At 37.5% G+C, this 72089-nt stretch overlaps 2 protein-coding genes across 5 annotated transcripts; both read left to right on the top strand.

Annotated features, from left to right (window-relative positions):
* Nucleotides 1-18443: 18443 nt before the first annotated feature.
* ice1 (KIAA0947-like (H. sapiens)) lies at nt 18444-37474 on the top strand. 4 transcript variants are annotated; one of them, XM_073811675.1, is made up of 25 exons: nt 18444-18659; nt 19078-19113; nt 19226-19284; nt 20793-20828; nt 21101-21118; nt 21328-21439; nt 21547-21623; nt 21709-21746; nt 22910-22992; nt 24103-24179; nt 24275-24312; nt 24499-24581; nt 24699-24735; nt 24839-24889; nt 28619-28699; nt 28781-28891; nt 29000-29110; nt 29207-29640; nt 30719-32926; nt 33019-33187; nt 35592-35752; nt 35859-36049; nt 36150-36250; nt 36784-36882; nt 37101-37474. In XM_073811675.1, the coding sequence occupies exons 1-25, from the start codon at nt 18570-18572 to the stop codon at nt 37280-37282; spliced, it is 4683 nt and encodes a 1560-aa protein (XP_073667776.1). In that variant the 5' UTR covers nt 18444-18569; the 3' UTR covers nt 37283-37474. The 4 variants fall into 4 exon arrangements, with proteins under 4 accessions (XP_073667776.1, XP_073667775.1, XP_073667777.1 ...); XM_073811674.1 differs by having other exon boundaries at nt 29204-29640; XM_073811676.1 differs by lacking the exon at nt 19078-19113 and having other exon boundaries at nt 29204-29640.
* Nucleotides 37475-38842: 1368 nt separating this feature from the next.
* Nucleotides 38843-49879, top strand: LOC135728142 (terminal nucleotidyltransferase 4A-like). The gene is made up of 13 exons (XM_065246259.2): nt 38843-39682; nt 40018-40141; nt 40450-40496; nt 40598-40718; nt 42052-42159; nt 43507-43635; nt 43905-44118; nt 44262-44388; nt 44471-44577; nt 44667-44833; nt 45598-45726; nt 48175-48291; nt 48388-49879. Exons 1-13 carry the CDS (start codon nt 39042-39044, stop codon nt 48544-48546), a joined length of 2190 nt encoding a protein of 729 aa, XP_065102331.2. The 5' UTR covers nt 38843-39041; the 3' UTR covers nt 48547-49879.
* Nucleotides 49880-72089: the final 22210 nt, after the last annotated feature.

Genomic DNA, 72089 nt, shown 5'->3' with positions numbered 1-72089 from the left:
TCCATTCCTTCTTTCTCTAGGGTCCAGTAAACTGCCGGTTGGAAGTGCGCCATTCAGCCCAAATCCTCAAGATACTCAGGAGACAAAACTGAAGAAAGCTGCTAAAGATTCAGAGCAACACGTTGTACTGGAACAGAGTGAAGAGAAAAAGATGAAAACCTTCATCAAAAGAAACCAAACAGGTACGAGAAATGCAAGGTATACCAAGATAAAACTGTGTTGTCTTTTGAGCTTGAAACATTCAGACTGTCTCCATCTCCTTTGCCAACACCAGTTGCTCCACGTACATCAGCTCCAGCTCATGAGGAGGTCAAATGCCTTTATTCTTCAGTGTCTGAACTGCTGGTTTTAGATGTTGCTCTTAAATCCTTTGCTTCAGCACCTGAGGAATTGGAGCAACAGAGAGAAACACTGCAACAGATGGGACAGATAAAGAGGCAGACTCACATCCAAACAAACCACGAAGGTAAGACTTTAAGATTACATCACAAAATACAAAAAACTCAATTGTGTGTCGGGGTTAAAATCTTACCTTAACCCTTTTTTGTCCTTTCATTCTTTAGAGTCAAATCCTCTGCCAGTTGGATCTGCTCTGCTTAGCTCAGATGTTGAATATACTGAGGTGATAACACTGTCAACTACTTCATCCCAGTCTGACCTCACTCCACAACTCACTGACATCCTAATGGACATTGAGTATGAAGACAGCGGGTGTGTTGAAGATGATGATGTGCAGTTCATCTCTCAATCTGAGCTAAAGAATAACGGATGCCGGCGAAGACCAAAGGCTGGGACGGAAAGACATCGAGCCTGTTGTTGGATGGAGAAAACTGTAGAGATGCTGGAGACAGAGAGTCAGAGTGAAACGGATGAAGTTCAGCTAGAAGCTCCAGAACTGCAGGAAGCACCTGGCGAAAAAGCATCTATAGAGACCAACACTGACAAGAAACATGTCTTTCAAAAGACTGGAGATGAAATTGATGAAAATATCATGAAGATGTTTCAAGTACGTACTTATGGTCCCAGTGGAGCTGCTCAACCTCAAGTCAAAGGTCACGAGAAGACCGATGCTGTGAACAAAACAAAAGGACTGTTTGTTCTTCATACCTGGGCAGAGCAAAGAGCCAGAAAAAAAGAGGAGAAGAAAAGAAGGAAAGAAAAGGAACAAAGAGACAGACAGTTACTTCTGGAAAAATACACCAACAGTCCGGCGATGAAGCATCTTCTTATTAATAAGCATAACCGCTTCAACGAGACATCCTAACACCTCCTCCTGCTCCTGATGCCTCCTCTTTAGCTGTAGCTGACCTCCACCTCCTCCAAACCTCCACCTCCTGTACATAGTTCTGTTTTACATTTGTAAATAAAAGTCATTAAAAAGTAATTACAGTTGTCTTTCATTAAAACACACAGTGTATTGTAGTATCACATCCACAGGGTCAGTATTCATAATTGGGCTGCTATAGGCAACCATTTGATCACTTATGCCGATGTGCTGTGCAACCATTTCTGTCTTTTCATGTTTGTCTGTGTCAGTAAAGTAAGACACAGTGATCTGAACCAGAACAGAATCGACCAATCAATATACAGTCTGCAGACAAGAGAGAACTAGTAGAAAAATAAAATTGAATGTTGAATGAAATAAATGAGTTAAGTAACTAAATAACTAAAATATATTGTAAAGTAATGCATTTGAACTAGTCTAAATTTTATATATATATATATATATATATATATATATATATATTTTTTTTTTTTTTAAATGCAAAAAATACACTCCAGTCAAAGCCTTGTGGTTTATCATGTTTACTAGTTTAAATCTGAAGATAATAATAATAACGCTCTGACTTTGAGATTAATTAATAATCTTTTACACAGTTGAATTTACTAAAAGGCTTTCAGGTAAAGTCAGATTTAATTCACAAAATGCACACAATGTTTCCTAATCTGATGTCTGACAAGACGCTGTTCATGTTTCTTGTCTCCTCACACTTGCATGAAGAATTACATGACATGAATCAATGACATATATTTAATTCCAAACGAAGTTATGTAGCATTAATGAATATTACTGTGGGTCGTGTAGGATTTCTATGATAAAACATTTGTTAAATATTACATGTTTAATAAGAACTTTCTGTCTCCGTTAAAACTCAAATGCACAGCTCCACTTTCAATAAGCGCAAATCCTGTCAGGGTAACTCCCGACCGGCCTTCTTCGATTTGATTGGTCAATAACTCCGCCTTCTTTGATTCGATTGGTCAATAACTCCGCCTTCTTTGAATCGATTGGCCGGTAACTCCGCCTTCTTTAATTTGATTGGTTACCTCAATAATTTTTCTGACATTGACGAGCGCTGTTAGACAATGAGATTGACCAAATGCGTTGTACAACAACGTTTACGGCACCAAATACAATTATACTACAATATATATATATATATAAAGGTCCGGACCATGATGGTGTTTGCGGCACTGATTAAGCAAGCACATAAAAAGTAAAGACAAACAGACTCACCTCTGAAAAGTTGCTTTGCTGATCATTTCTTGTTCGCTTCAGTCGCTAGATGGCGTCATTAACACCCAACACTCACTCATCTGTCAAACACACGTGAAGTTTTGATCAGACACACACAGCATCTACAGTAACTGTTCTCTATGCTCTGTTTATAAACATTTCCCTCATGTTTTCAGTTGGTAATTAAAAATAAAGTAATTCTGTTACATCTATTCTCCAGATTTCCCCTTAAATAAGCACAGAAAATTAAAAAAAAAATAATTTCTAAAAGTTTAAAGGCCAGAAACTGCTGCAAATATTGAAAACATACATGTGTATATAAAAAACTTTATTTAATAAATTACATGAGTCATTAGATGCAGTTTTAAAAGTTATTGCAAAATTACATTTGTTTATATTTATTTCTTTATTTTATGCATTTTTCAAAGTGTTTTGAGTTCATTTCTATTGGCTCCTGCTCCTCAGCATATTTCTGATGACATCATCAGTTGTCAATAGTGATCAGTAAACGCATGACAGTGTGAGCAGTACCTGCATTTAATCAATTGTTAAACTATGGGAGTAGCAAACAGTCTGTTAATACAGCTTGGCTGTATTAAGGAGCAAGAACAGAGAGAAATAAAGCGTCCGTCTGACTCTACACAGAGAGGTTTCAGATGTGATGCACACAGGAGGAAGACCTTAAAGAAATGCGGTCAAATAGAGCAAAAGCGAGTGAGTCTGGATCCTGTGCTGGAGTACAGCGCATCTGAAACGAAGACTGAGTTTGAGAAAAAAACAGAAAGCAGTCGAGGGAGAAAGTCAGAAAGAGAACGACAGAAGAAGAAGAGAAAGACAGATGATACTGAAGGAATGAAGAGAAAGTCAGCACTGGAACCACTGGTGGTAAACGCTGCTCCTCAAAACTCTGCTTCAGCACCTGAAAGCTCAAAAAACCCCAGAAAAAGAGTCAAAGACTCAGAGCAACACATGAACGCATTGGGACAGAAGGAGAAAACCTACCGAGATGCATCTCCATCTTCTAATGAAACAGCAAGACTGTCTCTGTCTCCTTTGCCAACACCAGTTGCTCCACGTACACCAGCAGCTGAGAGGGTAAAATCCTTTCAATCATCAGCGTCTGAACCGAGGGTGATACATGTTGCTCCAATATACTCGACTCCAGCACCTGAAATGAGGCGTTCAAGGAGGAAACCCAAGAAAAGACCAATAGAGCAACACATAAACAAACTGGAACCGAGTGAAAAGAAGAAGATGCAGAGTCTCATCAAAACAAACCATGAAGGTAAGAGAAAGTTTAGCAAGGTATCCTAGAAGAAAATTCTGCTGTATGTTGGTGTAAAAACTTTAAAACTGTCTTCATCTTTTTTTGACAACACCAGTTCCTCTGCATGCACCAGCAGCACCGGAGAAATCCTTTCATTCATCAGGGTCTAAACCGATGGTGATACATGTTGCTCCAATACACTCGACTCCAGCACCTGAGGAGAGACGCTCAGTGAGGAAACTGTGCCCAGATGTTGAAGAAACAGACCAAGAAGGTAAGAGTATTGTATGTTTATAAAATGGCATGGGATGAAACTCAATTGTATGGTGAATTCAAAACATTAAAACTGTCTCCATCACCTTTGCAAACACCAGTTGCTCCACGTACACCAGCAGCTGAGAGGGTAAAATCCTTTCATTCATCAGCGTCTGAACCGAGGGTGATACATGTTGCTCCAATACACTCAACTACATCACCTGAGATGAGGCGTTCAAGGAGGAAGCCCAAGATAAGAGCCAAAGAGCAACACATAAACAAAGAGGAACCGGGCGAAGAGATGAAGATGCAGAGTCTCATCAAAACAAACCATGAAGGTAACAGTTTAAGTTTATAAAGATGTCATATAATACAACTCCATTGTGTGTTGAGGTAAAAACTTTAAAACTCTCTCCATTCCTTCTTTCTCTAGGGTCCAGTGAACTGCCGGTTGGAAGTGCGCCATTCAGCCCAAATCCTCAAGATACTCAGGAGACAAAACTGAAGAAAGCTGCTAAAGATTCAGAGCAACACGTTGTACTGGAACAGAGTGGAGAGAAAAAGATGAAAACCTTCATCAAAAGAAAGCAAACAGGTACGAGAAATGCAAGGTATACCAAGATAAAACTGTGTTGTCTTTTGAGCTTGAAACATTCAGACTGTCTCCATCTTCTTTGCCAACACCAGTTGCTCCACGTACATCAGCTCCAGCACATGAGGAGGTCAAATGCCTTTATTCTTCAGTGTCTGAACTGCTGGTGTTAGATGTTGCTCTTAAAAACTTTGCTTCAGCACCTGAGGAATCGGAGCAACAGAGAGAAACACTTCAACAGATGGGACAGATAAAGAGGCAGACTCACATCCAAACAAACCAAGAAGGTAAACCTTTAAAATTACATCACAAAATAACTCAATTGTGTGTCGGGGTTAAAATCTTACCTTAACCCTTTTTGTCCTTTCATTCTTTAGAGTCAAATCCTCTGCCAGTTGGATCTGCTCTGCTTAGCTCAGATGTTGAATATACTGAGGTGATAACACTGTCAACTACTTCATCCCAGTCTGACCTCACTCCACAACTCACTGACATCCTAATGGACATTGAGTATGAAGACAGCGGGTGTGTTGAAGATGCTGAGGTGCAGTTCATCTCTCAATCTGAGGTGAAGGATAACGGATGCCGGCGAAGACCAAAGGCTGGGACGAAAAGTTATCCAACCTTTTGTTGGATGGAGAAAACTGTAGAGATGCTGGAGACAGAGAGTCAGAGTGAAACGGATGAAGTTCAGCTAGAAGCTCCAGAACTGCAGGAAGCACCTGGCGAAAAAGCATCTATAGAGACCAACACTGACAAGAAACATGTCTTTCAAAAGACTAGAGATGAAATTGATGAAAATATCATGAAGATGTTTCAAATACGTTCTAATGGTCCCAGTGGAGCTGCTCAACCTCAAGTCAAAGGTCAGGAGAAGACCGATGCTGTGAACAAAACAAAAGGACTGTTTGTTCTTCATACCTGGGCAGAGCAAAGAGCCAGAAAAAAAGAGGAGAAGAAAAGAAGGAAAGAAAAGGAACGAAGAGACAGACAGTTACTGCTGGAAAAATACACCAACAGTCCGGCGATGAAGCATCTTCTTATTAATAAGCATAACCGCTTCAATGAGACATCCTAAAACCTCCTCCTGCTCCTGATGCCTCCTCTTTAGCTGTGACTGACCTCCACCTCCTCCAAACCGAAACCTCTTGTACATAGTTCTGTTTCACATTTGTAAATAAAAGTCATTAAAAAAGTAATTACAGTTGTCTTTCATTAAAACACACAGTGTATTGTAGTATCACATCCACAGGGTCAGTATTCATAATTGGGCTGCTATAGGCAACCATTTGATCACTTATGCCGATCTGCTGTGCAACCATTTCTGTCTTTTCATGTTTGTCTGTGTCAGTAAAGTAAGAAACAGTGATCTGAACCAGAACAGAATGGACAATCAATATACAGTCTACAGACAAGAGAGAACTAGTAGAAAAATTAAATTGAATGTTGAATGAAATAAATGAGTTAAGTAACTAAATAACTAAAATTTATTGTAAAGTAATGCATTTGAACTATTCTAAATTTTATATATATATATATATTTTTTTTTTTAAATGCAAAAAATACACTCCAGTCAAAGCCTTGTGGTTTATCATGTTTACTAGTTTAAATCTGAAGATAATAATAATAACGCTCTCACTTTGAGATTAATTAATAATCTTTTTACACAGTTGAATTTACTAAAAGGCTTTCAGCAGTAGCGTAACGAGCCAACACCGGGCCGCTAAGCAGGATTATCAAGGCGGGCCCTTTACTACAGCACGTGATGACGCAATGTCCACAAGCAGGCTACAATGAATGGGACAGGACAGGATCATAGAGACATGAGATGACTGACAAAATCAGAAATAGCCTACGCGCACCACAACAAAAACATAACATCGGTGACAGCGCACCATAACATATGAAACAACACTGCTGGTGACAGCACACTATAACATTTTGTTACTCACTGCTATGACTACACACACACATACACCTAGGTCTAAATACATAAAAAAGATGCTCACTTACATTCAGGGGTTAAATTGGGATTTGTTATGTGGGGGGGCTCTGCGGGGAGGGGTACTTCGATGGGTAACATGTTTAATACTGATGACAGCAAAGCCACTGGTGTGTTTCAATGACATTCTGGACCTCTGATAGGATTGATAAGTTTCAGCTTTAAAGCTGTGCCAAAGGTTGACCCCAAATATTTTAAAAAGAGCATCTGAATTTTAAATGATGCAAATCTATGAGTTTGACACCCGATATCCATTTGTTCCACATGTCACTATGCACAATTGATCACATTTTAAAGGAAGTTAAAATAATTAACCTCCTTGAATAATTCTAGGCATAAGATACCCAAAAAGACTCTTACATGTCTTATAAATTAGCCATAGAGATTCCCTATGCTGGTCAGCAGCTAAAACAATCATACAGTTAAGTTTGATTTGTGTAATCAAAATACATTATTTTATTAAACTATGCTTATACAATGAGTTATATCCAGTGTTATCCAGTTAACATACTGTAATTAAATGAGTGACAAATACTTGAATTCTTTACACGTTTCTAGTCTTCTATTAAGTTTTCTCGACGTGGGCACCATTCTTACCTCTCTCTCTCCTCTACAATCGCGAAGACGCGTTTAAAGGGGAAAGCGCGTGTTTTGCGGCAATTGCGCCGCCCAATTCGCGTCATTTGCATCGCCCTGTGAGAACGCACCTGGTTGCGTCTTTGCATTGACTTTGTATGTAATCTGTTCGCGCAAATCGTTAAACTTGTGTTGGTGAGTATGCCCTATAATGAATGGAAACGCATTATTCCCTTCACTTCAGTGCACACGCACCAGCGCAGCGAGTGCACGCGCACAAGCGCAGCTGGTACACTGGCAAGAGCAGAGCGAGACCTTCAGCCTATGTGCCGGGGCTTAGCCCCGGACGGCCCCCTTGAAAACCCGTGAGAAAGCCTGGGAAGAGCGGATAGCAACGAATATGTGATAGGGCCCGCCGACTGTCAATCAAATTCTTCCAGATCGGGCGGGCCCTTGTAAGCAACTTCAATAATTTTTCTGACATTGACGAGCGCTGTTAGACAATGAGATTGACCAAATGCGTTGTACAACAACGTTTACGGCACCAAATACAATTATACTACAATATATATATATATATAGCCTTAAAACGAAGATGCTCCTATATAACTGCAATGTAAAGTCTGTTCTGCTGTATGGTTCAGAGAGTTGGCAAGTTATCAAAGCTGATATGAGGAGAATTGAAGTGTTCCACAATGGATGCCTTCGGCGAATATGCCAGATATTTTGGCCTAATAAGATCTCCAACAACGATCTGTACAAGAAAACGGGAAGCCAGAGCATCACCAAGGAGATTACACACAGACGCCTAAGATGGCTAGGACATGTGTTGAGGATGGAGCAGGACAGCATCCCAAAAATTGCCCTAAGATGGACACCATCTGGCAAAAGAAAACCTGGGAGACCCAAAACCACCTGGCGCAGAACTGTGACAAAAGAGCTAGAACACATGAACCTGTCATGGGGAAAGGCTCAACATGCTGCCAGGGATCGAATGCAATGGAGAGGGCTCATTGAAGCCTTATGTCCCATAGGGGACGAAGAGAAATGATGATGATGATATATATATATATAAAGGTCCGGACCATGATGTTGTTCGCGGCACTGATTAAACAAGCGCATAAAAAGTAAAGACAAACAGACTCACCTCTGTAAAGTTGGTTTGCTGATCATTTCTTGTTCGCTTCAGTCGCTAGATGGCGTCATTAACACCCAACACTCACTCATCTGTCAAACACACGTGAAGTTTTGATCAGACACACACAGCATCTACAGTAACTGTTCTCTATGCTCTGTTTATAAACATTTCCCTCATGTTTTCAGTTGATAATTAAAAATAAAGTAATTCTGTTACATCTATTCTCCAGATTTCCCCTTAAATCAGCACAGAAAATTAAAAAAAAAATTAATTTCTAAAAGTTTAAAGGCCAGAAACTGCTGGAAATATTGAAAACATACATGTGTATATACAAAACTTTATTTAATAAATTACATGAGTCAATAGATGCAGTTTTAAAAGTTATTGCAAAATTACATTTGTTTATATTTATTTCTTTATTTTATGCATTTTTCAAAGTGTTTTGAGTTCATTTCTATTGGCTCCTGCTCCTCAGCATATTTCTGATGACATCATCAGTTGTCAATAGTGATCAGTAAACGCATGACAGTGTGAGCAGTACCTGCATTTAATCAATTGTTAAACTATGGGAGTAGCAAACAGTCTGTTAATACAGCTTGGCTGTATTAAGGAGCAAGAACAGAGAGAAATAAAGCGTCCGTCTGACTCTACACAGAAAGGTTTCAGATGTGATGCGCACAGGAGGAAAACCTTAAAGAAATGCGGTCAAATAGAGCAAAAGCGAGTGAGTCTGGATCCTGTGCTGGAGTACAGCGCATCTGAAGCAAAGACTGAGTTTGAGAAAAAAACAGAAAGCAGTCGAGGGAGAAAGTCAGAAAGAGAACGACAGAAGAAGAAGAGAAAGACAGATGATACTGAAGGAATGAAGAGAAAGTCAGAACTGGAACCACTGGTGGTAAACGCTGCTCCTCAAAACTCGGCTTCAGCACCTGAAAGCTTGAAAAACCCCAGAAAAAGAGTCAAAGACTCAGAGCAACACATGAACGCATTGGGACATAAGGAGAAAACCTACCGAGATGCATCTCCATCGGCAAGACTGTCTCTGTCTCCTTTGCCAACACCAATTGCTCCACGTACACCAGCAGCTGAGAGGGTAAAATCCTTTCAATCATCAGCGTCTGAACCGAGGGTGATACATGTTGCTCCAATATACTCGACTCCAGCACCTGAAATTAGGCGTTCAAGGAGGAAACCCAAGAAAAGACCAATAGAGCAACACATAAACAAACTGGAACCGAGTAAAGAGAAGATGCAGAGTCTCATCAAAACAAACTATGAAGGTAAGAGAAAGTTTAGCAAGGTATCCTAGAAGAAAATTCTGCTGTATGTTGGTGTAAAAACATTAAAACTGTCTCCATCTTTTTTTGACAACTCCAGTTGCTCCGCATACACCAGCAGCACCGGAGAAATCCTTTCATTCATCAGGGTCTAAACCGATGGTGATACATGTTGCTCCAATACACTCGACTTCAGCAGCTGAGGAGAGACGCTCAGTGAGGAAACTGTGCCCAGATGTTGAAGAAACAGACCAAGAAGGTAAGAGTATTGTATGTTTATAAAATGTCATGGGATGAAGCTCAATTGTGGTGAATTCAAAACATTAAAACTGTCTCCATCACCTTTGCGAACACCAGTTGCTCCACGTACACCAGCAGCTGAGAGGGTAAAATCCTTTCATTCATCAGCGTCTGAACCGAGGGTGATACATGTTGCTCCAATACACTCAACTACATCACCTGAAATGAGGCGTTCAAGGAGGAAACTCAACATAAGAGCCAAAGAGCAACACATAAACAAAGAGGAACCGGGCGAAGAGATGAAGATGCAGAGTCTCATCAAAACAAACCATGAAGGTAACAGTTTAAGTTTATAAAGATGTCATATTATACAACTCCATTGTGTGTTGAGGTAAAAACTTTACAACTCTCTCCATTCCTTCTTTCTTTAGGGTCCAGTGAACTGCTGGTTGGAAGTGCGCCATTCAGCCCAAATCCTCAAGATACTCAGGAGACAAAACTGAAGAAAGCTGCTAAAGATTCAGAGCAACACGTTGTACTGGAACAGAGTGGAGAGAAAAAGATGAAAACCTTCATCAAAAGAAACCAAACAGGTACGAGAAATCCTAGCAAGGTATACCAAGATAAAACTGTGTTGTCTTTTAAGCTTGAAACATTCAGACTGTCTCCATCTCCTTTGCCAACACCAGTTGCTCCACGTACATCAGCTCCAGCACCTGAGGAGGTCAAATGCCTTTATTCTTCAGTGTCTGAACTGCTGGTGTTAGATGTTGCTCTTAAATCCTTCGCTTCAGCACCTGAGGAATTGGAGCAACAGAGAGAAACACTGCAACAGATGGGACAGATAAAGAGGCAGACTCACATCCAAACAAACCACGAAGGTAAGACTTTAAGATTACATCACAAAATACAACTCAATTGTGTGTCGGGGTTAAAATCTTACCTTAACCCTTTTTGTCCTTTCATTCTTTAGAGTCAAATCCACTGCCAGTTGGATCTGCTCTGCTTAGCTCAGATGTTGAATATACTGAGGTGATAACACTGTCAACTACTTCATCCCAGTCTGACCTCACTCCACAACTCACTGACATCCTAATGGACATTGAGTATGAAGACAGCGGGTGTGTTGAAGATGATGATGTGCAGTTCATCTCTCAATCTGAGCTGAAGAATAACGGATGCCGGCGAAGACCAAAAGCTGGGACTAAAAGTTATCCAACCTTTTGTTGGATGGAGAAAACTGTAGAGATGCTGGAGACAGAGAGTCAGAGTGAAACGGATGAAGTTCAGCTAGAAGCTCCAGAACTGCAGGAAGCACCTGTCGAAAAAGCATCTATTGAGACCAACACTGACAAGAAACATGTCTTTCAAAAGACTAGAGATGAAATTGATGAAAATATCATGAAGATGTTTCAAGTACGTACTAATGGTCCCAGTGGAGCTGCTCAACATCAAGTCAAAGGTCAGGAGAAGACCGATGCTGTGAACAAAACAAAAGGACTGTTTGTTCTTCATACCTGGGCAGAGCAAAGAGCCAGAAAAAAAGAGGAGAAGAAAAGAAGAAAAGAAAAGGAACGAAGAGACAGACAGTTACTTCTGGAAAAATACACCAACAGTCCGGCAATGAAGCATCTTCTTATTAATAAGCATAACCGCTTCAATGAGACATCCTAACACCTCCTCCTGCTCCTGATGCCTCCTCTTCAGCTGTGACTGACCTCACCCTCCTCCAAACCGAAACCTCCTGTACATAGTTCTGTTTTACATTTGTAAATAAAAGTCATTAAAAAGTAATTACAGTTGTCTTTCATTAAAACACACAGTGTATTGTAGTATCCCATCCACAGGGTCAGTATTCATAATTGGGCTGCTATAGGCAACCATTTGATCACTTATGCCGATGTGCTGTGCACCCATTTCTGTCTTTTCATGTTTGTCTGTGTCAGTAAAGTAAGACACAGTGATCTGAACCAAAACAGAATCGACCAATCAATATACAGTCTGCAGACAAGAGAGAACTAGTACAAAAATAAAATTGAATGTTGAATGAAATAGATGAGTTAAGTAACTAAATAACTAAAATATATTGTAAAGTAATGCATTTGAACTATTCTAAATTTTATATATATATATATATATATATATTTTTAATGCAAAAAATACACTCCAGTCAAAGCCTTGTGGTTTATCATGTTTACTAGTTTAAATCTGAAGATAATAATAATAACGCTCTCACTTTGAGATTAATTAATAATCTTTTTACACAGTTGCATTTACTAAAAGGCTTTCAGGTAAAGTCAGATTTAATTCACAAAATGCACACAATGTTTCCTAATCTGATGTCTGACAAGACGCTGTTCATGTTTCTTGTCTCCTCACACTGGCATGAAGAATTACATGACATGAATCAATGACATATATTTAATTCCAAACGAAGTTATGTAGCATTAATGAATATTACTGTGGGTCGTGTAAGATTTCTATGATAAAACATTTGTTAAATATTACATGTTTAATAAGAACTTTCTGTCTCCGTTAAAACTCAAATGCACAGAAGCGCAAATCCTGTCAGGGTAACTCCCGACCCGCCTTCTTTGATTTGATTGGTCAATAACTCCGCCTTCTTTGATTCGATTGGCCGATAAATCCGCCTTCTTTAATGTGATTGGTTACCTCAATAATTTTTCTGACATTGACGAGCGCTGTTAGACAATGAGATTGACCAAATGCGTTGTACAACGTTTACGGCACCAAATACAATTATACTACAAATATATATATATATAAAGGACCGGACCATGATGGTGTTCGCGGCACTGATTAAACAAGCACATAAAAAGTAAAGACAAACAGACTCACCTCTGTAAAGTTGCTTTGCTGATCATTTCTTGTTCGCTTCAATCGCTAGATGGCGTCATTAACACCCAACACTCATTCATCTGTCAAACACACGTAAAGTTTTGATCAGACACACACAGCATCTACAGTAACTGTTCTCTATGCTCTGTTTATAAACATTTCCCTCATGTTTTCAGTTGATAATAAAAAATGAAGTAATTCTGCTACATCTATTCTCCAGATTTCCCCTTAAATAAGCACAGAAAATTAAAAGAAATTTAATTTCTAAAAGTTTAAAGGCCAGATACTGCTGGAGATATTGTAAACATACATGTGTATATAAAAAAACTTTATTTATTAAATTACATGAGTCATTAGATGCAGTTTTAAAAGTTATTGCAAAATTACATTAAATTTGTTTATATTTATTTCTTTATTTTATGCATTTTTCAAAGTGTTTTGACTTCATTTCTATTGGCTCCTGCTCCTCAGCATATTTCTGATGACATCATCAGTTGTCAATAGTGATCAGTAAACGCATGACAGTGTGAGCAGTACCTGCATTTAATCAATTGTTAAACTATGGGAGTAGCAAACAGTCTGTTAATACAGCTTGGCTGTATTAAGGAGCAAGAACAGAGAGAAATAAAGCGTCCGTCTGACTCTACACAGAGAGGTTTCAGATGTGATGCACACAGGAGGAAGACCTTAAAGAAATGCGGTCAAATAGAGCAAAAGCGAGTGAGTCTGGATCCTGTGCTGGAGTACAGCCCATCTGAAGCAAAGACTGAGTTTGAGAAGAAAACAGAAAGCAGTCGAGGGAGAAAGTCAGAAAGAGAACGACAGAAGAAGAAGAGAAAGACAGATGATACTGAAGGAATGAAGAGAAAGTCAGCACTGGAACCACTGGTGGTAAACGCTGCTCCTCAAAACTCTGCTTCAGCACCTGAAAGCTCAAAAAAACCCAGAAAAAGAGTCAAAGACTCAGAGCAACACATGAACGCATTGGGACAGAAGGAGAAAACCTACCAAGATGCATCTCCATCTTCTAATGAAACAGCAAGACTGTCTCTGTCTCCTTTGCCAACACCAGTTGCTCCACGTACACCAGCAGCTGAGAGGGTAAAATCCTTTCAATCATCAGCGTCTGAACCGAGGGTGATACATGTTGCTATGATACGCTCAGCTTCATCACCTGAGATGGGGCGTTCAAGGAGGAAACCCAAGAAAAGACCAATAGAGCAACACATAAACAAACTGGAACCGAGTAAAGAGAAGATGCAGAGTCTCATCAAAACAAACTATGAAGGTAAGAGAAAGTTTAGCAAGGTATCCTAGGAGAAAAATCTGCTGTATGTTGGTGTAAAAACTTTAAAACTGTCTTCATCTTTTTTTGACAACACCAGTTGCTCTGCATACACCAGCAGCACCGGAGAAATCCTTTCATTCATCAGTGTCTAAACCGATGGTGATACATGTTGCTCCAATACACTCGACTCCAGCACCTGAGGAGAGACGCTCAGTGAGGAAACTGTGCCCAGATGTTGAAGAAACAGACCAAGAAGGTAAGAGTATTGTATGTTTATAAAATGTCATGGGATGAAACTCAATTGTATGGTGAATTCAAAACATTAAAACTGTCTCCATCACCTTTGCAAACACCAGTTGCTCCACGTACACCAGCAGCTGAGAGGGTAAAATCCTTTCATTCATCAGCGTCTGAACCGAGGGTGATACATGTTGCTCCAATACACTCAACAACATCACCTGAGATGAGGCGTTCAAGGAGGAAGCCCAAGATAAGAGCCAAAGAGCAACACATAAACAAACAGGAACCGAGTGAAGAGATGAAGATGCAGAGTCTCATCAAAACCAATCATGAAGGTAACCGTTTAAGTTTATAAAGATGTCATATTATACAACTCCATTGTGTGTTGAGGTAAAAACTTTACAACTCTCTCCATTCCTTCTTTCTTTAGGGTCCAGTGAACTGCCGGTTGGAAGTGCGCCATTCAGCCCAAATCCTCAAGATACTCAGGAGACAAAACTGAAGAAAGCTGCTAAAGATTCAGAGCAACACGTTGTACTGGAACAGAGTGGAGAGAAAAAGATGAAAACCTTCATCAAAAGAAACCAAACAGGTACGAGAAATACAAAGTATACCAAGATAAAGCTGTGTTGTCTTTTGAGCTTGAAACATTCAGACTGTCTCCATCTCCTTTGCCAACACCAGTTGCTCCACGTACATCAGCTCCAGCTCATGAGGAGGTCAAATGCCTTTATTCTTCAGTGTCTGAACTGCTGGTGTTAGATGTTGCTCTTAAATCCTTCGCTTCAACACCTGAGGAATCGGAGCAACAGAGAGAAACACTGCAACAGACGGGACAGATAAAGAGGCAGACTCACATCCAAACAAACCACGAAGGTAAGACTTTAAGATTACATCACCAAATACAACTCAATTGTGTGTCGGGGTTAAAATCTTACCTTAACCCTTTTTGTCCTTTCATTCTTTAGAGTCAAATCCACTGCCAGTTGGATCTGCTCTGCTTAGCTCAGATGTTGAATATACTGAGGTGATAACACTGTCAACCACTTCATCCCAGTCTGACCTCACTCCACAACTCACTGACATCCTAATGGACATTGAGTATGAAGACAGCGGGTGTGTTGAAGATGATGATGTGCAGTTCATCTCTCAATCTGAGGTGAAAGATAACGGATGCCGGCGAAGACCAAAGGCTGGGACGAAAATGTATCCAACCTTTTGTTGGATGGAGAAAACTATAGAGATGCTGGAGACAGAGAGTCAGAGTGAAACGGATGAAGTTCAGCTAGAAGCTCCAGAACTGCAGGAAGCACCTGTCGAAAAAGCATCTATAGAGACCAACACTGACAAGAAACATGTCTTTCAAAAGACTAGAGATGAAATTGATGAAAATATCATGAAGATGTTTCAAATACGTTCTAATGGTCCCAGTGGAGCTGCTCAACCTCAAGTCAAAGGTCAGGAGAAGACCGATGCTGTGAACAAAACAAAAGGACTGTTTGTTCTTCATACCTGGGCAGAGCAAAGAGCCAGAAAAAAAGAGGAGAAGAAAAGAAGGAAAGAAAAGGAACGAAGAGACAGACAGTTACTGCTGGAAAAATACACCAACAGTCCGGCGATGAAGCATCTTCTTATTAATAAGCATAACCGCTTCAATGAGACATCCTAACACCTCCTCCTGCTCCTGATGCCTCCTCTTTAGCTGTAACTGACCTCCACCTCCTCCAACCCGAAACCCCCTGTACATAGTTCTGTTTTACATTTGTAAATAAAAGTCATTAAAAATTACAGTTGTCTTTCCTTTTAAAATCTTTCCATTGTAATTGGTTTATACTCGTAATTTCTGGGTTTCAATTTGCTATGTTTATTGTTTTCTAATAAATTATACAATTGAATAAATAACACAATTAACAATCATAGTTCAGTACAACTTATGACAGATAAATTAGTTATTTATGTTTTGACATTCTCTATTAAAACTTCAAAACAATGCATGATTGGTTGGAATCTGACAAATCCTGATGAATCTACCTGTTAAAGAGTTCAGAAAAATCCCAAATTACCACAAAAAACTAATAGATTTGGCACACAGAAAGTCAAAAACAATATTAATATATGTTTAACTTATTTGATTGACACTGTGTGGTCTTTTTTTAAATCATTTAATTAAATGATAAAATTAATATTTAAATCGCAAAATATGTCCCAAATTTGAAAATTTAGCGCTAAAAAAAAATTAAAACATTAAATTAAATTATTTCATTTTCAATGTGATGAAGCATCATTCCGGCCAAATTGAGAAAATAAATTAAATTGATTATTTGACATTTCATGTTCCATATAATCTTGAGGCATAATGCAAGGATCTATAATGTTACACATCAGGTATTTCTCCTCAACAGTAAATCAAACATTCACTTAAGAAATAACAGATTATTTATATCTGCGTGAATTCTTGTTAAAACAGATATTTTTTAAACAGTAATTCTGTCAATGTATCGGGGTCGGGCACTCACACGTCTTTGTGCACGCGCTTCAGATTTGTAAGTCAGCGCGATGAAGATCGTATTGTCTATCGATAACTCTTTTAACATTAATTATCAGGTCCCGAACTTGATCTCTTTCAATAACTCTTTTACCATCAAGCAAGTACTGCACTCTATTTTTAATTCCTGCATGTTTTAAAACCAAAATCAAAATGAAACGTGCAAGTGTATGGACCGGATGGATGGACCCGCATCCTTTGTGTATTAGTACCTACATATTATATTCCGTTTTGTGATACCCAACAACATAAAATACAATGAATAACAGTTTGTTTATTACAAACAAGCAAATTGCACAAATTCGTTGAAAAAGTAACCCTACAACACGCCCTTTTAGCATGCGAACGGTAACCTCCCAGAAAAGTACAAAAAATATACATTTAGATTTTCAAATTAATGACCATTGGATTCGCTAGACGAAGGCTTCATGTTCTAATTTTTATGAAAACATCCGACTCATTTAGACAGCTCGGACCAGATATTGTCTAAAGGCTGCGTTAACGTTAGACCAAGGGTCAAACAGAAATTGCGGTTTGCATTAATCGCTCGTTAATACAATTAGCGGCGTTAAAATTAGTTTATGTTAACGAGTTAATTTTGACAGCCCTATTTTATATTAGAAATCAGGTAAGAGAAAGGTTTTCACTACACTGAAATTATTTCCTACAAAATATCAATGCGACTTACCGATGTAAAATCAACATAACAGGTTTTCAGCCACTGTCGACACTAACGGACTTAACGTTTATTCTGAGCTCGCGCGCTTCTTTTCAAATTTTGAATGTGCCTCTTTTAATTTCGATTTTGTTTTTATCTCGTTTTAATTTGCCTGTCAATGTTTTATTATTCATCAGCTGAAAAAAATATCTTTGAAAATGATGAATGATTTTTAAAGTTTTGGTAAAGTCTAGCCAAAACATTTTGTTTTACTTGTTTATTTTATTTGTTGATATGATTTTTCAATGTTTAAAATGTTAACATATATAAAGGAAGCCAAGCTAATATAAAATATGTAATAAATAAAATACATTTTAAAATTGATTATGCTAATAGAATGTGCTTTGGTAACCTACGGGCACCATGCTAGGGGGCTTGTATGCGTTCAGGGTAGTTCAAACTGTGGGTCGCGTAAAGTCACTTAGTTGTTGAAGTGAAAAACACAAAACCAGTTTTTTTCCAATATAAGACAAATAAGGGTTTTGATTTTTATTTATCTTGGGATTGCAATTAAACTTGAGGCGTATTTCAAGCTAACCGCCTCCTTTGTGATAACTGTATCATAGACAGTAAAAAAATGAGATGTTTGCAGAAATGTTATCCGCCGCAGCAAACTTTAAAATAAATCTTCAAAATCACTGTAAAATAGATACGAACCACTCCGGTTAGGCCATGTGACCAGCGGTACAAACGGGTAAGCTCCGCCCATCTGTTTCTCTCTGCCCCAGTCTCTGCCTATTTGGAATTCTACCTTCTATGCAAGAATTTATTTCCCGCCTACAGTATGTCCGAGAGTATACTCAACCACAGAACATGTGTGTTCTTAATATGAGGTTTGATTTCGCACGTGCGTTTCACATTATAAAGCGATGTACATCACTTTTAATCAGGCGTTTTCGACGGACACCTGGGGTCCTTTCCTTGGGTCCTCAGTCAACATGCTGCGGAACGTTTGTATGTGCGTTGATATGATGAGTACGTTTTGGTCACACGTTTTGATAATTGTAAATTAAGGTGAAGGTTTACGGTTTGCTGACATTATCGAGGTTATACCATGATGCCGGGAGAGAATCAGTCAAAAGTCGCGGAAATCGCCTCTGATGCGACTTCTGGCACTTGTCAAAACTGCACTGTTTTAAATCAGGTGAGAAGTCGGAAATCAGCATCTACAATCTTGTTTTAGTTTTTGCAGTGATGATGTCCAGGCTGTGACATTAGAGTTACTATTGAATCATTTAATCCAGCAATAATCTTTAACAACAACAACACGTTTGTATGCACGAATAAAGTTAACGTTACTTGATCAATGTTTTGATCTGTCTCAGCCACTGTTTTTAATGTACAGTCAGAACAAACAACGCTTGTGTTATCACAGAACTAAGTAATTTGTTTAGATTTTGGATATCTTCCCACCAGAATTGTTGATGTTTTTCTAGTTCCTTACCAGCAACTTAAATATTGCATCATATGCCATTGTATGTAGCTTATGTGGTCACACTTACATTTCCATTTGATTTGGTGGACCATGTTATCCAAAGTGATTTAACAGTTTTTTCTTCTAGCGCGACATTATGCCAGTTAAGATACAGAAAGCTACAGTAAGATTTCTAAAAGTTGGGATAACATTCAAAGTTTAGTTTAAGATGTTGTCCTGTTTATTTTTACTGGCTTTTGATTAATATTCCTGATGCCATGTCTACTTGCTTTCAGAGCTTGGATGAATATGTTGCTGCTTTGTTAACACTTAAGCAGAAGATCATTGACACAGAGTGAGTAGTTTGTTTTTAATGTTTACATCCCCAACTGTCAGTGCATGGATTTTATTACTGCAGGTAAAATATGTATTGAACACATCCCAAATTTTTTTAAGATGCTGTTGACATTGTTTTCACCAAATGTTCCATGTACTCAACACATGGAAAGAAATCAAACCATAGATCTCCGTACATTAAGTTATGTGTAATTGTGTAAAAAGACACAGGCAAAAGTATCGGACCCCTGAAAAAAAAGGAGGTGAAAAAAGCATAGAAAGCCTAGACCATAGGTTATAATCAGTAGTGATATTGCAGAGGCCGGTATATCGGCCAATATAAAGATGTTTTTATTATCGGCCTCAGTATTGGTACTTACTTAAATTTGTTGTTTGTAATGAAAAGCCGAAGACTGACGAACAGTAAAATAGCCAATTATTATCTTTTTAACATGATGTTATGTTGTGTCACACACCACACTAGTTCAACACACTTATTCAAACAGTACCGTGAGATGTCAGATCCACATTAATAATGTCTTGTAAATACGTTTTAAGTACTTTATTTATAAATGTTATGCATAACATATGTTTGTTTAGTCTCTTATTTACTGTAATAACTGTTGTGTTATTTCGGCCTCATGTCAGCCATAAAGCTTTTTTAATATCGCCATTAGCCATTAAAAAACATATCGGTCGGCCACTAATAATCAGGTAAATAATAACAGCTTGTTCAATCCCAACTGATGGCCTCTAATATAGTCTCTCATTACCAAAGTGTCTTGCAAGAAACATTTCATGATGGGTAAATGCTAACCCAGCCAGGGAAACTAAATTGATTTCAGAGAATGGAAATAAAACTGCTAGAATGGTTCATACAATCACCTGACTTCCAATTGAAAATCTATGGAAAGAACTAAAGATCAGAGTTCATTGAAAAGGCAGACAAAATCTTCAAGATTAAATTTTTTTTGTGTGACTGGGTTAAAATCACACCTGAGCAATGCATGCAACAAGTTTTTCCATACATGATGCGTCTTGAAGCTTTCATTACACAAATGCTTTTGTACAAAGTATTAAATACATTTCAGCGTGTTCAATACTACATGTTCATATTACATTATTACACATAACTTAATTTATGAACATCTATGGTTTGATTTGATTTCCTTGCATGTGTGGATTGCATGGGTTGTTACCAACTTCTGGTGAAAATTTCATGTCAAAAGCACCTTTAGAAATATGTTAACTGAGAAAAATCCTGGTGTGTTTAATACTCATTTTAGCTGCTGTTTGTAACTTGAATAAATACATTAGAAACCAGTCAGTAAATAGAATGATAAGTCGATGGGTGGTTTTAAAATTTTCTTGTATGAATGTTAAGCAGTTTGGGTTGGATTAATTGTAGATGTTTAGTACTTGGGTATAATAGTGAAATTCTAGTATTTAAAGTTATACTAGTGCTTTAACAATGCAACACAAAAACTTTTTAATGTGTGTATTAACCTTTTCACATTGTTATTTCAGCCGTCTTTTGAGTGAATACAAAGAGAAGTGTGATGATATCCTTTTAAACCATGTCGAAATGTTTGGTGGATGTTTGAATGAAATATCTGCCACCTGTTATTTTACTTGATTCATTTTATCTGGGTTTGCTGCTGTATTCATTGATCGGATCTCATGCAGACAACGCTTGAATGAAAATCTGGTTATTTGTGTATGGAGAAAAATTCAAATCAACTTAAAATTTTCAACCTGCATAGTTTATGTTTTTCATATTATTATTATTATTATTATTATGGATTCATACATGTTTGCCTTGACACAAAATTACAGCTTCAAAAATCACAGAGGTAAGACTTATGATCCACTTTTACCACATTACATGCAGTGCATTATAGATGAAGGTGTTGATATCATAAATAAATGACACCTGAATGTGCTTAAAATGTATCACACATCCTAAACAAATGGAAACTTGCTTCATTGCCACATGCAATCGCAGTGTCCCCTCCCTAGGTGGAGCCATAATGTTTGTTAATGTTTGTTGTGTTTATTTTAGAGAAAGCAGCAAACTGCACAGACAACTGGATGACGTGCTGTTGAAGCTGGAGCCTTTAGAGAAACAGACAGCGGAGTATGAACACACAAAGACTGAGCTGGAGAAAACAAAGGTCTGTGTTAAAACATACTGCAGAGTGATGCATTGTGGGATAGTACAGTTGATCATTGGAATTATGCATGTTTATTTTTCTTTCTTGATTTTAATTTATTGTAACAGGCTGATTTGAGATGTTATCAACAAAAGTGTGAGGATGTGGAGAAACTGCGAGCTGACAACGCTCATACCCTCTCGCTGTAAGACAACGCTGTTGTAATCTCAATGTACTGCCGTTGTGATGTTATTCTCTGCTTTATTTATTTATGTCTTATTTATTCCCAGGAAAGAAAAAGTTGAAGAAACCTTAAGGAAAGCTGAGGGTATGTATAACATTTCTTTTAGTTACAGAACAGGCCAGGATCTTAAAGGCAGGGTATCTAGCTACTAGCATTGAAATCACGATCCCACCCTCCATTCAAATCGCCAATCAAAGCTACGCCTCCTCCAAAACACATGAACACACACGAACCGGACATCCACGGTCCACATCTCATGTCTCATTCACCAGTGAGAAAACTTTGCAGTACAAAGTGAATAACATAAGAACATAAATAACTGTTTTAAATTGGAATTAGTTAATGAATGTTTTCGGTATCGTTACGCTAATTCGTAAAGAAACACAAACTTCATAAGGAACACAATGTTTCATCAAAGTAGAATATCTGAATCCATTTAAATACAATCATATTGCATACCTACCTTACAAAAATAAACTTTGCAAAGACCCTTTCAGACCCATTGCTTCCTGCAGCTGTTTGCATCTCGTAGTAAAACAGTAAAGTTACCGATGTTAATTCAGGTTTTTGCTCTTTGCTGATCCAGACGGGTTTTTTTTGTCGTTGTTTAAAAAAAAAATTGTTTTGTGTCTCCTGTGCAGGTTGTCAATTCAGCAATAAATTTGCCATTCTCCCTCTGTTTACAGACGGGTGGTGAGCGCACGTGAACGCGCTGATGACGTATGGCAGGATTCCCCAAATCTTACCCTGGAGGGCCGGAAGCACTACAGAGTTTAGCTCCAACCCTAATCAAACGTACCCACCTGTGATTTTCTAGTGATCATGAAGACATTGATTAGCTTGCTCAGGTGTGTTTGATCAGGGTTGGAGCTAAACTCTGCAGTGCTCCGGCCCTCCAGGGTAAGATTTGGGGAACCCTGACGTATGGTGTCTGCGTGAACAGGTTGTGCAGTGGCATATGCAAAACCCATTCACAGATGCATGTGTCCAATTATTGCGATCAGTTTAATGATTTGTTGAACATTTTTTGGTCCTACGCCTTTCACAGATGAGACATATTTATAAAAATACATTTTAACAACTTAACATAGTGATTGCTATCAGGATGTGAGGAGACTTTTAACCAGTATAACTAAAAATATTTCTGGATCAAATCAGAGAGCCTGCCTTTAAGTAATTTCTAAAAAGGTCAGCACTATTTCTGTAATATAAATATTTTGTGCTGCTGTGCCCGTCTCTTTTCCCAGACACGGTGCAGAGGCAGAATCTGGAAAACGAGACGCTCCGAGCTCAGCAGAAAACATTAGAAGAGGATCTGCAAAAAACTCAGGTTAGTGATGTAATTGAAATTTTGGCTAATCCAAAAAAATAAATCTCCATATGCAACTTTCAGGTCCACAAGTATTAATGTTGTACAATCATTAGGTGCCTCGACTTGAAAGCATATACAGTGCAGCCGACCCCCGAAGCACTCTTGTGGTATTTTTTTGATGTCATGCACTTGCCGATTCTTGTGACAGCACATGAAGTTGAACACATCTTTTCTTGTCTAACCAAACATACCATGGCATATTTAAAGAATTGTTATGTGACTTTTACATGCGTCAGGTGCCCTTTTAATGCCAAAAAAAACTTTCTATTAGAGTATTACAATATATTCCCTTTTCAGATTGCCTGAAAAACCACATCTTCTGAGCCTAAAAACTTTTTTTTATCATATATGGGAGTTTATGTGAAATTGCTGTGTTTCCATTGGGTGCATTGTCACTTTTAATTTGAGCAGTTTGAAAGGTAATGGAAACGCAGCTACTATCTTTATATTGGTTTTAACGGTATTATAGTGATTAAATACTGTTTTAAATGCCATCAAAGTTGTATTGTCAGTATTTAGGCTTGTTTAATGTTTTTTTTTTTTTTTTTGCTAAGTAGCCTGTCAGCGCTAGCATTTTTTATGACTTCACAAAAGTTTCATGCCGCCGCCTTCTTTTTAATATATAAAAAATACAATGTATCAAGTTAAATAACAGACCCTCTGCTTTACATATATATAAAAAATGTTTCATCCTACCTTTTAATTGTTCTATTTTTATCACCTCTCAAATAAGGGGAGGTTTCTTTAAAAAATTCATGCAAAAAAAAAACTTTTTTGTGAAGGACTTTTGATAGAGATCAGAGTTAGAGCGATCCTTAAAACATACACAGAGTTTGAACCGTTTGGAAGGTAATACTTCTGGGTTTTATAAGTTGGGTAAGAGCGGCACCTGGTGGATGTGAAGGGTTTTCTCTTAATTGATGAGAAAACTCATTTATATTTATATATTAGCAGGATTTATATTTTATGTATTAGCAGGATTGTTGTACTATCAGTCCTTAGTCTCTTGTTTTGACTTAATTGTGTCACCATGATCTTAAATTTTTGGCTTTATTTTCTGCATTACAGGATTCCCTGGATGAATACCTGCAGATTGCTGAGGAGGTCGAGAATCTGAAGCTGGAAAATGCCAAGACACTGATTTTGTAAGAACAACTAAATCTTTCACATCATAATAAAGAACTAGCGGAGGATGTGTCCTGGTTGGTGATGTGTTTACTGTGTTTTTTATTGCTTTCAGGAAAGGAAACATTGAGAATGAACTTTTGGTGCTAAAAGGTCTGTATTACTGTTTAATAATATAACAGTATAAATGAGATATTTACCATGTCTACATTCACAAAACAACAACAATATACTTAAAACATTGTGACAGCATTGTCACAATTATTCCCGCTTAAATGGATCTGTGTATATATATATATATATTTTTTATTGTTTATTTTTTTATTTATTTTCACACAGAGACAAAGGTTCAACAGAGCAATGAAATATTGGACCTAAAAAATGAGAAAACAAGGCTGGAAGAAATTCTGCACACGACACAGGTGAATTTTCTTTCTTCGCTTATCTTCAGCGTATGTCCCTAGACAAAATAAAGAATAAAGCACAACCCAGAATCTGAATATTGTAAGAGCTGAATATTGTTTTCTCACTGTCTTTAGCAAAGGCTGAACACACTTGAGAAGGAGTTTAACAAAGGTACAAGTTCCCTGTTGACATATTGCACTTGAGTATATTAGCTTTATCCATTATTTCATTGTAATCAGTCATTAAAATAATAAATAAACTTTTTTTATCTTAGAAAAAAGGAGTACATCTTCTCAAACAGATGCTGAGCTGCATATCGACAAAGGTATACATTGTTTTAAATTGACTTGTTATTTGTTTGATGACATCGATTGTTAAAGATGCAATTTGGCCACTGTTAAAGGGAAAGTTCACCCAAAAAAAGAACATGTTGTTTTAAACCTCTATGAATGTCTTTTTTTCTGATGAACCCATTAACCCAAAATAAATGATAAATGATTGTAAACACACGGCCGATAGTGACATTGACTTCCATAGTAGGAAAACAAATACGATGGAATTCAATGGGTACCATCAACTGTGTGCTATCCATCATTTATCAAAATATATTTTGTGTTCATCAAAATAAAAAACTACTGGTGGTAAATGATGACAAATGTGATAGTTCACATTTCATTTTTGTGTGAACTATCCTTTTTAACTTGTTTGCTTTCAAACAAACAATAAACAAAACAGGAAATAAAGTCATCCTATCTATTTTTGTCTTTAAACATATTAGCAAAAAGCTGAAATAATTGCATTTTTGTGAAGGAATTTTGTTAGAGATCAGATTCAAAACGATTATCAAAACATATATAGAGTTTAAAATAAGTAAATAACGTTTTGGCTTCAGGTTTTTGTTTATAAATTTTGTAAGTGTGCCATCTAGTTTTTGTTTTCTACACTGACAATGCCAAAAAGATAAGAGGATAGATCACACAAATGCACTATTTAGATACACGCAATTTGCTGAGAATATCTACTGGTTATAGCTGCTGTAAATGCAACAAGAACAGCATATTTGAATACATTTTTTTTTATCAAATGATATCTATAACGTTAACTGCCCCCCCCCTTTAGTTCGGAGGTAAGAAGGTGATGTGCACCTTCAAATTAATAAAACTCATTATTTAGTCTTATTGTCTTGGTCTCTTTTTAAAAGAGAATTGTGACTGAAATGGTTGGAGTTGTGAATGTTAAATAAAAGTTATAGGAATTTAAACTTATTTTAAAAAAATAATAATAATGCAATAAAGTATGAATTTTATATTTAAAAAAAAACATTATAAAACGGGCAGTTCTGGTTCTTCATTCTGATTGGTTGAAACGCGTTCTAAGCCGTGATAAAATACACTGGTAACCTCACGGTTCAGACCACATTACATTAGTATCACTGCGCCACTGTTGCTGCGTACTGATTTAAGAAAATAAACACCAGTGTCTTTAATCATATTTTTAATTTGTCTACAATTGCGCAATTAATGGCGATATCCAGATAACTGTCAATAAATATTGTGGAGTCATCTCGTCGATAAAGAGAAAACGTTGTCAGAGGAGTTTATAAGTCAAGTTCATACGTCCGCTATTATCCACTGGGTGGCGATCTTACCCAACTTAAACACTGACACATTCACTCAACACTGAAAACACAGAGTGTAAGTTCTGATGGCTCAATCTGATCTCTTACTAAAGTTCTTCACAAATATGGAATTATCTCCGCTTTTAGCTAAAAAATTTGAGAGGTGATAAGAGAACAATGAAGGTAGGATGAATGAAAGTTTTTTTGTTTGTTTTTGTTTGAAAGCGGATGGTCTGTTCTTTCATTTGATATTTTATGTTTATTTAAGAAGATATTTTTTCTGCAAGGCATTAAACTAAAACTGGGTGGCAACTTAAAAAAAAAAACGCTGACGGGGAAAGAGTTCAGCATGCTTCCAAGCATATTTGATCATCACGTCAACAGCACAATATAAATGTTAATGTATAAATTAGATAAATGGTGATTTATAAAATAAACACCACAGTCTTAAATCATATTTTCATTGTGTCTTTGCTGCATCTCTGTTGGTTGGGAACTGCGCTCTGTTTCAGTCACACTTGATTCTGAGGAACTACTTTGTTTGGCGGAAGAGTAATATTTGTACTAATATAATTACAACTTATTTGTGTTTTATTTTATAAAATCCCGCTAACGTTATGCATATGAAGTAACCGTTTTATAAATGCAATAAACCCCTTGAAGCGTTGGGTTACCAGTGCATTTTATAACAGCTAAGAGGGTTTTAGGCACTCCGCTTCGCATCGTGCCTAACAACGGCCCTTAGCTGTTATAAAATGCACTGGTAACCCACTGCTTCTTGGGGTTTATTGCTTTATTAAAACATTGTTTTACTCCCAAACTTTACAAAAATAGCCACAAGACTTAACTAGTTTTGATCCAAATTTCAAGTTAAAATCACAAACAATGAGTGTTCTGTCGCACCTTTAGTGGTCTTCCCAACAACGTCCTCTAGGTGTCAACGGTTTACTGCATACTCTTGTCACAAATTAATAAACTAATGTTACTGCATTAATATTCATGCTGAAAGGTTTTGAAATATGAAAACATTACATTCTTTGAGCTTTTCATTGATTATATATATATATATATATATATGTTGTCAAGATTTTTTACGATTGATAGATTTATTAGAATTATGAATATTAATATGTATTTCTCCAGGTTCAGTGACATTTTAGAAAATTACTCTTCTGACATTATTCTTTTTGCAAAATGGTGTAGGTTTAGACTAAGAAATTACTGTTTGTAATTTTTTTTGTAAGTTGATGTGCAGCTTCAAATGAATATAACTCTGGCATTTTTTGGTTTAGAAGCCTAATTATGGTGTTATTTTTAAGAAGACAATGTAAGGTTTTTCACTGATGTTTCTGGAGGTGTAAATATTTAACAGAAAAATTGATGTAGCAGTTTACATTTATTTTAATAATTAAAAATAATGCAATAACATATTAATTTGATAAATAAAATTATAGAAATGAAAATGGTCCACCTATGACCCGTGACGTTTTAGAAACTGACTCTGACTTTGTCATAATTTTCCAAAAATTGTGATGAAATTTGAAAACTACACTCTTAGAGCTTTCCAATGATATATAGTTTGTCAAGATGTTTAGGTTTAGGATAGGGTGTTAGTGTTATAAATATGTAAAAACAATGTGGGCCCGCTTGAGGGCCTGTGACCTTTTAGAAAATGACTCGCACTATGTCAATCTTTTCCCAAAATGATGCTGACGAATGAAAACTACACTCTTAGAGCTTTCCATTGATATACAGTTTGTCATGATTAAATAAGAATTAATATGCAAAACACTGAAGTAATTGTAGGCATCCCACCGGTGGGACAGTGACATCTAGCAGGATCTATATCTTTTGAAGCACACTCTCTTCATAAATGAATCAATTTCTCCCCCTACATAATTTATTTTATAAAACACTGCTGAAATATGTATTCTAGAGGCTTAGACCTTTCCAGAAATATATAGTTTGTCATGATTCAATAAACATTTACATCCAAAATATTAAAGTAAACCTAGGTGTTCCTCTAGAGGAACAGTGACAGTTAAGTGGTTTTTAATGATATGGTTATCATTAAAGGAGCATTTCACCCGTAGAAACATTAATCTTTATTAAAAGTGTGTCATATTTGTAATCGAAATTTAACATTCATTTTTCAATTTTGTGCCTATTTGACAGAGAAAATGGGTGTTTGTAGTCTCACTCCCTTAACAAAGACATTGCACTTCCTTCTTTCAATGATGCAAAATGATGATTTTTACATCATTGAAAGAAGGAAGTGCAACACTGAAATCTGTATTTCTCCTGTCTCAGCGGCAACTGAGGAAATGATGCATGACCATTCAAAAACATGACTGGGGTTCTAACTATACAAAGCTTAATGCAAATGGGTGAAGTGTCCCTTTAAGTGTTAACAACCCTTTAATATTTACATTTAAGGTAAAGTCAGAAAGCTTCTGGAGGAACTCTGGCGTTGCGTGGAACCTTCATCACAAACCAATGAACAGTTGCTTCTCAATGGTAATCCTTCGCAAATTCAATGATCAAATATTTTTCATTTAAATAATTGTGTTAAAGTGCCAACTGATTTTTGTTCATCAGGAGAGCCTACACTTTTGAAAACCCAATTTAACAGAACCCCACCCCAACAAGTGCTTACCAGTCCTGTAAGGGAACTTTCATCACAAACCAACAAACAGTTGCTTCTCAATGGTAATCTTTTTCAAATTCATTGATTTTGAGACTCTTCATTGGAGTCTATTCAGTATCAATTTCCCCAACTTTATTGTGTTAAAGTGGCAACTTATTGTTGTTCATCAGAAGTACCTACACCTTTAAAAACCCAACTTAGCAGAACCCCACCCCAACAAATGCTTACTAGTCCTTTAAGGGAACCTTCATTACAAACCAACGAGCAGTTGCTTCTCAATGGTAGTCCTTTTCAAATTCATTTTCAATGTATTCTATTCAGTATCAATCCCAAGCTTATTTGTATAAAAGTGGCAACTTATTTTTCTTCATCAGAAGAACCTACACCTTTGAAAACCCAACTTAACACAACACCACCCCAACAAATGCTTACCAGTCCTTTAAGAACACAGGATTCCTGTTCATCTCCATGGAAACAGTGTCCAGAAACTCACCCGCTGTCTTCAAACCTCTTGAGCACCAGGCTGGGGGCATCTCCACAGATCATCAGCCCTAAATCATCACCTCAGAACCTCTTCAAGCCCAATAAAGAACAGCAGTCCAGTACACGAAGAAGAAAGAGGAAAGTAAGATCAGATGCGCTTGAACATGTGGACCGCCAGACAAATGAAGTGGATGAATCCTCACAGAAAGAAATAAACAACAAAGACTTATTATGGGAAGACCATAACCCAGATTTTGAAGACATTACAGAGTGGTTCAGACCTTTGCCTGATGTTTTATCACCTTTACAAAGCCCTTTAACAGAATTGGTAAGTCAACAATTACGATAATTACATGAATATTCTTTTGCATTAGGCAATGAAGTAACATCTTTACATGTTAATGAATTGCAATCATAGTAAGGAGAACTTAGGGGTTGTGTACACCAAAACTTTTACGCCCGCGGCCGGCGCATGTTTTCAATTGTTTCCAATGGAAGCTCTGCGTTTTTCAAATAAGCCAGCAGCTAGCGGGTTTTTTTCTGCGCTGAAAACCGGCGCTCGGCGGTTTTTCCGCGCTCGGCGCTGAGCGTCGAGAGTTGAAAGAGATTCAACTTTGGGAGAAAAGCTCCGCTCGTCAATGTCAGTTCTCACACGGCCGCCCAATCACAGTGGAGGAGGGGCGGGACATTACCACAGCAACCAACCGGCTCGCAGCTGAAGTATCACAGCTACCAAAGCGCTCAGCTGAAAAACAGCTGGCATTGGGCGTCCTCAAGGCGTTTTCAGCCGCGTTTAAAAGTTTTGGTGTGTCCAGCCCCTTAAATGGTAAAATGGGCGATTTTGAAAAATGCTAACTTTGAAATCACGATTCTACTCTCCATTCAAATCACCACCCAAAGCCACGCTTCCTCCAAAACACATGAAGTGATCAGAAGTCCCGTACATCATGTCTCATTTACAAGTGAGAAAGCTTTGCAGGAAAAAGCGAATAGCATCACTACATTACTGAACATAAACATTGAAAGCACTGATGACTTAGGAAGTCTGTGTGAACTTGGTGCTCAGTGGTATGCAAAAACACATTGACAGAGGAGAAGTAAAAATTGCTTTTGTCCATTCATTGCATTCGGTCCGATTGCAATGATTGGTTGAATGTTTTTCTTGGTCCTACGCCTTTCACAGACGACAAACATTTATAAAAATACATTAAGATAACTTATCCCAGTGATTGCTATCAAAATGTGATGAGATTTTCAACCAGCATAACTAAAAATGTTTTTGGATCAAATCACCTACACTGTCTTTAATACTTAGTGCTATTGTGAAACTTTAAGTTATTATCACAACGGAAACTTGCAGAAGCAAATGAATAGTATTACAATTTAATATATATTTTTTTATTTAGGTTTGCTCAAATGATGACCAACCCGTGTTGGATATTTTGGAGGAAGATCAACCAGAAGCACTTTCAAATTTGCATATTCTTAAAAACACAACATGTACAGATATCGAAAATCAGAAGTCACAAGAAGTGGAAACCCCTTCTGTTCTTGTGTCTTCATTTAATCATCTGAATACAGAATCTGTGGATAATCTGGAATTGGAAAACGCATCATTTGACAGCCAGTCCATGGAGGTAGAGGATATGTCTGAAGTAAAGCAAAGCTTTGTGGGTGACACCCAAAATCCAGCTCCACAGCCGTCTGTAGAAAATGTTGCCACAGTGGAAAGTTCCTTAGAAGAAGATCCCAAACAAGTTGTGGGAGAGGATTTGCTTGTGAATCAAAACTTGAATGAGGCTACAAAAGTCACCAATATTTCTGTGAACTCACTGGAAACCTCAAATCCTCAACCGTGTGTGGAACCTGACCCCATATCCACCAATTCTGTTGAATCTGCAGATTACAATCATTCTCAGATACAGTCACTGAAGTCAAATGAAAACAGTGTTACAGCACTTGATGTAAACTGTAGTAGGTTGGATGGCCCTAAAAATGAGGAATTAAAATCTCCTGTACATCTTGAAATAAGGACGGTAACAGATATATCAACCCATGACATTCCGACCAACACCTTAACAAGTGCGCTTATTGAACATCAGAAAAGTTCACATGAGAATGATGTTTCCACTTTGAAGTCTTCAAAAGATGTAGAATCGTCATCAGAAGATGAAGGGCACTTTGGTTTGAAGAGAAAGGTTAGGCGGGTTCGCTCCAGGTCAGAGGTAAGGATCTCCTTGGAAGAGCTGGACGATGTCTCCGAGACAAATCATCTTTCCAAGGATGAGCCTTCTGAAAACACAGACAAGTCTTACTCTAGACTTTCCACAGGAGACATGGAGCCTGAAGATGAACGAGATGCTAAGCCATCAGACGGTGAAACTGAAACTGCCACTGAGGATTTGCAAGAAGTAGACGAGTCAGAGAAACTGAGAAAAACATCACTGCAGACGAACGACAGATCTCCCCAACATAATGAGATGTTAATCGATGACCTAAGCTCTGGCATAGAAAGTTTAGATGGTAATGTTTACAACAACAGTATAGCATCAGGAGACTCCGCCGTGGATTGTCCTGAGGGTACCGGCACATCAAACCACATTAGTTTAGATGCAGGAAACTCTGAAAATGAAGAAAAGGTTCCAGATCTCAACACAAAAGCTCACGTTACACCAACCCCATGTTTGTCTCGGGTTCGGACAGAAATGGGTCCACCACTACCTCCAGTTGTTATGCCATTGACTGCTACTCCTCCAAGATTTGTAAAACATCACACACCATCAAAGCCTACTCCATCAAGGATAGCAACTGATGGACCAAAATCTCCAAAGAAGCCAACATCAGTGCCTGTTATTGATACAGCTCTTCTAGATGCATCAAAAATGTCTCCTTGTTTGACTACTCCATCGCCATCTCGTGGAGTTCCTTCCTCACCATTGCAGTTTGGATCAGCTACTCCAAAACATGCCGTTCCGGTCCCAGGAAGACTCCCATCGTCTGCCATATCCTCCTCACCTCCTGCTGCTTCTCCTCAGGAAAATTCAATGCAAATGCTGGACAGTATGTATCCTGAGCTCTCTGCACGAGCACGCACTTTAAACATCCTCCGGGGAAATGTTAACCTGAACAGAGCTGGCAATGAAAATGGTGCTTCCCCTACATCCATTAGCCAGATATCGGGAAACAAAAGCATCAGTTCCTCATCCACTGCCTTTACTAAAACTGAACAAAAACCAAAAAGGACAGGTGTGAACATGCTTTTGCCAAAGAGTGCTAAAAGACTCAGACTGGACAACTGTTCGCCCGCTTCTGCGATGGTTTCTCCTACAGAACAAGTAATGGATCATCAACCACTGGGTGTCATCAAAACAGACTCCTCTAAATCTCATCAAGACATGCAAAGCAATCGAACAAATCTGAAAGTAGAACATAAACCGGACACCAAGAAAGATGGCAAACAGATCCAAATTTCAGAAGCACTGGCCAAAATAGCAGCCACCTGTTTCGAAGTGTTGCCTGTTGTTAAGAGCCACGTGTTTCTGGGGAGAATATCTCAGCAGCCCATATTGATCGATGAAGAAAAGGCTGTGATTGCTGATTTCTGTGTATGTCAGGTAAGCACCTCTGCTTTGCACAATAAAGATTTTCTTGTTAATCACTTAAGGTTGTTAATGCACATCTTGACTTTTTTACTCCGCTTTCTCAGTCTTCAGCAGAAGACCTCATGTCTGCCATCTTGACGAAACTGAAGACGGAAAGAAGCATTTTGAATTGCGCAAATATGCAAGCTCTGTGTAGAGTCTACACGGGTTTATGTCGCCAGATGGGGGACTATCAGAAAGCTCATGCTTTGGCCTACAGTATTCTCAAAGAGGGTGAGCAACTTATTTTGTGTCTTTTTAAGATATCTTCATTTAACATAGATCAGTTTCTCTGCCAGTATTTTGCACTTTAAGTCCATGTGAAGTCTGATATTGAATGTGTTCTCAGTTTGTCACACCACAGCAAAATGTGATATTGCCCACCCAGCCAAACTTGAATGACGAAAAAATGGCAAGTACATAAAATAAATTCAAAATTTTAGAAAAACAGGCTGGATTTTCTGCTCTCGAACCCTGCAGGGTTGTCCGCTGTCATCACTGAAATCATGCCCACTTGTGGGACAGCTGCCGTCTTTCTTAACTTTCAAATACTGCTGCATCTTAAATGAATTCCTTCTGATTGTGTTGGGGTGGGTCCATGCGCAGTGACTCTGGTGCATCATCAAGCCGCCCTTTTATTTTTTTTCTTGTTTTCAGTAAAAATATCTAAAAATTCTTAAATTAAGATTTATTATGAGCAAAATGATCTATAAAAATATAAATGTAAGCGAATTTGTCAGAGCCCCTAAAGTGCAAAAAATTATTTTTAAGAAAAACAAATTCTTAGCATTTTTGTCTTATTTTAAGTAAAAATATCTAAAAATTCTTAAATTAAGATGCTTTTTCTTGATGAGCTAAAAGACCCAAGAAAATAAGTATATCAAATTTAAATGATTTTGTGCACAAAACAAGCAAAAAATCTGCCAATGGGGTAAGCAAATTTTTCTTGAATTGTCCTTGAATTTAGTCTTTAAGAAAAAATTTCAAGATTTTTAGCTTACCCCATTGGCAGATTTTTTGCTTGTTTTATCCACAAATTCACTTAAATTTGATACATGTTGTCTAAAAACTAGACTTATTTTCTTGGGTAATTTTGCTCATCAAGAAAAAACATCTTAATTTAAGAATTTTTTTAATATTTTTACTGAAAACATGACAAAAATACTAAAAATGTTTTTCTTGAAAATCATTTTTTGCAGTGCTGAAATGAGGAAAAACTGTTTGACTGTGTAACTTCACAATTCAGTAATAAGTAGTTTGCAGTCTTTGTAATGGATTGCTGAAAAGCATTTCTTACATTTATAGTTCGTTTAGAAACACTTGTCTTTAAAGAGCCCCTATGGTCAAATTCACATTTTTAGATTTCCTTTGGTATGTAAGTGTGTATTAGTACATGTTGACGATATGCAAAAGGTACAAACCCCAAAGTAAATGATGATGCGAGTTATCGTCTCCAATGTATATCTTTTTTCTTGGACTACAACAAACACAGATTGTAGGCAACAGTTTACTTCCTGGGATTGGTGATGTAGGAAAGACTGACATTAGATATTCAGTCCATTCACAACGTACAAATTAGCTGACCAATCAGGGACACAGAGCTTTTCAAATCCGTGCGTTTCAGGAAGAGAGTGAAATCTAGAGCTACAAAAATGTACGGTTTGTGGAAAAAAATTTGTTTTTTTTTTATTACCATAAACCATGCGAACACATTGTATTATACCAAATACACAAAATAACATTGTTTTTTAGAAATGAAATAGGTGCCCTTTAAGGTTTCTGTTTTTTTTTTTTCAACGCATGTATGCAAGGTAAGCACACAGTCGATCGCACAGCTTCGCAAAGCATACTTCATTTGACTCAAATGCCTACGTAGGCATTGGACGCATGCAATACTTCTCCTGGCCTACAGTGGTCCGTAAGGGTCTTTGTACTTTTTCAAGGTACAGTTGTATAAATGAGGGTACATCCTTACCTCTTCACTCAATCTTTTATATATGACCTCCATTGTTGGTGCAGCTTGCGCACGTTTCAGTTAGTTTTATGCATTTTTAATGGACTACCTTGGTGAATTGATGCCCCCAGGGCACGGTTGCCACCTTGTGGATCAATTAAATACTGGAAGACAATTAACGACTTGCTCGTACAAAGTATGTGCGCTTAAGAGCCGGTCAAACTAGACTTTAAACATGCAAATATTTTTTGGATGATACTATGAATATGGGTGGGGAGTGTTTCGTCAATTTAAGTTCTTTGGCTTCGTCCATTTTTGCTTTTCAGTATAGAGAAAGGTCACACTGTGACGTACCTGTGTTTTCTACTGGTCATGATACATGAGATGACTTTGCAGATTTTACTAGACTTTGGTACACAGTGAAATATCTTTGCATAAGCTTGCATTTTCAGTTTGATGCCTTTGCATGCGTATGAATGAAAGTCAATGGAACGAAAGTGTAGTGTTACTTCCCTTTTTAGAAAATTCTGGCGGTGCGTGCCTACCATTCTGATTGCGAAATCGGCGTCACACTTGTATGTAAAAAGTCATCTATACCAAGGTCTTAACATGCCATTTTTTTAAGACGAGGTTTACCTTCACGTTGATTTTGTTGTTGTTGATCACATCTTCCTTTACTTTCAGATTTTCCTGATGCCTGTAAGTTAATCTTGTTCATGGTCACAACATGGCCAAGTGTGCTCTTCCACGAAACCTCCTTGTGCAAAGCCATCCAAACTGTGGCCCAGCTAAAAGCAGAAGGAGAAATTTTGGAGTACCTTACAAAATATCTGCATTGGGATAAGGTATGCAGTCCTCATAGCTTATTTATTCAGCATACTATGTACAAAAATGTTGTTGTTATGTGATAGTAACATTTAAAGATTTGTAACCGTTGTCTTTCTTTCCCAGAGCCCCCCACATGATATTTCTAAAATGGTCAACAGTACATTAAAAGCACTTCGGGAGGATAAAGATTTGACATTTCAGAAGCATCAGCGTCACGGCCATGATCTTTGCCCTGCTGCATGGGAATACATATACACATTGGATCTTCTATGTACACACATGAACTGGAAGTGGACGCATGACGTTGTTATTGGGTATGGTTTATCTACCCCACACAGAATGCAGAAGCATTTAGTGTCCAAATGAAATATAATTCATATATTAATCATCATTGTATGTTTTGAAATGCTATAGCAAAGAGCTCTGGCCCATCATGAATGCATGGGTTACACAGCAGAGGCCCCTGCAAACCCCAATCCGAGATGTTTCTGTAGCAGCCGTTCTGAGAATAATTGGTAAGTTGCTGAATCACATTTTTAGTAAACTATTTAAAATTATTGTTCTTTCTATTTATAAGCTATGTAATTTCCATTCACACGTATTTGTTGCACACATGGTGCAGAGCCATGGTGCAGTGGTTGCATGCTCATGATACATAACTGTTGTAACGTTACTGACATGCAGGTTTAAAGGCGGGATGCATAATTTTTTTAAAACACACTTTGGATAAGGGAGTCGGGCCGACTACCAAAACACACTTGTAGCCAATCAGCAGTAAGGGGTGTGTCTACTAACTGACATCATTGCTTGGGTTGCGTATGTGTGGGGCGGGTCTATCAAATGAAGGCCCAGATTCTATTGGGGTAGGGGCGTGTTTGTTTAGGTGATTTATAAATGTCAACATTGGCTTTCAGAGATCATGCACCCCGCCTTTAAGTTCAGACCTGTTAAAAATCACTTTCCAAAAAAGACCACAGATTAAAAAGAGAGAAGAAGAGAGCCCAGAATTGTGTTTTCATCTTTTGTATATGTTTTTCTTCTTTGCCAGGACGACTTGGTCAGTTAGGGATAAAGCAGAGGCTGTTCAAATCAGTGCAGAATGTTGCAAAAGCCATAAACCTCTTTGGCAAACATGGGATTACAGAAGGTATTTTACTTGTACTAATGAATATTCAAATTCAATACTGTAACTTAAAGACATTTAGTTTAATGCCAAAAGAATCAGATGTATTAAATATGTTTGTGTTCCTGTGAATATCCAGTGCATAAACTGCCCCTATCCAGGGATGAACCTACAACAATGGGGTTAGTGGCTCAAACCCTTAACCACAACACAACCACTAACCAGTTGTTATATGATTGTAGGTGTGCCTGATGAGGTGCAGTTATCCGCTGTCTATGCAATTTATGACCTGGCGCCCTGTAACCCCAAAGAGGCCCTGGAGGCTTTGGCATCATGGCGGAGCGAGACCTCACAGCAAGTTCCCTCTGCTGTGACCAGCTGCATAACTCAGATCGGGTCTCTCTGCCGGCAGATCAAGTCTTGAAACTGTATTTTTAACTTTGCACATGCTGTTGCATTTCTTTTTATATAAAAATGGATCAAAATCCTAAAAATGTGAATGAGCCATAAAATGCTGTAGAAATTGGTTACAGAAAAGCAAGGAAATAATGCCATTCTTGTACATTTGTGTATATTATACATGTAGATTAAAGATACTAAGTTTATACCATAAAGATCATTTGTAAAGAACTTCAAAATGTGGTTGTGCTTTTACATCTATGCATTTGGAAGATGCTTTTATTACAAGGGATACAGTTTTTGTCAGTATGTGTGTTCCCTGGGCTGGAACCATGATCTTTTGTTTTATTTTAGCTAAAAAAAAATACAGTCCATTCTGAAACTAATCTCGATTTGATAATTGGTGTGCCACATTTGAGTCTTTTGTCTATTTACTGTACATTAATGGATGCATTTTCCAAAAGAAAGGTTCTTGTAAATAAGAGGACCTTTAATACATTTTTTTGTGACAGTTGATAAAGTAACTGGTAAATTAATGAGAAAACCACTCGTTCATTTGTTGAAAAGTAAGATATAATTCATTGACTTATTAAAGTATACGTCCTATTCAGCCTGCACACGGCCGACCTTTAACGTTCAAATTTGGTTTAAATAATGTTAGTTGTTTGCACAATGTTGAAACAACAGTTAATGCTAAACGGTTGGAAAGGGTTAATTAATGCTTAAAAATTAACGTTGAAATTTGGTTGAAATAATGTCAGTTTTTTGCACAACGTTAAAACAACAGTTAATGCTAAACGGTTGAAAAAGGTTAATAAATGCTAAAAATCAACATTGAAATTTGGTTAAAATATTGTCAAGTGCTTGTTCAACGTTGAACAACAGTTAATGCTAAACGGTTGCAAAAAATTATTAATTTGCATAAAAATTAACGTTAAAATTTGGTTGAAATAAGGTCAGTTGTTTGTTCAACGTTGAAACGACAGTTAATGCTAAACTGTTGCAAATAGTCTTAATTTCAACAATACATGTGTTAGATTAGTTTCATAATGAAAAAATTGACGTAATTTTATATGGTATTGTAATATATATCTTAGTTCATCTGGCAACTTTGTTTCATATTTAAATCATCAGGGCTTTTTGCCAGTACATCATTGTTTACTATTGTTGTGGTGAGGCCATAGTAAATTTGTGGTTTTATGACAAACAAAATTATAATATTACTATATCTAAACCATTTTATATTTGTTTTGATATTTTTGACATAGACTTTCAAGATTTTCAGACTTTCAAACGCATCCACGTCAATGAATGTGGCATTAAAATGTTTAAATCGGACAAAACCACGGGAAATTTTCAGAACTCTTATTTTTTATAATTTCTAACTCTGAATTTTAATAGGGAGTAATTCGCCAAACTGAAAATTTGTGTTTTAATGCGTTTTGCCGTAAAAACTTTGCTTTTCAGCCGTTGTTTCATAGGGTTTGAATATTAAAGGGGCGTGGAACTAAAAGGGGGTGTGTTACACATCCTGTAAGAGTTTAAATTTCCAGAGACATGCGCATTCGCTCGAGATTCCCTCTGGATGCGCCATATTGGAATGATCTGGATTCAGCAGTTCAAACGTCGGCTCGCTGGAAACGCTCTTGTTTAGAGGAACTATTTCGATGTATTGAGTCCTTTTCGGGATTTTTAGCTTCTCGCACATTTACGTAAGTGTTTTAACCCTCGAGGACGCCTGTCTGCCCTCAGGCGTGCGTGTGAGATTTGTGAGGTAAAGTTGGATGGATTCTCGGGTGTCTTGGATTCAACCCGAACAGAAAGGACCTGCCAATGTTTTATGGATGCGCGTGTGGGAATCCTCGCAAAGGCGAAACCACTGCCACACGGTGCGGGTGAATACACCTGCGCTGGCGGCCGGATTTATGAAGCCGTTAACGACTATTCCCACCAACACACTTGGAAAAGCGGTCAGCTGTTGCCCCAGTCATCATTATAACAACGGTGAACGCGTAGGATCCCCAAACGCATGTCCTGGTCCCCCAGCACCGTGCGTCACCCCCGGCAGTCTCGATGGTGGTTACGACTCTCTATCGCCTTTATCTTCAGGGGAATCGGAGACTGACAGCCCGAAATCAGACTCGTCGTCTGGCAGCATGAATACCATTCCAGCTAAACTTCATTTTAACTTCACCGAACACATGCACAATGTCAATAACACTTTACAACATCAGCATTTTCAGCGGCTACAGACTACGCGTAACGTTATAGTAACGGATAACCAGCCTAAATGCCATCAGGGGCGAAAGAGAACTGAAAATAAACCGAGTTCATACGGGATGAACTATTATCTTTCCCACGCTAATGCAAATTGTTTATTTGCGACTCCCTGGACAAGAAGAAGATACAACCCAGGCATTAATGGGTAAGGAAATCTCAATTGCTTTGAATGACAGATTCGCTTCAATATGTTCTTGACTTACACACAACCAAGACTTCTTTGGAGGCCAATAATATCTAACTATGTCTATAACTGCCTACTTCCCTATCTGTAACTGTTTATCTCTGTCAATAAATGTATACGTTTCTTTCTCCCTCCCTTTCCCTCTATCTATCCCTCTTCCCTGTCCCCCTGCCTATCCACCATAACTTGTGGGTCTCAGGCTTTCATGTTCCCTATGTAGGTGTAATCATTTAATGTGTATGTGTGTATACTGAATGAATGGCATTTTTAAAGGTTGTGATTTTTGTCTTCCCCAGCCTCCATGAGGAGATTGTGGACTTTTATCATTTCATGTCCCCACGTCCAGAAGAGGAGGCAATGAGAAGAGATGTTGTCAATCGTGTTGAGGCTGTAATCAAAGATTTGTGGCCTACAGCAAAGGTGAGCACACAACGCAGAGATTCTTCAGATGCTTTAATGTCATTCTGTGTGTCAATACTTGCCAACTTTCAAGTAAGCAGGTTTTGTCTGACAAAGTAATTGCTCGTGTGCATCTTAAAATTCAAGTTTATGTGAAGGATAGGGCACATCCAATTTCAGCACAAAAAGTTTTTCACTTTAGGTGATTCTCAATAAAAAGTGTGAAGTTTATAGCTTTCATTTAAACTAACAGGGTCACTTAAAGATTACAGTGTGCAGTGTGAAGTGCACTTAGCAGTCTGTTTTTAAAGTGCCATTACTTCTTGCAGGTTCAGATATTTGGCAGCTTCAGTACTGGGCTTTACCTTCCTACCAGGTACTATACCCGATAGCGTTTGAATTGGAGTATATTTCTGAATGTTTTAAATTTGTATTGTTAAATGAATCCTTAATTGTTTTATTTTTATCATTACGTAGCGATATTGACTTGGTGGTGTTTGGCAAGTGGGAGCATCCACCTTTACAGCAGCTGGAACAGGCCCTCAGACAGAAGGACGTGGCTGAGCCCTTCTCCATTAAACTACTTGACAAAGCTACGGTCAGTAATATTCAATCGTGCTCCTCAGAAAATGCATCTTTCCGCATCTCAATTCACCTACTTGTACTAAGCACTGAAAGTTTGTACTGTTTTTGTTGGCTGCTTGGCAAAGTATGGAGTATGCAAGGAGTCCGGAGTACACTGCAGGATTTTTGCCGTCTTATAAGATCATTACCTTATCACACTGTGTGACGTGGATCGTTTAAACTCTGGTACAACAGGCATTGTAGACTGTACGATGATGACACGGAAGCTTCAGCGACAGCGTCACACGTTGCGCAACGTCATCAGCATGAGCTCTTGGTAAACAAATATCAGTACGCAGGTCGTGGCAGCAAACACACTGTGCGGTGATCATGCTGAATTTCTGACTCTGTCAGAAAACTATCGTAGGCTATCTTTGGACGCAAGACCGGGAAAACTGCCGTCTTTGAACCTCTCTCACTGTACGACATAGGACCACCGATGAAGAGCCACGATCATAGAAATCGTGACGGCAATCTTTCGTCTGGGACAGCCAATAATCGTGCAGTGTATCCTGGGCTTAACACATAATGAAAATGACTGTTGATGCCTAGACACGGATTGGGATTATTAACAATCACACAAATCCTTGCATTTCAGCTTTTCTTCAGTCATTATTTCTTATGTTATCCTTACTTTATAAGTTTAGTTAATAAATCAGTGAAGCATCACTTATTTAATTCATTTGTGTAAGCAGTGTTCTCATTGGATATTTCAAAAAGAAGATGCACTCAGTCAGCTTTATTGCATATTATTTTGGACACTGCTCATCTGGGTACTTTGAGGATACTCATTTCAACATCCTATACATGCATACTATTTGGGATTGGGTATGTGATTTTGGCGGTATTAAAACCTTTAACAAAATATCACAGTTTCAAGGTGTTGCGGTATTGCAATTGCATCACTAAAATGCCTAAGAATTGGGATACAGTGCCTGCCGCCTTTTTTAGTTTATACATGCTATTTTTGATGCTGAACAATAACTGAGTTGGCTAGCATATGTAAATTGGTTACCTGTCCACTTATTTTAATTTTGTACTGTTTTAAAACATTTACAGCACTGATTGTAAAGGAAATTGTGTGGATAAGATCTATTACTGGTAACAGGTGTTAAATAGTGCTTTGTCTTTGGTAGTTGTGAGCAATATCAAATAACCATAAAAATGTTTTGATTCTTTATGATGTGACCCCTTTTAAAAATAATGTGAACAGTAGGCATGAAATGAAATGAAAATGAATAATAGTTATATATCTAATACTGTAATCAGTCAGTAATCCGATTCTTTGAATCTTTTTTTTTGTACAGGTACCAATAATTAAACTCACTGACAGACTGACCGATGTGAAGGTAGACATCAGCTTTAATGTTGAAACTGGAGTCAAAGCAGCTCGCTTTATTAAGGATCATCTTAAGGTAATATGTAGCGCCAATTCATTTCAACAGCCTATTACACACTAACAATGTTTACATGCACAAAATTGTTCATCCGACTGAATTTAATTCGATTGCAGGTTACGACAATACAGTTTACATGTATCATAAACACTGTAATCTAATTAAGATGTTGATTTACATGTACATTCTATATGATCCAATTCACACTACTGTGCAAGCACACAGCCTGCATTACCAGATTTGCCCTATGGACATTAAAACTAACCCAAAAGCATCCCATTGACACTTTACAATTCAAATACCAGTAACTAATCAACAAATCCTTTCGTCACAACACGTGCACATGAACGCTGCATAATACAGCATGTGACCCCATTACCTTAATGCGTGTTGCCACTGCCTTGTTATTGCATGTGAATCATGTGATGAGTAAAAAAAGAGGTAAATATAAGACGTGAACTAAAGCACAATTGTTCTGCGTATGTGCATAAGCGGTATGTTTGCATCTAAGAAAATACCATGGTTTACACGCAATACTCTTCTTTTTATAATTAAAGTGTTAACATGAAGGCTTTTTAATAGGATTGAGCCATCAATACGATTACAAACGGATTATTTGGTTGCGTGTAAACGTACCCACTGAGGTGCAGAAGAACTAAAGATCTGTAGCATTTGCATCTAATCTTACCCAAGGGATAGCTTACCCAAAAATAAAAAAATATAGTAATTATTTACTCTTTTTCTAGTTACTATGGGAGTGGATAATGAACACCTCGGTAACCATCCATCAGAATGAACCAAAAGTATTAAAAAACGCTTCTCAACTTTTTAAATGACATGTGTCCTAAAGACATGTACTCCTCTATTTTCTTGTTGATATCGCTTTTGTTTCAGTTGTTACACATTATATAAAAGTGAACAATCGTAAAACTGACTTATTAACAGTCAGACACAGAGAAGTGTTGCCTCTTTCAGTGCACATTTAAAAATAATCTGCATTTGGATTCTAAAGAGCAAAAAATGACTGCATGAGCCATTTATATTCACCTTTAGTTTGGTTAATTTAGTTATTGCTTATTTTGGCCACTAGGGGGAGTATTGCACTGGGTGTAGCACGTCACTGGAAAGTAGATAAATCTACAGGTGTGGTAATTAGTGAGAAAGGTGTGGATGGTGGGGAACAAGCCCTTCACAAACCTATGGGTGACGTCAACGACACTTCTTCCATATTGTCTGTGTGATTTACACATTTAGACCCATGTGACTGATTAATTTTGCCTATAACCTGTTTCACAATGTCTGCTATTTATCCTCTATCTAGTTAAATATGACAAGCGCAATGTGTGTCTTTGGGTTTCCATGCAGAAATACTCGGTCCTGCCTTACCTGATCTTCGTCCTGAAGCAGTTCCTGCTCCAGAGAGACCTGAACGAGGTGTTTACAGGAGGTATAAGCTCCTACAGCCTCATTTTAATGGCCATCAGCTTCCTGCAGGTGAGACGTCTATAAGATTCACCTATAATTTTTTATTTTCATGCCAGGAGGTGCAAGGTGTTCCGGCAGGCGTGTTTTATTTCCCTTGCTAATGATACCGCTTGTCCTCGCCATTGTGTATCGAGCCATTTGACAGTAATGATAACCGTAAATCATGTTATTATGTGGCGTCTCTGAGGAATCCTTTGAGCTGCATGATTGATTAAATGTGCACAAGGGATTGATTATTCAATTCATTAGGAAAACAACCTTATGCTGTTCCTCTACAGCTTCATCCCAGAATAGACTGCAAAGCTACCAATATTAATTTGGGCATCCTGCTCATCGAGTTCTTCGAGTTGTATGGGCGGCATTTTAATTATGGGAAAACTGGCATTCGCGTGAAGGATGGTGGAGCATACCTGGCTAAAGAAGAAATCATGAAGGCAATGGAGATTGGATGCAGACCATCAATGCTGTGTATTGAGGACCCAAACTTACCTGGTAAGTTTCAATGGTTGAAATTCGGACCCTGGCAAAAAATAAGGTAAACAATTTCATATTAAAAGAGGGGATTTACTGTCTGTAATGTCTGTGAAACAACTCCCTTCATTTAGCTTTTTCAAACGTGCCTTTTTTGTTTTTAGGAAATGATGTTGGTAGGGGCTCATATGGTGCCATGCAGGTGAAGGAGGTCTTTAACTACGCATACCTTGTCTTAAGTCATGCCGTATCACCACTGTCCCGCTCTTACCCTAACAGAAACATGGAGAGGTCAGTCCTAGTTCACTGTTGCATGAAGGCCATAGATATTCAAAACCAGTAACTGATTTTCTGAATGTTTCTCTTTTTTTAGCACATTGGGCCGCATCATTAAAGTGTCCCAGGATGTGATCAACTTTAGGGAGTGCATCATCCAGCAGTGGGGAAACCGACACAATATCAGGATGGGCATTATTAAAGGTAAGACGCATCATAAGATATTCCTCCTTGGGGTCTGTGAAGATGCATTAAACAAACAGTGGGCTTTTAAATGTTGTTGTTTATTATAGCCCAGAGCATTGAAGGAGATTCAGAGGAGCAGAGGTCAAGTGAGGAGCAGCACCGAGACTCCTCATCACCAAACAGTGCAGGCTCACCTGTCTCTCTGTCGAGCCTTCAACAGCACTCCTCATCCTCCTCATCTTCCTCTGTGTCCTCGCTCTCCGGCAGTGACATTGTACGTTTAAATGCATCAGATGTAACCGTGTGCATACAGCTGTTAGCTTGTGTGGTAAACGATCCTGCTACAGGTCTTCACAGGTCCAAGTAGATCCGAAAACCCGAGGTCCGGCCCGAGCGGGTTCAGGTCTAAAAGTTTTACCTGTGCCTCAGACATGGGTCGGGTAAAATATTAAATGTATAATAAAATATTATGTCTCGGTTATGCCAAGAGCGTTGGCGACATCTTGTGGCTGACGGTAGGTAATTTTGGTTGAGACAAACCTGTCAATCTTTTTTGTTTGCAGATTTTAGTGGTTACCTTGGTGTAGTCATCGGATAACAAATAAAAATAAATGGGGTAGCGGGCCAAATTGGTTGTGAGGCCACCAGGGTTTCTTTCTGTCTGGTGTGTGTGCAGACTGCACACATGTCAGTGCCGTTTATATTTGGGTTAAAAAAAATTGGCAGTTGGTCGAGTCTTTCGTTAAAAAAATATTTATGCAAGTCTGGTTCGGGTAAAGTGATTTCAGATAGGGTACTTTTTTTGGACCCGAGAAGACCCCTAGCTCCTACCTCCTGCTATTGTATTCTTAGAAATTCTGCTTTTCATTTACATTTTATTTAGTTTTTGAGTCCAACAAGGCTAGAAATGAGTCTAATGAATAAACCGTTCAACCAAACCACTGATCGGTCTCTTTTTTTTTTTTAAGATGTGTAGTTTTGCACCTCTTATTTATGATTGGCTTTATTTTATTTTTTTCTTGTTGGTTTGTTGCTCAGGATTCTGACACGCCATGCCGAGCTTCAGTTCTTCATGAGATCTTCCCTGGGTCCTGCGTGATCGACACCAATCACAAACCGCACAGGAGAGGGAACTCATCTGGAACATTCCTGCCCTGTAAAAGTCAGGTAGGCTGATCTATCGGGGCGGACACGAGTTGTAAGCTTTATTACAGCAATTTGAGAAAACCGTGTGTAATCCATGGTCGTTCTGGACTTTTCCAGTGTGATGTAAATAATGGTGTATTGAATATAATCCGTTACAGTTAAAAAGCTTGTGTTTTATTTCGGTGAGCTTCACATGATGAAAATCTGTGACAGACATGCAGTCGATAAATCTGCCACCTCTTTCCATTCTTAATTACTGTGTGTGACAAACCTCAAACGGATGAGAGTGAGACTTCAGTAGGTGTGATCTCTGAAGGCCGTTTGAGTTTCACACACCGCTGACTAGATTAGATTTATTTCCACTGTCTGTTTTTAGTCTTCACCCAAAGAATAACTTTGAAAAGAATGGCAATGAAATGTTTAGGGGGACTGATTCTTAAACCCTTTCACACAGCACATCGATCCCATAAAATTCTGACTGAATGCCAACACGTCCTGGGATGTCATCGCAACAATGCAGTTACTGCTCTATTCTTTGACACGATGCAGATTAACATTCACAAAAAGGAAATGTGACCCTGGACCATAAAACCAGTCATATTTCCCTACTAGGGTATATTGGTAACAGTAGCCAACAATACATTGTATGTTCCATTTAAGATATTCAGTCAATTTCCTACCGTAAATGTTTATTTAAAATTTTAAAGGCGAAATTTTTGAAAGACTTTTTCAGATGTTAAATAAATCTTTGGTGTCTCCAGAATATGTGAAGTTTAAGTTCAATATACCATATTGCATTTTAACATTTCTACTTTGTAGCAACACTAAATGGCAGTGCTGTGGTTGGAAAGTGCAGATTAGGGGGCAGCATTATCCCTTTCTGACATCACAAGGAGAGACACATTTGAAATACCTATTTATTCACATTCTTGCAGAGAATGGTTTACCAAAACTAAGTTACTGGGTTGATCTTTTTTTACCTTTTCTAGGTTGATAGAAGCATTGGGGACCCAATTATAGCACTTAAACATGGAAGAAGTCAGATTTTCATGATATGTCCCCCCCTATTAAATTCATGTATTTATCATTAGTAATGTGTTGCTAAGGAATTAATTTGGACAACTTTATGGCAAAATTTTCATAATAATAATAATAATAATAATAATAATAAAAATAATATAATAATAATAATAATAATAATAATAAATTAATTAATAAAAAATAAATTATTAAATTATTATTAATAATAATAATAATAACAACAATACCAATTTATTATTATTATTATTATTATTATTATTATTATTATTATTATTATTATTAATAATATTTATTAATAATAATAATAATAATAATAATAATAAATTGGTATTGTTATTGTTATTGTTATTGTTATTGTTATTGTTATTGTTATTGTTATTGTTATTATTATTGTTATTATTATTATTATTATTATTATTATTATTATTATTATTATTATTATTATTATTATTATTATTTAGATATAGAGCGTTTTTTTTTCGGCCAAATATTGTCATCCTAAAAAAACATACATCAATGGAATCTCAATTTCAAAGAATTTAATTAATTTAGTTAATTTGGTTTTGTAGTCCAGAGTCCAAAATATCTGGGAACTTCACACAATCCATGCCGAAACTATCCATGTGATGCGCTAATTTTGTATCAAAAAAGGCCCACATGGTCGAGAGCGAGAGAAAGGGAGAGAGTCCACCAATTTCGTAACACATCAGGTGTCTTAACGGGATCTTTGCGGCATTTGCCTGGGATTGAACCCAAATCAAATGATCCCAGACAAAACCTGGACACTTTTGTGTGTGTGTGTTTTCTGTAATCTGTAATGTGTGAGGACTTCAGACCTTTTAGAGACGGTTTCCCGGACAGGGTTTAGATTAATCCAGCACTAGGCCTTGTTTATCTTGGGCAATTTAAAGGATAGTTCACCTAAAAATTTACTTTGTTATCATTTACTTGGCTTCATGTTGTAAATGTTTCTTTTTGTTGAACACAAGATATTCTGATAAACGATGGTAAGCACACAGCAGACTGTACCTATTGACTTTCATAGTATTTGTATTTCCTACTATGGAAGTCAAAGGGTACTGTCTACTGTGTGTTTACTGTCAATTATTAGAATATCTTTTGTGTTTGACGAAATAAACTCGTACAGGTTTAGAACAACATAAGGTTGAGTAAATTTTAACTATTCCTTAAGTAGTTTTTACAATCATGCCCCACAAAAAAAAAACTATACTGGTGTGCATCTTGCGATAAAACAATGGTACTGATATATGTTAAAATAAGTCTCTGCAAGATGTTTTTAAATTTAAGGCAGCTCAAACATGCATTTTGAACACCATGTCCGGTAAACCGCCCCTTATTGTTTTATATTGGCTTTAATGGAACTTTCGGTTAACTCATTTTGCTATAAATCCCCTCATTTTGTTTCAGTCACACCCATTACCAGGCAAACAGGATATTGACGGGTCGGCTCATGATATTGGCGTACTCCACATATCTCCATCAGTTTACCCCAGCTCAATATCCAGCCCAAGTCACCACACTAAAGTAAGAGACTAATGTCAGGAATTTGTATACTTATGTAAACCCTACTGTTTAAATATGCCTAAAATGTAAATATTATAAACTTATTTATTTTTTTAGTTTGCAAACTGCCAAAGGTTTGGAACAAAAGGACCTCCACACTTGAATGTTTTTGATCGTAACCTGGGGCCCGGGGGGAAAAGAGGACATCACCATCAGTACGGTCGTAACAACTGGCGTCATCGGAGAAGGGACACTGTTCCCATGAGCCTCAGCTGATAGTGTCACCCATTTATCCCTCCTTAAAAAAAACTTGTGGCCCATGTTCCTTGGGTGCCACAGGTCAAAGGTTAGCACTTCTGATTACAGTGGGTCTTTTGTGACACCTCCGTTTCTTTGGTATTATTTTTGTGTTTTGTCGAGAACTCCACCTGTGACTACAGGTTTGAATGTACCTGCTTTTATTTGAGACCTCCACTGTTTTGTTTTATCTTTGGATTTCTAGACAATGATGTCCAATACCTTTTTTTTTTTACTTTTTTCACATCTTGATTTGCTGTTGCTTATCGGAGTGATTTGCAGCGGCTCTTGACTGTGCTCAATTTGTACTGTATATCTTTGTGCAATATGGTTGTTTTTATTATGATTTTAGTTCAATTTTAAGTTGATTTTCTTAAGTTGATTTCTTAAACTATGATTCCTTTCTATGTGCAAAGTCTTTTATCATGTTCAAATCCATATCGCAACCAGTTTTATTGTTGGGATTGTGGTTTTGCGCATGCTAAAATCTTCTGTGTACTACTTGCCCATCTGTTGGCCTTTACAAACCTGCCTTTTCAACAGCAGATGGGTTTTAGTGCTTGATCATTTACTCCCTACCAAAATCCTCTCCCTTCTCAGATCTGTCAGGTCTGCCATATGTCCACTGTTTAAGTGTAATGAGTATTTTATTTAAACGTTAAAAGCATTCAGAGGATGAGGTCGATATGCGCTCTCTCTTTAACCCAATCAGTATTCATTGCATCTGTTTACATAAGGAATACAGAGTTTGCACAATAACCCGATCCATCTGTTTTCCCCACCGTCAAATGTGTTCGTCAAAAGTCTTGGACTGGATTTCATGTTACGCCACCAGATGGAGATATTGGGCCATGTGGTGTCCACTTTTTTGTTTCTAAGCATTGAAGCTCACCATGGCGTACAAAACATTTCACACCGCAGACATTTACGTTCCATAACACTTAAAGATCACTTCATATATTTTGCATGAAAACTTTAATAATTGTGTCCCCAAGGCCTCTCTTTCAATCAGACAGTGTCTTCCTTAAGCTGACCTTGTTTTAATGGGGCTGCAGGGAATGCTGGGGGTTTGGTCAACAGAGAGGTTCATTACTTTTATGTGTCCTGAGAAAGGAAAAGTTACGTGCCAATGCAGTTTTAACTTTGTCAAACCCTAAAGGACCTACATGGGCCATACAGTCTTCTCGCCTGCATGCAGGTGCTGTTTGAATGGTAATGTATAATGTCTTAAATTTAAGACTTTTTTTCAATACACATTTTTATGTATGTTTTGTACTCAAAAATATTTTTTAAAATAAACATTTAAAACGCTTCAGGGTTCTTATTTCGTCTGTTATTTAATCCTTGGTCTGTTCAGTCGAATTAAGGTTTTTTGTATTTGTAAAATGATAGACCTCCATCTCCAAACCACCTTTCCTTTAAGTTAAAAATGTTAACTTAACTTGTCAATGACCTTAAATTCAACGTACAGTATGCATTGATGTTGTTTGCTTTTAAGAAGACCTTTTTTTTTTTTGTTGTGTTGCCATAAAGCAACATGCGTCTTTGCCTCTTTTCTGGCTAACTTCGGGGCTCCAGACTGCCACCAAATGGGGGCATTTTGCTACCAAAATTTGAGAGTGTGCCACTGAATTTTACATCCAGTCGCACATGTGCGACCAGTAAATTTGACCTTTTGTTTTGTGATGTGACACTGAATTTGAAACGGCACATTGTACTTTCTGCATCTATCATCAAAGTATTTATTAGTAATACAGTGGAAATTTGTAAAAATGTGATTATTTGGTTAGCATGTTTATTTACGGTGTGTGCCCCTAAAATTTTCAGTTGGGGGCCACTGTGCTCCCAGTAAAAAAGTTAGGCAGGAGCCCTGAACTTGCAAGTGACATCACTGATAGCTCGGATCAGAGAAAACGCATGAAGTGACCAGGTGTAAAAAGGCCCTTACACGCCAAAATACAATGGGTTCAATTAAAATGACTAGATTACTTAATCATCTGTTAAATTGAAATTAAATGAATAAGAGGTTTAAAGGATTACACGTCCATCCTCATTTCCATCCGTCCGCCTGTTTGAGACGTGAGTGCTGGGAAAACCTGTCTTGTGTAATATTATGAAAAGTCGAGCTTAGCCATTGCTGATGCATTATAACACAAAACACATTACACATGTTCACAGCAAAATTCTATTAAACATCAGATCAGTCATCAGAGAGGCCAAAGATGGGCCTCAGTTGGTGTCAGTGCTTAAATGTAATTGACTTTGTTGAAACTGGTTGTTTTAAATGTATTCTGACTTAACACAGTTTAAGAGTTGTAGTCCTCATGCTAAACATAAGCAAAGTGTCAAAAAAGCAGTTGAGCTGGTAACAGAGTATTTCTGAGCCAAACTGACGCCTCCTTAATTCCTAAAATTTTTGGAAAGTTTTTTTCAAATAGGGGTATCCGTTACGACTGATTGACCCCATATTCCTTTTATGGGCCTTTACCCCCAGAAAAGCACGCCAGCCATGCACGTCAAGTGAGAGCGAGAATGCACATTAGCATTGCTCCGTCCAGTAGAAGTCACCGGACAGCACGCGACAACTTTGTTTTAGCAAGATAGTTCGACAAAAGAAGTGTTTTTTTGGATATGAGGAGAAGAAAAACTTATTTAGCTTTACCTGTCTTAAGACAACAGTGGATGCAGTTTGTTTGTTCCCTGGCTGGATTTCGGAGAGGACTGCTTTACAATCAAGCCTCAGTTTGATGCCGGATTTTCCACATACAGGCTGCGTAAGCTCTCATCCTGAATGCGGACGCGACTAAGATGGCGGCGCTACCGGAAGGTATTTATTTTCGTTAATAAAGTTTTAAATATGGATATTTCTACAACAAAACCGTGCGGATTACCCTCAGAAGATGTTTATCATCCTGGAGCCATTTGGATTTAATTTGTGAAGGATGGACGCACTTTTTTTGGACTTGAAGCTCGTGGACTATGGGTGGACCCCGTAACATTACATTTAATCAACTGAAAGATCTAAAATATTTTCTTAAATATCCGAAAATGTGTTTGTCTGAAAAACGATGGACATATGCAACTCGGACAGCTTGGGGGTGAGTAAATCATGGGTTTAAAGGGGACAGAGAATGAAAAACCATTTTTACCTTGTCTTTGTTGAATAATGGTAGTCTACCCACATTCACAAACATACAAAAAGTGCCAAACATGCTAAACATCTCAGTCTCATAGAAATTCCTCTTTTAGAAATGTCAGCCAGAAAACGGCCCAATATGAAAAACTGATGCTTATGACATCACAGGCATCTCACTGTCCCTCCACTTTAAAATAATTGGCTACATTTTTAAGTGGCAGCAAAGTCAGCCAATCAGTAATGAGATTGCAAGTTAAGCCAGTAGGGGGAGCCAAATAGGTGCAAAACCACTTGTTTAAAATCCCCCACCCTAATAGAGCTATCTGAGAGAGGTTTTTAGGAAGCTTCTAAGGCATTACAGACCCAAACAAAAACTTTTTTGTCTACATGTCACATCACAGAACAAGGATAAATACTCTGTTCAATCAGTCTATGTCACCTTTAATATCGTTTTTGGCCAAACTATCCCTTTAAAACAGGCAAATGCTGTAAAACACATCAAGAATTATGTTGCTTTTTTATTTAAATAGCAGATAAACAAACAAGGATTAAATAAAGGATTGTTGCTGCTGTTGTACCTGTTCGTCCATTACTGACTCAGTATCCGATTCTGGATTATATGTATAATGTAAGGATGGTTATTAAAAAAAAGTTTTGATTTCCATCTCTGCTGTGAATCCAAAAGTAGTATCCAAAGCTGCGCATACTCGTAACTCTTCAGCTCTGCCCACCGTACGCCTTCAAGTGTTCGTCCTTTTCCGCCAAAATCGTAAAGCCTGTTCGTTCTTTTATAAATCTGACAACACAAAAGACTCTTTGGACATATGAATGATGAAATACTAGTCTATAGGTGAGCAAGATTAACATTAGATTGGCAAAAACGTCTTGTGTTATGTCAGCTTCAATAATTGACTTATTCGACTTAATTTTTAGCGCATCCAACATGTTAAGTTCAGTTCACTTAAAGGTGCACTATGTAGATTTTTTGTGCCGTCTAGTGAGCAAGTTGGGAATTGGAACCAATGGCTCAGTGCACCGCTTGCCCCTCCTTTTTGAAGCATATAGAGATGCTATGGTAGCTGCAACAAGACAAACAGATCATCATCTGAGACCACGTAGTGATGAAACAGTGTCCCTTTAGAAACATGTTGGCACAAAGAGATCGTCCTACAATTTCCACACTGCACCTTTAATTCCAAGTTAATTTAACTTTATATAGTGTATTTAATATTATAATATAAAAATTCATGAAGGACTTTAATCTGAATGATTTGTTCTGATAATTCATGTAAGTATATTACACACTTGATTTTTTTAGTTTTATCAATTGGATACCTTAAAAAGTTAAATGATATAAGATTTGTAAGGGTAGGTCCAAAATGCTAAATGTTAAGTGATAATTGCTAAAGTGAAGACAACTTTTGGGTTTACAGTTTCTATGAAAAGTCCAGTGCTCTTCTGTTATTAGAAATTTTAGTTTTTCCCTCCGAATATGTATGATTATTTAATGTTTACCAATAAGTAAATATATGAACATGGACTATTGTTTTCCGCCTTAACTTAAATTACCATAATGGGATAAGTGTCTGACCGTCTAAACATCTTCTTGCTTTTACTTTAATGACTACATGCATTAAAGGACACTTTTGTGGGAAATTTCATGTTCATGTCTCGTTGTGCTCTAATGAAAGCAAGAAATCTGACCTTTTTAACAAATGGTCACAGTGTTACACATGCGCCTATTTGATTAGTGACCCGGAATCTAAGCTAGTTTTCATTTAACAAGATGTGTGCTACTGTAAAAATATTTAAATGATAAAAGAATATTTTCAATGAGAAAGCAAGAAAATAAATCAAAACACACTGTTTGTTTATTTAAGCCAAAACAAAAGATGTATTAAGTTAAATGTGTTTTATGAAAGCACTATGCCTTAATTTGTCCAATGTGCCTTATATGCTGAGAATTAGAGCAATAAATTCAATATATTGGTAGAAATGTGTCTTCCAAGAACTGTTTTCACTTTATATTCTGAAAGATGTTTTGCTTGTTATCTTTTCTTCCTGCTGACGTCAAGCTGTTCCTGAATGACTTTATAGAGCGGTACATTTTCTAGTAGCATGCAAAACGTTAAATACATTCATTCTTATGCATTATTCTTCATTTTAAGAGATTATGCATCACAGTCAGACTGGTATTAAGGTCCTAAATTGTAAACCTGCCATATAGCGGAGCATTTTCATATATTAAAGGGATGGTTTAACCCAAAATGAAAATTTTGTCATCATTCAATCAACCTTATGTTGTTGTAAACCTGTTTGAGTTTCTTTATTCTGTTGAACTTATTTTGATATTTTGATAAATAATGGTAAGCACACAGTTGACTGTACCAATTGACTTCTATAGTAAGATAGATAAATACTGCGGAAAAAGTCAATGGTTACTGTCAACTGTGTGCTTACCATCATCATCATTTATCAAATATCTTCATTTGTGCTCGATAGAAATGAAAAGGTTCTTTAGATTATAAAGAAATTAGAGATTTTTGACTGATGGGTTCTTTGAGGAACCAAAAATGCTTCTTCTATGGCATACGTGTGGTCTTTCTCACCACATTTAACAATAATGTATAATTTATGTGACTTCACAATAAAAAGCTGTCACTGTTTGCCTGCATTTGCAGAGAAAATTTAGTGAGCTACACCAACTGAAGCAAAAGTCATACGTCTTACTTTTAGTGAGTAATGACCTCTCTCAGATTTAAGGGTACAGCTAGCCTGAGTAAGATCTGGGCACACAGCCATCCCAGGGGAGTTTCGCAAGGAATAGTTGCCCTTTTCTTTGGTTTCTTTGGTCACTCCTTTGGTTGCCTACAGCTGGACAAACTTTATTTTTTACTTCTTGTGATGGGAGCAGAAACTCATTTAGCTGAATACACACACACATGCGCACACGCACGCGCACACGCACACACACAAACACGCACGCACGCACGCACGCACACACACACACACACACACACACACACACACACACACACACACACACACACACACACAAATGTAATTTCCAGACTGTAGCTCACATTCATCACACAATGTAAAAAAAGCAATCCAGTTTGTCTTCTTAATAAAGTGCGAAACAAAGCTTAATTTTACTGTCATTGATGGAATAGTGTGGCTTGAGCAAAATAAAACATCCACATATTATTTACTATAAAAAGGTTGATTTAACTTAATTCAATTCAATTAAATTTTATTTATATAGCGCTTTTCACAATTGTTAATTGTTTCAAAGCAGCTTTACATTAATAGATGTAGGAAAAGCATAGAAAAGCGAGCGTAGTAATAATGTAACGCATACAGTAAAGTAGTAAGTTAAGCAGAAGGTGGCGGACTCTCCAGGGGATGAAATACCCCCCTAGGAGAAAAACCCTCCTGGCTAGTCCAGGGGGAAAACTCCTAGGAGGGGAAAAACCCTTGAGAGAGATACATATATATTTCTATATATATAAATACTATTGGGGTATGTGAACGGGTAAGCGAATTAAACTGGTTCCGCTGGTGGTTACTGGTCAGGCATCGGCTGGGCATCTCGTTGAAGGACGGTCAGCAGATCAGTGGTGTGATGGCCTTCACAGCAGCAGGAACTGGGTCTGTTTGTCTCATTGTCCTCAGGGTCGAGGACGAGACAGGGAGAGAGAAACAAAATCATATTAGCGTAGGTGCCATTCACATGTAATGCAAGTGTCATACATTATAGTGGTTTAAATCAGCTCAGTTCCAGACAGGCTAACTATTGCAGCATAAGTATATTACCCAGATGAGTTATGTGAGTGCTTTGTTCTACACAAACTAACTTTTGCGGGATAAGGACATTTAATGGACATTTTATGTGAATGCTTTGTTAAAGAAGAATGTCTTAAGTTTAGATTTAAATTGATCGACTGTGTCTGATACTCGAACATTATTTGGTAAATCATTCCAGAGCTTAGGGGCTAAGTAGGAGAAGGATCTACCACCTTTAGACACTTTTGATATTCTAGGGATAATTAAGTGACCAGAATTTTGTGATCGCAGTTTACGTGGTGGATTGTATTCTGATAGTAATTCTTTAATATACAAGGGTGCTAGGCCATTTAAGGCTTAGTATGTGATTAGTAATATTTTAAATTGTATGCGATATTTAATTGGTATCCAGTGTAAAGATGCCAGAATTGGACTTATGTGGTCATACTTTTTAGATCGAGTAAGCACTCTTGCTGCGACGTTTTGAACCAACTGTAACTTGTTTACCTGATTTGTGTGACATCCCCCAAGTAACGATTTACAATAGTCTATTCTTGAGGTCATTAAAAGCATGGATAAGCTTTTCTGCATCTGATGCATACAGCATATGGCGTACTTTTGAGATATTTCTAAGATGGAAGAATGCTGTGCGGCAGACGTTTGAGATATCACCATCAAAGGATACATTGCTGTCGAACATCACGCCTAAGTTCTTAACAGTGGAAGATGGCACCACAGTGCAACTTGTAATCTGACATATTATGTTTGGAGCGATTTGGTTCAATAATAAGTATCTCTTCTTATTGGAGTTTAGCATAAGAAAGTTATGTGCCATCCAGTCCCTAATATCATTAATGCAGTCTGTTAGCTTAGAAAACTGGCGGGTTTCGCTAGGATGTGACGAGATGTAAAGCTGGGGATCATCCGCATAGCAGTGAAAACTTATGTTATGTTTCCTGATAATGTCTGGTAGAGGAAACATATATAACGAGAATAGGATAGGGCCTAAAACTGATCCCTGTGGTATGCCGTATTTAACCGGGGAGTGATATGACTCTTCCTCATTTACATACATAAAGTGATATTGATTGGTTAGATACAATCTTAACAAGGCTAACGCCTGACCACTGATGCCAACATAGTTTAGTCTATTGAGTAAGATTCTGTGATCTATTGTGTCAAAGGCTGCACTTAGGTCTAGTAATATAAGAATTGAGATTTCACCACGATCGGATGTTACAAGGAGGTAATTTGTAACTCTAAGCAGTGCTGTCTCTGTGCTATGGTGTTGCCTGAATCCTGATTTGAACTTTTCATATGTACTGTTATTCACTATGAATGTGCGTAGCTGGCTTGCCACTACTTTTTCTAATATTTTAGAAAAAAAAGGTATATTTGAGATTGGTCTAAAGTTATTAAGATCTCCCTGGTCAAGGTTTGGTTTTTTAATGAGTGGTCTAATAACTGCTAGTTTGAAAGCTGTTGGAACGTATCCTAATTCTAGCGATGAGTTAAATATATTTAGTACTGGGTCTGACACTACAGGAAACACCTCTTTAAGTAATTTTGTGGGAACGGGGTCTAATAAACAGGACGATGATTTGGATGATGTTACTAATTTAGAGAGCTCTTCTATTGTAGTAGCTTTAAATGACTCAAGATGTTCGTATGGTAATCTAGTGTTGAATGTACTATTGGGTAGAGTGGTGGCTGCATGCGTAGCTTTTATGTTTTCCCTAATAACCGTAATTTTGTTAGTAAAGAAGTTCATGAAGTCGTTAATATTGTGTTGGAGTTTACTATTGGTTTCTGTTTGTTCTTTGTTTCTAGTCAGTTTCACAACTGTGGTAAAGAGGAAACAAGGGTTGTTATGATTTTCTTTAATAAGCGCACTGAGATAAGTAGATCTGGCGGTTTTTATAGCCTGTCTGTAGTGTTGAACACTCTCTTTCCATGCTGCACGCCATACCTCTAACTTTGTGCTTCGGTAGTTTCGTTCCGTTTTTCTAGCAACTTTTTTAAGGGCTGCAGTATGATGGTCATTTCACGGAGCTGGCGTTTTTTCTTTGATTCTCTTTTTTCGAATGGGAGCAACAGCATCCAGCGTGCTAGAACAAACGTTGTTCAGGTTTTCTATTATAATATCCAGATCTTCACGGTTATCTGCTACATGTTTCATTTGAGAAAGGTCTGGAAGAGTGCTGATAAAGCTATCTTTAGTGGTGGAAATTATTGTTCTGGCTAATCTGTAGCATGTTGTAGACTGAGTGATCCTATCTAGAAGTACAGTATATGACACAAGGTAATGGTCAGAAACTGCATCACTCTGTGGTGATATTTCGATGTCATTAATATTGAGTCAGAGTGACAGAATTAAGTCTAATGTGTGCTTCAAGTATGCGTGGGCCCTGACACGTTTTGTTTAATACCGAGAGAATTTAGAACATCGATAAACGCACGTCCTAATGCATCTTTTGGGTTATCCACATGGATATTAAAATCACCAAAGATAAGAGCTTTATCTACAGTGACTGTAAGCTCAGATAGGAAATCTGCTATTTCTTTAAGAAAATCTGTGTGGTGGCCCGGAGGCCTATATATGGTAGCTAAAATGAAAGAAAGCTGTTTGTTGTTATGATCATTTATTTCCATATTTAACAGCATTATTTCAAATGAATTAAATTTTAGTTTGGATTTATGGTTTACTTTAAATATTTTGTTGTATATTGTAGCTACACCACCCCCTCTCCCCTTTAAACAAGGTACGTGTTTACAATAATAGTCTTGTGGGGTGAATTCGTTTAAACTGATGTAATCGTCTGGTTTAAGCCAGGTCTCTGTTAAACAGAGTGCATCTAAGTTTTGGTCTGTAATTATTTCATTGATAATAGGTTCTTTATTGGTAAGCGATCTAATGTTAAGAAGGTCGAATTTTAACATTTGAGTTTCATCTGTTAATGTATTGTGTTCTATTTTTATGTTAATAACTTAAATTCAACTTAAAAAATTTTTTGTGTGTGTATAGGTGTATGTACATATGTATATAAGGAATAATTGATGACGGCCGTTGAATTATAAGAAAATAATGCACACCCAAGGTGCTTATGGCATGTGGTTTAAAGAAAAATTATCAAAACACATGGAACGTTTCTCAGCCAATCACAATACAGCATTCAACGGGCCTGTGGTATGCAGTACTGTGCAGGCCACCACCCCTAGACTTTTTGTTTTAGAAATTTTAATGTCCATCCATATTTATTTTTCAATCTATTTTATTAAGATACAAACAGAAAATACAGGAAATATGTCCAAAAAATAAAAGATTAAATTTTCAGGACTAAATGTCTTCTTAAGGCATCGTTTGTATTTAAAATGACCTCTCTTGGCACTAAACACATCTTGAGCGTTTTTGAGCAGAATGAAGTAAAAAGACTAATTTCTTTAAACTTAGAAATTAAGATTTAATTTTATTTATTTAAAGATCCTGCAGTTTCCTGCTATTCCTCAAGTGGAAGGGGAGTTTACCCTAAAAACTTGACACATCAGTTTACATTTCTATACAGTTTTTAAACTATATACACATTTCCTGTATTTCCTAGATGTATTCTATTAAAGAGACGGAGAAACAATTATATATGATCACTATAGTATTGCAAAAATAAAAAAATATATAAATTTTAGGTCTTGCCCACAGAACCTTAGCATCATGTTTGCACTGGCAAAAATATTCGAATCTACACAATATTGAGATTTATGCTGTCCCTGTATTTAATATAGGAATGTTGTTTTATGCATGAAATGCTTAGGTACACAGATATATTTAAGCTTCTCCACAACATCAAAATAAGCAGAAACACTTTCCCCTAAGTGCAAATTGATTAATATGCATGAGATGCATTAGGCTTTTATCACACGATGAAAATTAAAATGATAACTTTTAACACAGCTGGATCAGGGAGCGCTCAGCGAGTCTGTGTGTACTTCCTTCAAAGGAGTTTCTGATGCTTCCCAGTTTTGCGAATAGACGACTACATCCCCTGAGGAGATCTAATGAAGAAAATTCACATTTAACACAAAGTCATGGAGTGCAGCAGAGTCAGCAAATTACTACAGCTCGTCTGTAAACGGGATCTGTGCTTAGTAACAGCGATGGTGTTTCTATTTTTAGGCTTGCCTTGCGATAAAAATACAAAAATTTGATCAATCTGAGGATATATGTAAAAAGCCATACAATATGTCATCAACAAAGAGCAAACTTATACAGGAGAAGGTGCTGTAGCTCCACTACCAGCTGTTCCATAGATTTACATATACATACTACTACCTATAGTCGACTTTAATAGTTGTCAGTCAGTCATTTTATTTTATTTATTTTCTGCTGTTGAGGAGTGTTAAAACAGCACAGGTTATTGTATAGAGACAAAAACATGGCAGACTCTTTGTTGTTGTAAAGGTGCAGACAGGTACAGTATCCCAGAGAAATGATTTTCTGTCATACTGTCAGCCAGTCTCCGGCTGAGGATCTTCTCACTGGATGCTTATCTTTTGTGAAAACTCTGGAGCATATGCTGTGTACGTGTACGTGTGTTTGTGTGTGTGGGTTCGAGATGGAAGGAATAAATAAATCCCCTCTGCTTTGTAAGGGGCAGAATCTGTCAACATAAGCATCTGCCACATACATGGATGCACAGAATAAATAAGTTTGCAAATTCTCCTACCTTTTAAGGTAGAATAAATATGAATATTAAAGGGATAGTTTGGCCAAAAATGATATTAAACCCATGATTTACTCACCCCCAAGCTGTCCGAGTTGCATATGTCCATCGTTTTTCAGACAAACACATTTTCGGATATTTTATAAAATCTTTCAGTTGAATAAATGTAATGTTACGGGGTCCACCCATAGTCCACGACCTTCAAGTCCAAAAAAAGTGCATCCATCCTTCACAAATTAAATCCAAACGGCTCCAGGATGATAAACAAAGGTCTTCTGAGGGTAATCCGCACGGTGTTGTTGTAGAAATATCCATATTTAAAACTTTATTAACGAAAATAAATACCTTCCGGTAGCGCCGCCATCATATCCCTTTAAAGAGACATTTTCTAAAATATCCGAAAATGTGTTTGTCTGAAAAACGATGGACATATGCAACTCGGACAGCTTGGGGGTGAGTAAATCATGGGTTTAATATCATTTTTGGCCGACTTATCCCTTTAAAGAGAGGAGAGAGACAGAGAAGAAGCACACTACTGAGGACCGGTGTGGAGAGGTTTTGGTCTAGAGAGTGACAGGTAATTGGAATGGTTGATAATTGATTTTCTACCATGGGATTTCTTTAATGTGTCTAATACAGGAGGAAGTGTTGTTGTTGGAGAAGTGTCCTTAATCACTTTATTTACCAGTGGGGATAACAGATCATAGTCATTAACAAATAAAAATCATCAGTAGTCTTCACTCACGGACAGGGATTATTACAAAGGTGTTATTTGGCTTACTTGGTTGCTTTTTAAAAGGGTACTGCATGGCTCAGTGACAGCAAGGGGACATTTTTTGACTGTGTAGAAACAACTGCAGAGAGAGAGAGAGAGAGAGAGAGAGAGAGAGAGAGAGAGAGAGAGAGAGAGAGAGAGAGAGAGAGAGAGAGAGAGAGAGAGAGAGAGAGAGAGAGAGAGAGAGAGAGAGAGAGAGAGAGAGAGAGAGAGAATAATCATCTTACTGCGAACATGTTTCCATGATAAAGTTATCTTTCATATCAGTACATCAAAGGTACATATTGGTACCAAATGCATACACACATGTACCTATGGTACTTTTCAGGATCTTTTAATGGTTACTACCCCAGTGGCTGCTCAGGACCATTTTTTAAAAGCACCTATTGCGTTGCTAGAAAGAACATTACTTTGTGTATTTGGTGTAATACATTATTTTCCACATACCATACATTATTGTATCTATGCCCTGCCATTCTGAAACGCATTGATTTGTACAAAGCTCATTGTTGTGAAAAGCACAGTGTCCTATGATTGGCAAGCAATCTAATGTGTTGTGATTTGCCGAAAACCTCAAGCATGTGACAGAAATGTGACGCTCCTTACCATATTTGGAAGATCAGCTCCCAACGGGATAATAACGTCTTTACTACCTTATAAATACGAGCCCAAATCTGATCCAGAAAATGCAGATGCGCAAGTTGATTGATCAACTTTGCTAGCACGGCTTGAGGAGAATGTAACAGATTGGTAAGGTAAGGATAGGGAGAGCAGGGGAGCAAAAGTAAAATTTTTCAGAAAAACTAAATTATGTTCAAGACAGAGTTATATTTTTTGCTGTGGTCAATAACTCACAAGTGTGGTCTACCAATTTATTCATTATCCTCTTTGCCCGTCTGGTGCTTGAGGCAATTGCAAGGGAACTCCATTTTATTCTGTCGGTTGCTGTTGCGGTCTGCAGGGTGAGGCCTCTGGACTTGAGTTCTCGCTCCACGGTTTGACACCAGGTCTCTTTGGGTCTGCCCCAATTCCTTTTTCCCTGTGTAGTCCATCTTAGTGCCACTCTTGGTAGTCAGGGGGCATTCTGCAGACACGGACAAGCCATCTCCATTGACGCATTGTTATGGTCTCAGCGATGGTGTTTGTGCCAGATCTGTGCCGGAGTTCCTCATTTGATATCATGTTAGGCCAGAAGATTCTCATGATCCGTCGCAGGCACTTGGTTTTGAAAACTTTGAGCTTGTGTTCGATGGTAACAGTGGTCTTACAGCACTCTGCCCCATACAAAAGGATGCTCAACACGTTGCTCTTAAAGATACAGAGTTTCGTGTGGATGCTAAGGTTTGGCCTTGCTGATTCTTGTGGTGATTTCCCTTGTGCATTTTCCATCTGTAGTGACCCTGCTGCCCAGATACATGAACTCATTACCTTCTTGCAGTGGCTGGTCATTTATGTTGATTGGGTGTCCCACTCTGGTATTCTTCTTCAGCACTTGAATCTTTCCAGTGTTGACTGGAAGACCTATACTGCTTGCTGTCTGTGGATATCCTGGTGTCTGCTTGCCAACAATCCAATTTCTTGGCATAATCCAGGTACTTCGGCATTGAGGTCAGCTTCCAATGTATTCCTTGTTTCCTGCCCTCTGTGGTGTGGCGCATGATCCAGTCAATGGCCAATGAGAAGAGGATTGGTGAGAGGATACAACCTTGCTTCACTTCGGTTTTCACCTTGAATGATTCAGGGAGCTGATTGTTGTGTACAACTCTATATTCAAAATTCTCGTACAGGGATTTGATGTTGTTGACAAGTTTCTGGGGGATTCCATAATGTCTTAGGATCTTCTAAAAGAAGGATCAGTGCAGGCTGTCAAATGCCTTTTTAAAATCCACATGGACAACATAAAGGGGTACACTCATGGGAGTGCTCAAGGATCTGTCTCAGGGTAAAGATGTGGTCGATGCATAACTTGCCTCTCCTAAAGCCTGCCTGTTCCTGACGTAAGATGCCATTCACAGCTACTGTGATGCGCTGAAGGATGATATGACTGAAGATCTTACAGGTGAGGGGTAGTAAGGTTCCCCAAATCTCCTTTTTTTTTTTAGGAATTTTGACAATGATTCCTGTTTTCCAGTCAGTGTTTCTTCACTTTACCAGATCTTTTGGATAATGTGACAAAGAAGCTACAACGTCTCAATGTCTTCTTCCTTTAGCATTTCAGGACACACTCTCATCACCAGGTGCCTTCCCATTTTTCAGCTTAAGGATGGCCTGCTTTACCTCCTTCAACAGTGATGTTGCTGCAGTTGATGTCAAGGTCATCTTCTGCTTCAGGGATGTCAGCGGGTACTGAAGGTTCTGGGTGGTTTAAGATGGACTCAAAGTGTTGCTTCCATCTCATCAACTTCTCCTTCTCTACTGTGACATGCCTTCCATTTTCATCTCTCGCTGGAAGGTCATGGTACTGAAGGTCATGGTACTGGAAGGTCCGTACTTGCCATTCAGCTTCTTGGTGATTTGGTACATTGTATTCATATCTTTCTGCTCTGCAGCTGTCTCTGCTTCCTCCGACAGATTCTCTATGTATTCTCTCTTATCTCTCCTTGCCAATGTCTTCACCTCCCTGTCTTTTCCGCTATACTCCTTTGAAATTCTCTCTTTCAGTCGCAGTGATTTTGAGTCCAGCAAACTCTTCTTAATCTGCCTTCTCTCTTCTATGCGATTCCAACTCTCTTTTGATATCCACTCTGTCTTCTTACTATTTCTCAAACCTATGACTTCTTCTGGTCTACCAACACTAGGTGGAATTTTGAACAAATGTAAAATGACTTCAGTATAATTTCACTTTGAACATAAGTAGTGCTACCCAGTCTCACAAAGTTTTGTGATATAGTCACTTATTTCTTTGATTCTTTTTTCGTGATTTTATCACGAATTTCCGCGTTTTTTCGTGATCATATAACGAATTTCTGTTTTCATGTGATTATCACGTATTGGTTACTCAACTGCTTTTTCCTATTTTTAAACCATTGTCGCTTCGGTTTAGGGTTAGATTTGGTGCTTGCATTAGAATGTCACTTTATTCATTGGTTTATACTATTTTTATTTTATTTATTTTTTTATATGTCGCCTGGCGTTGGGGTTAGAGTTGGGTTTGGATGTCATTGTATGTAAATCTAACCCTAAACTGAAGTGACAATGGTAAGAAAATAGGACTAAACAGTTGAGTAACCAATACGTGATAATCACACGAAAACAGTCATGAGACTGGGCTGAGTAGTGCATTGTTACATTTGAGCAGTGTTGGGAGTAACGCATTACAAAATATAATATATTACAGTAATATATTAGTTTTTGCTGTAACGCAGTAATATAACGCATTACTAATAAAATTTTGGTAATATTTTACTCGTTACAGTCTTAGTAACGAGCGCGTTACAACAATGCATTTCAAAAATAGACGTGTTATTTTAAATTTTTTATTTTTGACCAATGCGCGTGACCAGCATCCACACAGGAAAAAGCTGCGGGTAAAATAGTAATGGCTGCGTCCCAAACAGCATACTTCCATATATAGTAGGCGAAAAGCACTACTTCTCGTACTCTTTGCCTACTATATAGTATGGAAGTAGGCGGTTTGGGACGCAGCGTATGTCTGTTTCCAGGTGCTGTATGCAGCATGTTCATTCTTACTTTAATTTTGTATTTGACGCGTTTCTTAAAGAGCCGAATCTGGGAAGTCCGCGGCTGTATAAGCATTAACTAAAGTGGTCGCAATCAGGTCCGGTAGCGCCGCACACGCAAAATTCTGCGAATGAGAGCAAAAAGCAACAGAACGTTTCTATCGGTCTCCTGTGCTGCTTGAACCACAGAAGTAAAAAGACTTTTAGAAATCTTCCCAGTAAAATCCATTTCACCACACCAGCAATGACAAGGTAAGCTAACGTTGCTATGGTTACAGTCCATATGCATAATAGATTGCTAGGCTATTCCTATGCTATCTACAGTTTTATTACAAACAGCAACCTAAACTACAACATAACATTAATGTAGACTTAAACATGGTTATTTAAATAGTATATTTAAACATCACTGTTTAAAGTTTTTACCAGCCTTTGTATGGGAGCCTATATGCAATGTTTGGCAAAAAGCAGTGTTCCTCTGTTTGTCTATGTTTTACATGTTAGTCTACATGTAATCCTTATATTGTACTGAAATTAGCTGTTTTCCTTGAGGCCTGATCCTCCAATAGCACTTTTGATAAGTTGTGTCAACCCAATGCATGCCAGGTTTGTGCTGTGAATCTGAATTAAAAGTGAATTAAAGAATAGAAATGAAAAGAGGTTGCATGTCTTGCCATGTTATTAGTCTATAGTTTGCATTACAGTGGGCTCTAGCTTTATTGTGTTTGGTATGTCTACCATAATTTACCAGACTTTTACCAGATCATTTGTCTATGTTTATGACTCTGACAGTCATTGTTACTGTTTTTTTGCCATAAGTCTTCACTGTGCCTATTCAAAGTTCGAGGGCCAACACATAACTTCTAGATTTATAAGCAACAATAAACTGCATTTTAACATTTTAGAATGCCTAGTCATACTTCTGTTATTTTGATGAAAGTAACTCAAAAGTAACGCAAAAGTAGTGTGACTCATTACAGTTCAGAGTCCGTAATATTGTAATGTAACTAATTACTTTCAAATGACAGTAATTTGTAATATATAATGTATTACACTTTGGAAGTAACTTGCCCAACACTGCATTTGAGCCTGTCAGCTGGGTCAAAAGTAACACAACAAAACATATAGATTTTTGTGTTACATTTGTTTTTAGTAAATATTCATGATTATGACCTTGTAAATATGTAACTGCAGACATATTTTGTCATTTATCTTTGCAAAAAATAATTAAATTACAGTTTCATTTTAAATTTCAGTTTCAAATATTTTAAAAAGAACCCCACAGTACAAACTTGAATTGTTGAAAATCCTTTTTTTAACAGTTTGAACACTATGAAAATGAAATTAAATCAAATTAAAATAATATAAATTCTCAACATAATGCAACAGTATTAGCAGCAGGACAAAAGTAACAAGTGTTACTTTCGTCCCGACAGGAACTCCTCCCATTTAAACCCAATTTACTTTTATTTAAAACTCTGAGAAGTCAAACATCAAGACGTGTTATAGCACTAAATAACCTGTAGATTGAAACCAGAGACACAAAGATAAAAATGACCACTTTAGGAATTTACTTATCATGGTCAAAAACAGCTTTTTGGGGTTCTTTGATTAAAACGTTGATCCAGGAACAAAAAAAATGTTGGTCCAGGATCACATCTAACTTTGTGAAATCACAGCGACCCTATAATGAGGTGTGTGTGTGTGTGTGTGTTTTTGAAGAGGGGTGTCTTAGCCAGGGGACTCCCATAATCTTTGACATAATTTGAACACTGATATACACATGACAACATCTCAGGCTTTGAAAAGTACTAAAGAGATGTTAAAAATCAATGATAACAGTTTATAAACATAAACATACTGTGAATGGAGCAGGCTTTTAAGTAGTATAACAATGTGTGATACGTCTAAAGCATTAAACCCCTACAGGTATCAAACCGTCGTTACGCTGTGAAATCACAATGGCAGCAATGTTCAGGTAATCTTGCTTCTCCATACAGCCTTGAAAAGAACGAGAACTTATATAATAGACAGAATAATGGCTGTTGATGAAAATGAAGCAGATAAATGTGTGCACATCGTGCTATTTGGTTAAAAGTGAGTCTAAAGATGTGATGACAATTTCGCCACTGTCCTATCCGCTGAGATTTATTGTGAATTGCAGTTCCTCAAGCAGCACATGGTGCATAAGTCATCTTATACAGTAGTTTTCTGTAAATGTGTTGGGAGCGGTGACAGGAGAGGAGCACCTCTTTTTCCCTGACAGCCTTTCTTGTGATTTTTCACAAAGTTTCACAAAATGCCTTCCCGGAAAATTTTCTTCTAAAAATATATAAACATACAAATATTTCAAATGAAAGAACAAATGCTTTCAAACAAACAATAAAGAAACAAACAAAACGGTAAAAAAGTTTCATTCTATATTTATTTTTTTCTCTGTTTATATACTCTTAAAAAATACAAAATTTTTAGCAAAAAGCTGAAATAGTTGCATTTTTGTGAAGGAATTTGTTAGAGATCAGATTCAGAATGATTATCAAAACATACATGGAGTTCAATATGAATAAATAATTTTTGCTTCAGTTTTTTATAAATTGGGTAAAAATTTATATCTAGTGGATAATCGCAGATATAACGTAAAAACTTATCAGGAACACGTTGTTTTTCTTGCAAATGTTTTCTCTTAATTGACGAGATAACTCGTCAATGGCGGGGAATAAGTTAAAAATAAAGGTGTTACACAGTGCCATAGACAAACCTTTATGGTTCCAAAAAAAAAAAAAAAACATTTAACATACAAAGAACCCTTCTGTTTGGAAATGGGTTATTTGAAGTGGACAGAGGTTTGTTAGATTATAAAAAGATATAAAATAAATGATTGGCTGAATGGTTCTTTGGGAAACAAAAATGGTTCTATGGCATTACTGAAGAATGTTTGATAGCACCTTTATTTTTAATACTGCTTATTACACGGCTCTCTGGAATGCTTGATTCTGATTGGTCAGTTGAGACATTTGCAGGTTCGTTCTTTTCAAATAATAACCGCTCCAAAGTAATAACGCATAGCCGGTACTACTTGTACGATTTATATCGCTCCGCGCCAATAAAGATCAATAAAGATGTTGTACTGTTTGGCGCCATCTTGTGACAAACACTGGACAACCACAACATTTTGAAATTAATTTTAACATGTATGGGAAAAACAAAACATTTTAACAGTGGATAGAAGAACGAACAACGACAAGACGCAGTTTTTTCACTGCGTTGAACCAATTTTGGTTCCTTAAAGTACCATACAGTCAAAGGTTCTTAGAAGAACTGTTTCTTTGCCTGGGGCCCCATTTTTATGACATTTTATAAAAATCATTAATGTATTATAAATTAAGGCAACTAACCAACAGCAAACGTAGTATAACTTAATATGTTTAAAAATGTTACAATGTTTTATGTAATACATTTTCTTTGTGGGCGCTGCAAAGAGATGCACCATACACAAAAAGTGGAAAGTTTGGGAACCACTGCTTTATGGAACCATTCAGCGCAAGATGTTACTTCTAAGGCATTCTGAAGCGCCTTTATTTTTAAAAGTGTAATTTTTATCCACTGCGCCATGATTTTTAGTGACAGGTCTCCATGCATAACTTAAAATTCAGTCACTAAGTTATGAATCTTTTATCAGTGGATTGGAGTAACTGTATTGTTTTCAGTGTAATGTTTTGCTCTGAAGTCTCCCATTGTGGGGAAGCAGAAGAAGCCGCACGACTCCATGGTCAAATCACTCCAATGATGTGACATAATGAAACAGGTGCAGTGCTTCTAACAGACTCCTGACTGGAGTTTCAGTCGTCCTCATTAATACAGACTCTTCTATCGACAGTGTCTCTGGGCCGCAGTCTACAAATCATTGATTTGTGATTTTCTTTCTCTCTTATCTCTCACCGCTGTGCGTCGGTAAGATAAACCCCTGTGGAAACTCATTTGCAAATCTTTCTGCAACCAACTGTATATGTGGGCACACACGCTCAAAGCGTTTTGCGCTTTGAAGTTTTCTCTTCTGTTGGGATTATTATAAGACTGTTCATTGGGTTTATCCTGTTCTCTCTCCCTATGTTTCTCTTGTTTTCCAGCTTGCTTTCTGTGGTTATGATTACTGTGTTTTTCAACAACAAACAAGCTACAGGGAAGACTTTACTCAGATATATTTGAAAGAACAATGTTTTTTTGTAATCTTTTTTTAAAGCTCTATATTTTCGGCCGTTTGAATAGACCATTTTGCAAAATGTAAACAACACTGGTCCAGAAGCACTTCCTGTTTCAGTTTTTGTAAACTCGACATGAAACAGAACTTTTGATGGTGTTTTTTTGTGTATTGTGATGTGTAGCGTGGGTAAATGGCTTCTGGAACTAGAAAAATGTAGGGCGGGACTTGATTCCCTCCTTTGGGAATTGATTGGATTGTTAGAAGTCTGGCCATTGGACAGTCAATATAGCCCCGCCCTCAGGCTGCGACAGTCATCATCAATGGAAGAGATGTTGTTTTGTTGTGGAGGGAAAGTTCATGTTTTTGATGAAAGATTATGAGAACAAATTAATTAAATAATAATTAATAATACTGACCTGCACGGATAAATAGACACAACAATATTTCATGAAAAAATACGTTTTTGATGATGACTTAAGATTTATTCGGCTCAGTAGAATGCTTGATTCTGATTGGCCAGTCGCAAAGTTTGCAGGTTTGTTATTCCAAAACATAGACTGTAAAAAAAGATGGACGACCCAACGTCGCTTCCTTCCATTTTAATGAACTGAATCCAAAAATGTCCGATCATGGGTGCTGCCCTGTTACTGTACATAAAAATGTCAGTTTGGAGCCAAGTCATGAGCCGAAGGAACCGTCCGGGGAGCCAGAGGCGGAGCCGCGTTATCAAACTTCTGCCCAAATGCTTGCTCGCCCAATTCAACCCCGCCAATCATTATCACACACCCCATTTCAATAGCATCAAATTACTAGCTAAAATGAAACTTATCATAAAAATCAACAATTGAACATATATCAGCGTGATAACAATAAAATAATTTTTTAGTACCGTTCGTTTCATAGACTGTAAAAAAAGATGGACGATGCCCGTTCGCTCTTCCACTGGTGAAAAGTGACGCTGCCAGTGTCGCGATACGGCGCTGACATAGTGGGTCTTGAATCTGCGCAGTAGCGATTTCGGGACCAGTCCTCTCCCAGAATGCGCATATCACAGCTGTCAATAATGAAGTCACACCACCGTTTTTATAGCATTAGGAACAGTATGTAAGAAATTTATATCAATTAATCATAAAATTGCCCTGATATGTTACTAGACATCAATAAATCATTTTCATTTCAAATACTTATATCACTGACAACAGTGGTCTGGCCAGGATATTGTCATTTAAAAAGTGGAGTTGCAGCCCTCAACTGATGTTTATGTTGTCATGTTGTGTATTGGCCACCAGCTGTGTGATTGCAGTACCAGTTTTAGCCACAAGTTTTGTGATTGCAATACCAGATATGGCCACAATCCTACATACTGTTCCTTTACATAACCAACTAAAATTTAAAAAACACTTGAATTTACATCAGTGTGATAAAAACTACAGTAAATCACAGAAGCCAGCTTAGGAAAAAAAGATAATTGAAGTGTAATTAAATTGTTTAGTTGGTCTCAAGTCCTACTAAATAACATGGGAGTGGCTGGGTTTATGAACTGTACTAGGATCAGTCACTGGAGGGGGATCGAGAAGTTTTGGCTTTACTTTTCAGGGCTTGTGCGGCACGCTTGGTTAGTTTATATGGAGATGGCGGGGTTTATGACTTGTACTGCTGCCAGCCACCAGGGGGCGATCAAAGAGCCAGCGGCTTCACTTTCCAAGATGTATGAGGCACACCTGTACCAAAACTAATAACACACAGGTGCAGTTTAATATTACACAAAACATTCTATACAAATATATCTTTATATAACGTATATGACATTATATTTACAAATAATTCCACCAAATAGTGTGTTTGTGTCTTGTCTTGTCTCAATAAAATAACGTCTTTCCTTGCGCAAGGTCTGCGATCGTTAAAAATGAGGGATAATGTACACGAATCACACTGTTTGGGTTTATCTCTGCAATTAAACCTGGTTGTCTATTCATTATCTCTTACATAACCAGCCGTACATTTAGAATTGTTTTAATATGTTATACAAACATCTTTAAGGCTGCATTTGAAACAGCTTACTTTCCTACTATATAGTTTAGAGCGTGATAAAACGTTTTCACAGTATTCATAAAAGAGTATGCAAAAATGACCCAGATAACCTAGTTCTTCCTGGATTCGGAAGTGTGGCCATGGGAGAGGATCTGTAAATAGAGATGATGTGATGCAACTGATGCTGGTAGGTCATATGACAATGATAACATTCATATTACACACATTCTAATATATAAAACTTTTATTAACTTATTTACTTATTCAAAATGAGTATGCACTTTTCGATGCAGCCATAGTAATATATGTGAAATAATAAAAAATAAAAAACTAAGGAACAGGAAGTGCCTATCTGGACCAGTGTCTAACAAAATGATCTATAGCTGGAGATTGTTTACAAAAGCTGTAATGCTGTTGTTTAATATATCAGAAAATGTTTGGACAAAGCCGAAGATGTTTGAATTCAGTTCAGTTTACATGAATAGTGCTTTTTATGACAATGTTTTTACAGTAATTAAGTTTGCAAACAGAAAATAGAAGGAATAAAAAGTAAACATTGTTCAGTGAGCAAACCAAAGGCAACCGTGTCAAGGAAAACTTCCCTAAAATGTTTAAGTTGGCGGACACCACCAGGTTTGGATATTTACTATTTTTGAGGCCACTACTAAAAGTATATAAATGAGATTTTGGGGATGAAGATGATATTCTGAATGTTGTCTGGAGGAATGATTCACTGTAAATGAATGAAAAATGACTAAAGCAGTGATGAATGCCTAATGAGAAATCCTAATGGACAGTGGAAATCTGAGAAGCTCATTACAGCTGAAAAGCAACAATGCTTGTGCATAAGTAATAAATGTCCTCCATTATCCTCTATTATTTTGTTCATCTATCTTGTTAGTGTCTCTTGGGATCTGTCATATTGCTTAAAGTGATGAAAAACAATAGTGATTCAAAAAGATGATACAATCATTCATTTTACACACACATTTAAAGTATTATATTATGATATATAAGGAACATAGAGTACATGTTGTGAATATTTGGGAAAGGTTCACCCATGACTGCAATTAAGATAAATATTAGGTAAACAGAAACTGCATCGATTCATTTTTTATTTTATTTTTAATTTTTTTGCATGTAGCACTAATAAATATATGCCAACTTTTAAAGTGATTGCTTTTGGCTCACTGCAAGC

This window comes from Paramisgurnus dabryanus, chromosome 13 (genome assembly GCF_030506205.2).
Source record: "Paramisgurnus dabryanus chromosome 13, PD_genome_1.1, whole genome shotgun sequence".
NCBI classification, from domain to species: Eukaryota; Metazoa; Chordata; class Actinopteri; order Cypriniformes; family Cobitidae; genus Paramisgurnus; species Paramisgurnus dabryanus.
The sequence above is the reverse complement of the archived record's forward strand: the minus strand, read 5'-3'. Positions and strand labels throughout refer to the sequence as shown.

Bases quoted from the DNA above. Each gene is read 5' to 3' on its own strand.
- ice1 (XM_073811674.1), top strand. From the start codon at position 18,570: ATGATGCCGGGAGAGAATCAGTCAAAAGTCGCGGAAATCGCCTCTGAT. The intron at 21,624-21,708 runs GTAAGACAACGC...ATTTATTCCCAG, and splicing joins AACGCTCATACCCTCTCGCT to GAAAGAAAAAGTTGAAGAAA. The intron at 32,927-33,018 runs GTAAGCACCTCT...CCGCTTTCTCAG, and splicing joins CTGATTTCTGTGTATGTCAG to TCTTCAGCAGAAGACCTCAT.
- LOC135728142 (XM_065246259.2), top strand. From the start codon at position 39,042: ATGGATTCTCGGGTGTCTTGGATTCAACCCGAACAGAAAGGACCTGCC. The intron at 44,119-44,261 runs GTAAGTTTCAAT...TTTTGTTTTTAG, and splicing joins TGAGGACCCAAACTTACCTG to GAAATGATGTTGGTAGGGGC. The intron at 48,292-48,387 runs GTAAGAGACTAA...TTATTTTTTTAG, and splicing joins GCCCAAGTCACCACACTAAA to TTTGCAAACTGCCAAAGGTT.